Raw genomic sequence first — 72089 nt, 5'->3', positions numbered from 1 at the left:
GAAATGAGAGTTAAATTTGCCCGTCCAGACACCTCCAGCTAGTCTCTCATTGGTTCTCCCTATTCCTGTTCATCTTCCGCAGAAATTGCAAACTGGGCCAAACAGGAGGTTAAAGGCGCTGACTCTCCAAGTGGGGAGAGTGTTAGTAAAGCGTCTGGAATGTTGCACCCGAGTACCAGGGGAGGAAAACTGAGACATATTTGAACACGTCTCCCGTTCACACGGTTGATCATACTCTGGGTTCCACATGCATGTTTTAGCTGAAGGAAGAATACCTTAAACCTGGGTAGTTGAGATCCGTGGAATGGGTACCATGCAATATGACTTCAAAGGATCTTCATTTGCTCACCGAACCTCTCCAATCCTATCACTGCTGCGTTTATGCCCCTGTACACACGCTTGATTCTCTTTTGGAGACATAGCAATCCATAGGTTTTAAGATACTTACTAGTCAGGTACATTCTTAGGCGTTTAATATGGGGTGTTGAGTCCATTTCGTTGAGCAAGGAGTAGCTCTTGTCTATTCCATATTTGGCTTAAGGAACTTTATCTGTGCTCATTTCAATCTCTGGTTTTATGCAGCACCCCAACTCACCTTTCCCCTTAAGCAAGCATAAGTTGGTTTTCGAAATTTGAGACCCTGTTGTGTTTTGGAATTCAGTTCCTGTGTAGCCAAGTTTACATTCCATGTATTAGTGATATCTTATGATGTTTCTTTTTCTGTGTGACTTATTTCAGTTAGAATCATCGTACCTGAATCCACTCATTATGCTGCTATGGGCCTGATGACATAGATTTCATTGCTGAGTGATACTGCATTGTACATAAGTACCACAAGTTCTTTATCCATTTTTCACTTTCTGTGATACTGAACTTGTACGGTAAATGAGGTTCTTGTAAACAGAGGCGTCCCAAACTTTGGGGTGGCTGTGTCTTTTTGATTTTAATTTCCCTAAGCTATAGGACCATAAGTGGAAGTGCCCTAGGCTCTGTTGCTTTGTTTTTTAGATGTTTCAGGAAACACCATACACTGCTCCCGAGTGTCTGTTGGCAATTTACATCCCGCCCATCAGCATAACAAGGCTCCCAGTTCTCCATGGCCTGTCCTGCCTTTCTGCATTTTACACTTTTTTCAGATGGCCCTTTTGACCGGGGGGAAGTGAGACTTCATTGTAGTGCAGATTTCCTTTGCAAGCTTGCTTGGTTGGCCAAAAAGGGCGTATGCGTTTTTTCCTGAATATATTCAGGAAAAAACGCATACGCCCTTTTTGGCCAAGTGCATCATTGTGGACGTTCTGCCTCTTTTCCTATGCTTTCAATGCAATTCCAGTCTACCTCCTGAAATCGGTTTCCTGCAATTCTGCCCCGCTTTCAAGTCCTCTTGGCAGCCTTACTTCAGTATATTTTTGGACGATAGCTGTCATTTATAACTCTGCAGGTTTGTGCATTACAGTGCCCCTGAGCTCCTTTCTTCAACTCGCTTTCTTGTGAGCTGGCCGCAACACCGCAGGATGGCTTCAGGCCCTAATCTGGTTCCGGCACGGCACGCTGAGCCTTTGGTTATTTCGTCTTCCTGGTGGGAAATGAGAGTTAAATTTGCCCGTCCAGACACCTCCAGCTAGTCTCTCATTGGTTCTCGCTATTCCTGTTCATCTTCCGCAGAAATTGCAAACTGGGCCAAACAGGAGGTTAAAGGGACTGACTCTCCAAGTCGGGAGAGTGTTAGTAAAGCGTCTGGAATGTTGCACCCGAGTACCAGGGTACGAAAACTGAGACATATTTGAACATGTCTCCCGATCACACGGTTGATCATACTCTAGGTTCCACATGCATGTTTTAGCTGAAGGAAGAATACCTTAAACCTGGGTAGTTGAAACCCGTGGAATGGGTACCATGCAAAATGACTTCAAAGGGTCTTCATTTGCTCACCGAACCTCTCCAGTCCTATCACTGCTGCGTTTATGCCCCTGTGCACATGCTTGATTCTCTTTCGGAGACATAGCAATCCATAGGTTTTAAGATACTTACTAGTCAGGTACATTCTTAGGCGTTTAAAATGCGGTGTTGAGTCCATTTCGTTGAGCAAGGAGTAGCTCTTGTCTATTCCATATTTGGCTTAAGGAACTTTATCTGTGCTCATTTCAATCTCTGGTTTTATGCAGCACCGCAACTCACCTTTCCCCTTAAGCAAGCATAAGTTGGTTTTCTAAATTTGAGACCCTGTTCTGTTCTGTAATTCAGTTCCTGTGTAGCCAAGTTTACATTCCGTGTATTACTGATATCTTATGATGTTTCTTTTTCTGTGTGACTTATTTCAGTTAGAATCATCATACCTGAATCCACTCATTGTGCTGCTAAGGGCCTGATGACATAGATTTCATTGCTGAGTGATATTGCTTTGTAAGTAAATACCACAACTTCTTTATCCATTTTTCACTTTCTGCAATGTTGAACTTGTACTGTAAACGAGGTTCTTGTAAACAGAGCCGTTCCATACTTTGGGGTGGCTGTGTCTTTTTGATTTTAATTTCCCTAAGCTATAGGACCATAAGTGGAAGTGCCCTAGGCTCTGTTGCTTTGTTTTTTAGATGTTTCAGGAAACACCATACACTTCTCCCGAGTGTCTGTTGGCAATTTACATCCCGCCCATCAGCATAACAAGGCTCCCAGTTCTCCATGGCCTGTCCTGCCTTTCTGGATTTTACACTTTTTTCAGATGGCCCTTTTGACCGGGGGGAAGTGAGACTTCATTGTAGTGCAGATTTCCTTTGCAAGCTTGCTTGGTTGGCCAAAAAGGGCGTATGCGTTTTTTCCTGAATATATTCAGGAAAAAACGCATACGCCCTTTTTGGCCAAGTGCATCATTGTGGACGTTCTGCCTCTTTTTCTATGCTTTCAATGCAATTCCAGTCTACCTCCTGAAATCGGTTTCCTGCAATTCTGCCCCGCTTTCAAGTCCTCTTGGCAGCCTTACTTCAGTATATTTTTGGACGATAGCTGTCATTTATAACTCAGCAGGTTTGTGAATTACAGTGCCCCTGAGCTCCTTTCTTCAACTCGCTTTCTTGTGAGTTGGCCGCAACACCGCAGGATGGCTTCAAGCCCTAATCTGATTCCGGCACGGCACGCTGAGCCTTTGGTTATTTCCTCTTCCTGGTGGGAAATGAGAGTTAAATTTGCCCGTCCACACACCTCCAGCTAGTCTCTCATTGGTTCTCGCTATTCCTGTTCATCTTGCGCAGAAATTGCAAACTGGGCCAAACAGGAGGTTAAAGGCGCTGACTCTCCAAGTGGGGAGAGTGTTAGTAAAGCGTCTGGAATGTTGCACCTGAGTACCAGGGGAGGAAAACTGAGACATATTTGAACACGTCTCCCGTTCACACGGTTGATCATACTCTGGGTTCCACATGCATGTTTTTGCTGAAGGAAGAATACCTAAACCTGGAGAGTTGAGACCCGTGGAATGGGTACCATGCAATATGACTTCAAAGGGTCTTCATTTGCTCAGCGAACTGCTCCAATCCTATCACTGCTGCGTTTATGCCCCTGTACACATGCTTGATTCTCTTTTGGAGACATAGCAATCCATAGGTTTTAATATACTTACTAGTCAGGTACATTCTTATGTGTTTAATATGGGGTGTTGAGTCCATTTCGTTGAGCAAGGAGTAGCTCTTTTCTATTCCATATTTGGCTTAAGGAACTTTATCTGTGCTCATTTCAATCTCTGGTTTTATGCAGCACCCCAACTCACCTTTCCCCTTAAGCAAGCATAAGTTGGTTTTCTAAATTTGAGACCCTGTTCTGTTTTGGAATTCAGTTCCTGTGTAGCCAAGTTTACATTCCGTGTATTACTGATATCTTATGATGTTTCTTTTTCTGTGTGACTTATTTCATTTAGAATCATCGTACCTGAATCCACTCATTATGCTGCTACGGGCCTGATGACATAGATTTCATTGCTGAGTGATACTGCATTGTACATAAGTACCACAAGTTCTTTATCCATTTTTCACTTTCTGTGATACTGAACTTGTACGGTAAACGAGGTTCTTGTAAACAGAGGCGTCCCAAACTTTGGGGTGGCTGTGTCTTTTTGATTTTAATTTCCCTAAGCTATAGGACCATAAGTGGAAGTGCCCTAGGCTCTGTTGCTTTGTTTTTTAGATGTTTCAGGAAACACCATACACTTCTCCCAAGTGTCTGTTGGCAAATTACATCCCGCCCATCAGCATAACAAGGCTCCCAGTTCTCCATGGCCTGTCCTGCCTTTCTGGATTTTACACTTTTTTCAGATGGCCCTTTTGACCAGGGGGAAGTGAGACTTCATTGTAGTGCAGATTTCCTTTGCAAGCTTGCTTGGTTGGCCAAAAAGGGCGTATGCGTTTTTTCCTGATTATATTCAGGAAAAAACGCATACGCCCTTTTTGGCCAAGTGCATCATTGTGGACGTTCTGTCTCTTTTCCTATGCTTTCAATGCAATTCCAGTCTACCTCCTGAAATCGGTTTCCTGCAATTCTGCCCCGCTTTCAAGTCCTCTTGGCAGCCTTACTTCAGTATATTTTTGGACGATAGCTGTCATTTATAACTCTGCAGGTTTGTGAATTACAGTGCCCCTGAGCTCCTTTCTTCAACTCGCTTTCTTGTGAGCTGGCCGCAACACCGCAGGATGGCTTCAGGCCCTAATCTGATTCCGGCACGGCACGCTGAGCCTTTGGTTATTTCCTCTTCCTGGTGGGAAATGAGAGTTAAATTTGCCCGTCCAGACACCTCCAGCTAGTCTCTCATTGGTTCTCCCTATTCCTGTTCATCTTGCGCAGAAATTGCAAACTGGGCCAAACAGGAGGTTAAAGGCGCTGACTCTCCAAGTGGGGAGAGTGTTAGTAAAGCATCTCTAATGTTGCACCCGAGTACCAGGGGAGGAAAACTGAGACATATTTGAACACGTCTCCCGTTCACACGGTTGATCATACTCTGGGTTCCACATGCATGTTTTAGCTGAAGGAAGAATACCTAAAACCTGGAGAGTTGAGACCAGTGGAATGGGTACCATGCAATATGACTTCAAAGGGTCTTCATTTGCTCACCGAACCTCTCCAATCCTATCACTGCTGCGTTTATGCCCCTGTACACATGCTTGATTCTCTTTCGGAGACATAGCAATCCATAGGTTTTAAGATACTTACTAGTCAGGTACATTCTTAGGCGTTTAATATGCGTTGTTGAGTCCATTTCATTGAGCAAGGAGTAGCTCATGTCTATTCCATATTTGGCTTAAGGAACTTTATCTGTGCTCATTTCAATCTCTGGTTTTATGCAGCACCCCAACTCACCTTTCCCCTTAAGCAAGCATAAGTTGGTTTTCTAAATTTGAGACCCTGTTCTGTTCTGTAATTCAGTTCCTGTGTAGCCAAGTTTACATTCCGTTTATTACTGATATCTTATGATGTTTCTTTTTCTGTGTGACTTATTTCAGTTAGAATCATCATACCTGAATCCACTCATTGTGCTGCTAAGGGCCTGATGACATAGATTTCATTGCTGAGTGATATTGCTTTGTAAGTAAATACCACAACTTCTTTATCCATTTTTCACTTTCTGCGATGTTGAACTTGTACTGTAAACTAGGTTGTTGTAAACAGAGCCATTCCATACTTTGGGGTGGCTGTTTCTTTTTGATTTTAATTTCCCTAAGCTATAGGACCATAAGTGGAAGTGCCCTAGGCTCTGTTGCTTTGTATTTTAGATGTTTCAAGAAACACCATACACTTCTCCCGAGTGTCTGTTGGCAATTTACATCCCGCCCATCAGCATAACAAGGCTCCCAGTTCTCCATGGCCTGTCCTGCCTTTCTGGATTTTACACTTTTTTCAGATGGCCCTTTTGACCGGGGAGAAGTGAGACTTCATTGTAGTGCAGATTTCCTTTGCAAGCTTGCTTGGTTGGCCAAAAAGGGCGTATGCGTTTTTTCCTGAATATATTCAGGAAAAAACGCATTCGCCCTTTTTGGCCAAGTGCATCATTGTGGACGTTCTGCCTCTTTTCCTATGCTTTCAATGCAATTCCAGTCTACCTCCTGAAATCGGTTTCCTGCAATTCTGCCCCGCTTTCAAGTCCTCTTGGCAGCCTTACTTCAGTATATTTCTTTTGACGATAGCTGTCATTTATAACTCTGCAGGTTTGTGAATTACAGTGCCCCTGAGCTCCTTTCTTCAACTCGCTTTCTTGTGAGCTGGCCGCAACACCGCAGGATGGCTTCAGGCCCTAATGTGGTTCCGGCACGGCATGCTGAGCCTTTGGTTAATTCCTCTTCCTGGTGGGAAATGAGAGTTAAATTTGCCCGTCCAGACACCTCCAGCTAGTCTCTCATTGGTTCTCCCTATTCCTATTCATCTTCCACAGAAATTGCAAACTGGGCCAAACAGGAGGTTAAAGGCGCTGACTCTCCAAGTGGGGAGAGTGTTAGTAAAGCGTCTGGAATGTTGCACCCGAGTACCAGGGGAGGAAAACTGAGACATATTTGAACACGTCTCCCGTTCACACGGTTGATCATACTCTGGGTTCCACATGCATGTTTTAGCTGAAGGAAGAATACCTTAAACCTGGGTAGTTGAGATTCGTGGAATGGGTACCATGCAATATGACTTCAAAGGATCTTCATTTGCTCACCGAACCTCTCCAATCCTATCACTGCTGCGTTTATGCCCCTGTACACACGCTTGATTCTCTTTTGGAGACATAGCAATCCATAGGTTTTAAGATACTTACTAGTCAGGTACATTCTTAGGCGTTTAATATGGGGTGTTGAGTCCATTTCGTTGAGCAAGGAGTAGCTCTTGTCTATTCCATATTTGGCTTAAGGAACTTTATCTGTGCTCATTTCAATCTCTGGTTTTATGCAGCACCCCAACTCACCTTTCCCCTTAAGCAAGCATAAGTTGGTTTTCTAAATTTGAGACCCTGTTCTGTTTTGGAATTCAGTTCCTGTGTAGCCAAGTGTACATTCTGTGTATTACTGATATCTTATGATGTTTCTTTTTCTGTGTGACTTATTTCAGTTAGAATCATCGTACCTGAATCCACTCATTATGCTGCTACGGGCCTGATGACATAGATTTCATTGCTGAGTGATACTGCATTGTACATAAGTACCACAAGTTCTTTATCCATTTTTCACTTTCTGTGATACTGAACTTGTACGGTAAACGAGGTTCTTGTAAACAGAGGCGTCCCAAACTTTGGGGTGGCTGTGTCTTTTTGATTTTAATTTCCCTAAGCTATAGGACCATAAGTGGAAGTGCCCTAGGCTCTGTTGCTTTGTTTTTTAGATGTTTCAGGAAACACCATACACTTCTCCCGAGTGTCTGTTGGCAATTTACATCCCGCCCATCAGCATAACAAGGCTCCCAGTTCTCCATGGCCTGTCCTGCCTTTCTGGATTTTACACTTTTTTCAGATGGCCCTTTTGACCGGGGGGAAGTGAGACTTCATTGTAGTGCAGATTTCCTTTGCAAGTTTGCTTGGTTGGCCAAAAAGGGCGTATGCGTTTTTTCCTGAATATATTCAGGAAAAAACGCATACGCCCTTTTTGGCCAAGTGCATCATTGTGGACGTTCTGTCTCTTTTCCTATGCTTTCAATGCAATTCCAGTCTACCTCCTGAAATCGGTTTCCTGCAATTCTGCCCCGCATTCAAGTCCTCTTGGCAGCCTTACTTCAGTATATTTTTGGACGATAGCTGTCATTTATAACTCTGCAGGTTTGTGAATTACAGTGCCCCTGAGCTCCTTTCTTCAACTCGCTTTCTTGTGAGCTGGCCGCAACACCGCAGGATGGCTTCAGGCCCTAATGTGGTTCCGGCACGGCACGCTGAGCCTTTGGTTAATTCCTCTTCCTGGTGGGAAATGAGAGTTAAATTTGCCCGTCCAGACACCTCCAGCTAGTCTCTCATTGGTTCTCCCTATTCCTGTTCATCTTGCGCAGAAATTGCAAACTGGGCCAAACAGGAGGTTAAAGGCGCTGACTCTCCAAGTGGGGAGAGTGTTAGTAAAGCATCTGGAATGTTGCACCCGAGTACCAGGGGAGGAAAACTGAGACATATTTGAACACGTCTCCCGTTCACACGGTTGATCATACTCTGGGTTCCACATGCATGTTTTAGCTGAAGGAAGAATACCTAAAACCTGGAGAGTTGAGACCAGTGGAATGGGTACCATGCAATATGACTTCAAAGGGTCTTCATTTGCTCACCGAACCTCTCCAATCCTATCACTGCTGCGTTTATGCCCCTGTACACATGCTTGATTCTCTTTCGGAGACATAGCAATCCATAGGTTTTAAGATACTTACTAGTCAGGTACATTCTTAGGCGTTTAATATGCGTTGTTGAGTCCATTTCATTGAGCAAGGAGTAGCTCATGTCTATTCCATATTTGGCTTAAGGAACTTTATCTGTGCTCATTTCAATCTCTGGTTTTATGCAGCACCCCAACTCACCTTTCCCCTTAAGCAAGCATAAGTTGGTTTTCTAAATTTGAGACCCTGTTCTGTTCTGTAATTCAGTTCCTGTGTAGCCAAGTTTACATTCCGTTTATTACTGATATCTTATGATGTTTCTTTTTCTGTGTGACTTATTTCAGTTAGAATCATCATACCTGAATCCACTCATTGTGCTGCTAAGGGCCTGATGACATAGATTTCATTGCTGAGTGATATTGCTTTGTAAGTAAATACCACAACTTCTTTATCCATTTTTCACTTTCTGCGATGTTGAACTTGTACTGTAAACTAGGTTGTTGTAAACAGAGCCATTCCATACTTTGGGGTGGCTGTTTCTTTTTGATTTTAATTTCCCTAAGCTATAGGACCATAAGTGGAAGTGCCCTAGGCTCTGTTGCTTTGTATTTTAGATGTTTCAAGAAACACCATACACTTATCCCGAGTGTCTGTTGGCAATTTACATCCCGCCCATCAGCATAACAAGGCTCCCAGTTCTCCATGGCCTGTCCTGCCTTTCTGGATTTTACACTTTTTTCAGATGGCCCTTTTGACCGGGGGGAAGTGAGACTTCATTGTAGTGCAGATTTCCTTTGCAAGTTTGCTTGGTTTGCCAAAAAGGGCGTATGCGTTTTTTCCTGAATATATTCAGGAAAAAACGCATACGCCCTTTTTGGCCAAGTGCATCATTGTGGACGTTCTGTCTCTTTTCCTATGCTTTCAATGCAATTCCAGTCTACCTCCTGAAATCGGTTTCCTGCAATTCTGCCCCGCATTCAAGTCCTCTTGGCAGCCTTACTTCAGTATATTTTTGGACGATAGCTGTCATTTATAACTCTGCAGGTTTGTGAATTACAGTGCCCCTGAGCTCCTTTCTTCAACTCGCTTTCTTGTGAGCTGGCCGCAACACCGCAGGATGGCTTCAGGCCCTAATGTGGTTCCGGCACGGCATGCTGAGCCTTTGGTTAATTCCTCTTCCTGGTGGGAAATGAGAGTTAAATTTGCCCGTCCAGACACCTCCAGCTAGTCTCTCATTGGTTCTCCCTATTCCTGTTCATCTTCCGCAGAAATTGCAAACTGGGCCAAACAGGAGGTTAAAGGCGCTGACTCTCCAAGTGGGGAGAGTGTTAGTAAAGCGTCTGGAATGTTGCACCCGAGTACCAGGGGAGGAAAACTGAGACATATTTGAACACGTCTCCCGTTCACACGGTTGATCATACTCTGGGTTCCACATGCATGTTTTAGCTGAAGGAAGAATACCTTAAACCTGGGTAGTTGAGATCCGTGGAATGGGTACCATGCAATATGACTTCAAAGGATCTTCATTTGCTCACCGAACCTCTCCAATCCTATCACTGCTGCGTTTATGCCCCTGTACACACGCTTGATTCTCTTTTGGAGACATAGCAATCCATAGGTTTTAAGATACTTACTAGTCAGGTACATTCTTAGGCGTTTAATATGGGGTGTTGAGTCCATTTCGTTGAGCAAGGAGTAGCTCTTGTCTATTCCATATTTGGCTTAAGGAACTTTATCTGTGCTCATTTCAATCTCTGGTTTTATGCAGCACCCCAACTCACCTTTCCCCTTAAGCAAGCATAAGTTGGTTTTCTAAATTTGAGACCCTGTTCTGTTTTGGAATTCAGTTCCTGTGTAGCCAAGTTTACATTCTGTGTATTACTGATATCTTATGATGTTTCTTTTTCTGTGTGACTTATTTCAGTTAGAATCATCGTACCTGAATCCACTCATTATGCTGCTACGGGCCTGATGACATAGATTTCATTGCTGAGTGATACTGCATTGTACATAAGTACCACAAGTTCTTTATCCATTTTTCACTTTCTGTGATACTGAACTTGTACGGTAAACGAGGTTCTTGTAAACAGAGGCGTCCCAAACTTTGGGGTGGCTGTGTCTTTTTGATTTTAATTTCCCTAAGCTATAGGACCATAAGTGGAAGTGCCCTAGGCTCTGTTGCTTTGTTTTTTAGATGTTTCAGGAAACACCATACACTTCTCCAGAGTGTCTGTTGGCAATTTACATCCCGCCCATCAGCATAACAAGGCTCCCAGTTCTCCATGGCCTGTCCTGCCTTTCTGGATTTTACACTTTTTTCAGATGGCCCTTTTGACCGGGGGGAAGTGAGACTTCATTGTAGTGCAGATTTCCTTTGCAAGCTTGCTTGGTTGGCCAAAAAGGGCGTATGTGTTTTTTCCTGAATATATTCAGGAAAAAACGCATACGCCCTTTTAGGCCAAGTGCATCATTGTGGACGTTCTGCCTCTTTTCCTATGCTTTCAATGCAATTCCAGTCTACCTCCTGAAATCGGTTTCCTGCAATTCTGCCCCGCTTTCAAGTCCTCTTGGCAGCCTTACTTCAGTATATTTTTGGACGATAGCTGTCATTTATAACTCTGCAGGTTTGTGAATTACAGTGCCCCTGAGCTCCTTTCTTCAACTCGCTTTCTTTTGACCTGGCCGCAACACCGCAGGATGGCTTCAGGCCCTAATCTGGTTCCGGCACGGCACGCTGAGCCTTTGGTTATTTCCTCTTCCTGGTGGGAAATGAGAGTTAAATTTGCCCGTCCAGACACCTCCAGCTAGTCTCTGATTGGTTCTCCCTATTCCTGTTCATCTTCCGCAGAAATTGCAAACTGGGCCAAACAGGAGGTTAAAGGCGCTGACTCTCCAAGTGGGGAGAGTGTTAGTAAAGCGTCTGGAATGTTGCACCCGAGTATCAGGGGAGGAAAACTGAGACATATTTGAACACGTCTCCCGTTCACACGGTTGATCATACTCTGGGTTCCACATGCATGTTTTAGCTGAAGGAAGAATACCTTAAACCTGGAGAGTTGAGACCCGTGGAATGGGTATCATGCAATATGACTTCAAAGGGTCTTCATTTGCTCACCGAACCTCTCCAATCCTATCACTGCTGCGTTTATGCCCCTGTACACATGCTTGATTCTCTTCCGGAGACATAGCAATCCATAGGTTTTAAGATACTTACTAGTCAGGTACATTCTTAGGCGTTTAATATGCGGTGTTGAGTCCATTTCGTTGAGCAAGGAGTAGCTCTTGTCTATTCCATATTTGGCTTAAGGAACTTTATCTGTGCTCATTTCAATCTCTGGTTTTATGCAGCACCCCAACTCACCTTTCCCCTTAAGCAAGCATAAGTTGGTTTTCTAAATTTGAGACCCTGTTCTGTTTTGGAATTCAGTTCCTGTGTAGCCAAGTTTACATTCCGTGTATTACTGATATCTTATGATGTTTCTTTTTCTGTGTGACTTATTTCAGTTAGAATCATCATACCTGAATCCACTCATTATGCTGCTAAGGGCCTGATGACATAGATTTCATTGCTGAGTGATATTGCTTTGTAAGTAAATACCACAACTTCTTTATCCATTTTTCACTTTCTGCGATGTTGAACTTGTACTGTAAACGAGGTTCTTGTAAACAGAGGCGTCCCAAACTTTGGGGTGGCTGTGTCTTTTGGATTTTAATTTCCCTAAGCTATAGGACCATAAGTGGAAGTGCCCTAGGCTCTGTTGCTTTGTTTTTTAGATGTTTCAGGAAACACCATACACTTCTCCAGAGTGTCTGTTGGCAATTTACATCCCGCCCATCAGCATAACAAGGCTCCCAGTTCTCCATGGCCTGTCCTGCCTTTCTGGATTTTACACTTTTTTCAGATGGCCCTTTTGACCGGGAGGAAGTGAGACTTCATTGTAGTGCAGATTTCCTTTGCAAGCTTGCTTGGTTGGCCAAAAAGAGCGTATGCGTTTTTTCCTGAATATATTCAGGAAAAAATGCATACGCCCTTTTTGGCCAAGTGCATCATTGTGGACGTTCTGCCTCTTTTCCTATGCTTTCAATGCAATTCCAGTCTACCTCCTGAACTCGGTTTCCTGCAATTCTGCCCCGCTTTCAAGTCCTCTTGGCAGCCTTACTTCAGTATATTTTTGGACGATAGCTGTCATTTATAACTCTGCAGGTTTGTGAATTACAGTGCCCCTGAGCTCCTTTCTTCAACTCGCTTTCTTTTGAGCTGGCCGCAACACCGCAGGATGGCTTCAGGCCCTAATCTGGTTCCGGCACGGCACGCTGAGCCTTTGGTTATTTCCTCTTCCTGGTGGGAAATGAGAGTTAAATTTGCCCCTCCAGACACCTCCAGCTAGTCTCTCATTGGTTCTCCCTATTCCTGTTCATCTTCCGCAGAAATTGCAAACTGGGCCAAACAGGAGGTTAAAGGCACTGACTCTCCAAGTGGGGAGAGTGTTAGTAAAGCGTCTGGAATGTTGCACCCGAGTACCAGGGGAGGAAAACTGAGACATATTTGAACACGTCTCCCGTTCACACGGTTGATCATACTCTGGGTTCCACATGCATGTTTTAGCTGAAGGATGAATACCTTAAACCTGGAGAGTTGAGACCCATGTAATGGGTACCATGCAATATGACTTGAAAGGGTCTTCATTTGCTCACCGAACCTCTCCAATCCTATCACTGCTGCGTTTATGCCCCTGTACACATGCTTGATTCTCTTCCGGAGACATAGCAATCCATAGGTTTTAAGATACTTACTAGTCAGGTACATTCTTAGGCGTTTAATATGCGGTGTTGAGTCCATTTCGTTGAGCAAGGAGTAGCTCTTGTCTATTCCATATTTGGCTTAAGGAACTTTATCTGTGCTCATTTCAATCTCTGGTTTTATGCAGCACCCCAACTCACCTTTCCCCTTAAGCAAGCATAAGTTGGTTTTCTAAATTTGAGACCCTGTTCTGTTTTGGAATTCAGTTCCTGTGTAGCCAAGTTTACATTCCGTGTATTACTGATATCTTATGATGTTTCTTTTTCTGTGTGACTTATTTCAGTTAGAATCATCATACCTGAATCCACTCATTATGCTGCTAAGGGCCTGATGACATAGATTTCATTGCTGAGTGATATTGCTTTGTAAGTAAATACCACAACTTCTTTATCCATTTTTCACTTTCTGCGATGTTGAACTTGTACTGTAAACGAGGTTCTTGTAAACAGAGGCGTCCCAAACTTTGGGGTGGCTGTGTCTTTTTGATTTTAATTTCCCTAAGCTATAGGACCATAAGTGGAAGTGCCCTAGGCTCTGTTGCTTTGTTTTTTAGATGTTTCAGGAAACACCATACACTTCTCCAGAGTGTCTGTTGGCAATTTACATCCCGCCCATCAGCATAACAAGGCTCCCAGTTCTCCATGGCCTGTCCTGACTTTCTGGATTTTACACTTTTTTCAGATGGCCCTTTTGACCGGGAGGAAGTGAGACTTCATTGTAGTGCAGATTTCCTTTGCAAGCTTGCTTGGTTGGCCAAAAAGAGCGTATGCGTTTTTTCCTGAATATATTCAGGAAAAAATGCATACGCCCTTTTTGGCCAAGTGCATCATTGTGGACGTTCTGCCTCTTTTCCTATGCTTTCAATGCAATTCCAGTCTACCTCCTGAACTCGGTTTCCTGCAATTCTGCCCCGCTTTCAAGTCCTCTTGGCAGCCTTACTTCAGTATATTTTTGGACGATAGCTGTCATTTATAACTCTGCAGGTTTGTGAATTACAGTGCCCCTGAGCTCCTTTCTTCAACTCGCTTTCTTTTGAGCTGGCCGCAACACCGCAGGATGGCTTCAGGCCCTAATCTGGTTCCGGCACGGCACGCTGAGCCTTTGGTTATTTCCTCTTCCTGGTGGGAAATGAGAGTTAAATTTGCCCCTCCAGACACCTCCAGCTAGTCTCTCATTGGTTCTCCCTATTCCTGTTCATCTTCCGCAGAAATTGCAAACTGGGCCAAACAGGAGGTTAAAGGCACTGACTCTCCAAGTGGGGAGAGTGTTAGTAAAGCGTCTGGAATGTTGCACCCGAGTACCAGGGGAGGAAAACTGAGACATATTTGAACACGTCTCCCGTTCACACGGTTGATCATACTCTGGGTTCCACATGCATGTTTTAGCTGAAGGATGAATACCTTAAACCTGGAGAGTTGAGACCCATGTAATGGGTACCATGCAATATGACTTGAAAGGGTCTTCATTTGCTCACCGAACCTCTCCAATCCTATCACTGCTGCGTTTATGCCCCTGTACACATGCTTGATTCTCTTCCGGAGACATAGCAATCCATAGGTTTTAAGATACTTACTAGTCAGGTACATTCTTAGGCGTTTAATATGCGGTGTTGAGTCCATTTCGTTGAGCAAGGAGTAGCTCTTGTCTATTCCATATTTGGCTTAAGGAACTTTATCTGTGCTCATTTCAATCTCTGGTTTTATGCAGCACCCCAACTCACCTTTCCCCTTAAGCAAGCATAAGTTGGTTTTCTAAATTTGAGACCCTGTTCTGTTTTGGAATTCAGTTCCTGTGTAGCCAAGTTTACATTCCGTGTATTACTGATATCTTATGATGTTTCTTTTTCTGTGTGACTTATTTCAGTTAGAATCATCATACCTGAATCCACTCATTATGCTGCTAAGGGCCTGATGACATAGATTTCATTGCTGAGTGATATTGCTTTGTAAGTAAATACCACAACTTCTTTATCCATTTTTCACTTTCTGCGATGTTGAACTTGTACTGTAAACGAGGTTCTTGTAAACAGAGGCGTCCCAAACTTTGGGGTGGCTGTGTCTTTTTGATTTTAATTTCCCTAAGCTATAGGACCATAAGTGGAAGTGCCCTAGGCTCTGTTGCTTTGTTTTTTAGATGTTTCAGGAAACACCATACACTTCTCCAGAGTGTCTGTTGGCAATTTACATCCCGCCCATCAGCATAACAAGGCTCCCAGTTCTCCATGGCCTGTCCTGCCTTTCTGGATTTTACACTTTTTTCAGATGGCCCTTTTGACCGGGGGGAAGTGAGACTTCATTGTAGTGCAGATTTCCTTTGCAAGCTTGCTTGGTTGGCCAAAAAGGGCGTATGCGTTTTTTCCTGAATATATTCAGAAAAAAACGCATACGCCCTTTTAGGCCAAGTGCATCATTGTGGACGTTCTGCCTCTTTTCCTATGCTTTCAATGCAATTCCAGTCTACCTCCTGAAATCGGTTTCCTGCAATTCTGCCCCGCTTTCAAGTCCTCTTGGCAGCCTTACTTCAGTATATTTTTGGACGATAGCTGTCATTTATAACTCTGCAGGTTTGTGAATTACAGTGCCCCTGAGCTCCTTTCTTCAACTCGCTTTCTTTTGACCTGGCCGCAACACCGCAGGATGGCTTCAGGCCCTAATCTGGTTCCGGCACGGCACGCTGAGCCTTTGGTTATTTCCTCTTCCTGGTGGGAAATGAGAGTTAAATTTGCCCGTCCAGACACCTCCAGCTAGTCTCTGATTGGTTCTCCCTATTCCTGTTCATCTTCCGCAGAAATTGCAAACTGGGCCAAACAGGAGGTTAAAGGCGCTGACTCTCCAAGTGGGGAGAGTGTTAGTAAAGCGTCTGGAATGTTGCACCCGAGTACCAGGGGAGGAAAACTGAGACATATTTGAACACGTCTCCCGTTCACACGGTTGATCATACTCTGGGTTCCACATGCATGTTTTAGCTGAAGGAAGAATACCTTAAACCTGGAGAGTTGAGACCCGTGGAATGGGTATCATGCAATATGACTTCAAAGGGTCTTCATTTGCTCACCGAACCTCTCCAATCCTATCACTGCTGCGTTTATGCCCCTGTACACACGCTTGATTCTCTTTTGGAGACATAGCAATCCATCGGTTTTAAGATACTTACTAGTCAGGTACATTCTTAGGCATTTAATATGGTGTGTTGAGTCCATTTCATTGAGCAAGGAGTAGCTCTTGTCTATTCCATATTTGGCTTAAGGAACTTTATCTGTGCTCATTTCAATCTCTGGTTTTATGCAGCACCCCAACTCACCTTTCCCCTTAAGCAAGAATAAGTTGGTTTTCTAAATTTGAGACCCTGTTCTGTTCTGTAATTCAGTTCCTGTGTAGCCAAGTTTACATTCCGTGTATTACTGATATCTTATGATGTTTCTTTTTCTGTGTGACTTATTTCAGTTAGAGTCATCGTACCTGAATCCATTCATTATGCTGCTACGGGCCTGATGACATAGATTTCATTGCTGAGTGATACTGCATTGTATGTAAGTACCACAAGTTCTTTATCCATTTTTCACTTTCTGTGATACTGAACTTGTATGGTAAACGAGGTTCTTGTAAACAGAGGCGTCCCAAATTTTGGGGTGGCTGTGTCTTTTTGATTTTAATTTCCCTAAGCTATAGGACCATAAGTAGAAGTGCCCTAGGCTCTGTTGCTTTGTTTTTTAGATGTTTCAGGAAACACCATACACTTCTCCGGAGTGTCTGTTGGCAATTTACATCCCTCCCATCAGCATAACAATGCTCCCAGTTCTCCATGGCCTGTCCTGCCTTTCTGGATTTTACACTTTTTTCAGATGGTCCTTTTGACCGGGGGGAAGTGAGACTTCATTGTAGTGCAGATTTTGTTTGCAAGCTTGCTTGGTTGGCCAAAAAGGGCGTATGCGTTTTTTCCTGAATATATTCAGGAAAAAACGCATACGCCCTTTATGGCCAAGTGCATCATTGTGGACGTTCTTCCTCTTTTCCTATGCTTTCAATGCAATTCCAGTCTACCTCCTGAAATCGGTTTCCTGCAATTCTGCCCCGCTTTCAAGTCCTCTTGGCAGCCTTACTTCAGTATATTTTTGGACGATAGCTGTCATTTATAACTCTGCAGGTTTGTGAATTACAGTGCCCCTGAGCTCCTTTCTTCAACTCGCTTTCTTTTGAGCTGGCCGCAACACCGCAGGATGGCTTCAGGCCCTAATCTGGTTCCGGCACGGCACGCTGAGCCTTTGGTTATTTCCTCTTCCTGGTGGGAAATGAGAGTTAAATTTGCCCGTCCAGACACCTCCAGCTAGTCTCTCATTGGTTCTCGCTATTCCTGTTCATCTTCCGCAGAAATTGCAAACTGGGCCAAACAGGAGGTTAAAGGGACTGACTCTCCAAGTCGGGAGAGTGTTAGTAAAGCGTCTGGAATGTTGCACCCGAGTACCAGGGGAGGAAAACTGAGACATATTTGAACACGTCTCCTGTTCACACGGTTGATCATACTCTGGGTTCCACATGCATGTTTTAGCTGAAGGATGAATACCTTAAACCTGGAGAGTTGAGACCCATGTAATGGGTACCATGCAATATGAATTCAAAGGGTCTTCATTTGCTCACCGAACCTCTCCAATCCTATCACTGCTGCGTTTATGCCCCTGTACACATGCTTGATTCTCTTCCGCAGACATAGTAATCCATAGGTTTTAAGATACTTACTAGTCAGGTACATTCTTAGGCGTTTAATATGCGTAGTTGAGTCCATTTCGTTGAGCAAGGAGTAGCTCTTGTCTATTCCATATTTGGCTTAAGGAACTGTATCTGTGCTCATTTCAATCTCTGGTTTTATGCAGCACTCCAACTCACCTTTACCCTTAAGCAAGCATAAGTTGGTTTTCTAAATTTGAGACCCTGTTCTGTTCTGTAATTCAGTTCCTGTGTAGCCAAGTTTACATTCCGTGTATTAGTGATATCTTATGATGTTTCTTTTTCTGTGTGACTTATTTCCGTTAGAATCATCATACCTGAATCCACTCATTGTGCTGCTAAGGGCCTGATGACATAGATTTCATTGCTGAGTGATATTGCTTTGTAAGTAAATACCACAACTTCTTTATCCATTTTTCAAATTCTGCGATGTTGAACTTGTACTGTAAACGAGGTTCTTGTAAACAGAGCCATTCCAAACTTTGGGGTGGCTGTGTCTTTTTGATTTTAATTTCCCTAAGCTATAGGACCATAAGTGGAAGTGCCCTAGGCTCTGTTGCTTTGTTTTTTAGATGTTTCAGGAAACACCATACACTTCTCCAGAGTGTCTGTTGGCAATTTACATCCCGCCCATCAGCATAACAAGGCTCCCAGTTCTCCATGGCCTGTCCTGCCTTTCTGGATTTTACACTTTTTTCAGATGGCCCTTTTGACCGGGGGGAAGTGAGACTTCATTGTAGTGCAGATTTCCTTTGCAAGTTTGCTTGGTTGGCCAAAAAGGGCGTATGCGTTTTTTCCTGAATATATTCAGGAAAAAATGCATACGCCCTTTTTGGCCAAGTGCATCATTGTGGACGTTCTGCCTCTTTTCCTATGCTTTCAATGCAATTCCAGTCTACCTCCTGAACTCGGTTTCCTGCAATTCTGCCCCGCTTTCAAGTCCTCTTGGCAGCCTTACTTCAGTATATTTTTGGACGATAGCTGTCATTTATAACTCTGCAGGTTTGTGAATTACAGTGCCCCTGAGCTCCTTTCTTCAACTCGCTTTCTTTTGAGCTGGCCGCAACACCGCAGGATGGCTTCAGGCCTTAATCTGGTTCCGGCACGGCACGCTGAGCCTTTGGTTATTTCCTCTTCCTGGTGGGAAATGAGAGTTAAATTTGCCCGTCCAGACACCTCCAGCTAGTCTCTCATTGGTTCTCCCTATTCCTGTTCATCTTCCGCAGAAATTGCAAACTGGGCCAAACAGGAGGTTAAAGGCACTGACTCTCCAAGTGGGGAGAGTGTTAGTAAAGCGTCTGGAATGTTGCACCCGAGTACCAGGGGAGGAAAACTGAGACATATTTGAACACGTCTCCCGTTCACACGGTTGATCATACTCTGGGTTCCACATGCATGTTTTAGCTGAAGGATGAATACCTTAAACCTGGAGAGTTGAGACCCATGTAATGGGTACCATGCAATATGACTTGAAAGGGTCTTCATTTGCTCACCGAACCTCTCCAATCCTATCACTGCTGCGTTTATGCCCCTGTACACATGCTTGATTCTCTTCCGGAGACATAGCAATCCATAGGTTTTAAGATACTTACTAGTCAGGTACATTCTTAGGCGTTTAATATGCGGTGTTGAGTCCATTTCGTTGAGCAAGGAGTAGCTCTTGTCTATTCCATATTTGGCTTAAGGAACTTTATCTGTGCTCATTTCAATCTCTGGTTTTATGCAGCACCCCAACTCACCTTTCCCCTTAAGCAAGCATAAGTTGGTTTTCTAAATTTGAGACCCTGTTCTGTTTTGGAATTCAGTTCCTGTGTAGCCAAGTTTACATTCCGTGTATTACTGATATCTTATGATGTTTCTTTTTCTGTGTGACTTATTTCAGTTAGAATCATCATACCTGAATCCACTCATTATGCTGCTAAGGGCCTGATGACATAGATTTCATTGCTGAGTGATATTGCTTTGTAAGTAAATACCACAACTTCTTTATCCATTTTTCACTTTCTGCGTTGTTGAACTTGTACTGTAAACGAGGTTCTTGTAAACAGAGGCGTCCCAAACTTTGGGGTGGCTGTGTCTTTTTGATTTTAATTTCCCTAAGCTATAGGACCATAAGTGGAAGTGCCCTAGGCTCTGTTGCTTTGTTTTTTAGATGTTTCAGGAAACACCATACACTTCTCCCGAGTGTCTGTTGGCAATTTACATCCCGCCCATCAGCATAACAAGGCTCCCAGTTCTCCATGGCCTGTCCTGACTTTCTGGATTTTACACTTTTTTCAGATGGCCCTTTTGACCGGGAGGAAGTGAGACTTCATTGTAGTGCAGATTTCCTTTGCAAGCTTGCTTGGTTGGCCAAAAAGGGCGTATGCGTTTTTTCCTGAATATATTCAGGAAAAAATGCATACGCCCTTTTTGGCCAAGTGCATCATTGTGGACGTTCTGCCTCTTTTCCTATGCTTTCAATGAAATTCCAGTCTACCTCCTGAACTCGGTTTCCTGCAATTCTGCCCCGCTTTCAAGTCCTCTTGGCAGCCTTACTTCAGTATATTTTTGGACGATAGCTGTCATTTATAACTCTGCAGGTTTGTGAATTACAGTGCCCCTGAGCTCCTTTCTTCAACTCGCTTTCTTTTGAGCTGGCCGCAACACCGCAGGATGGCTTCAGGCCCTAATCTGGTTCCGGCACGGCACGCTGAGCCTTTGGTTATTTCCTCTTCCTGGTGGGAAATGAGAGTTAAATTTGCCCGTCCAGACACCTCCAGCTAGTCTCTGATTGGTTCTCCCTATTCCTGTTCATCTTCCGCAGAAATTGCAAACTGGGCCAAACAGGAGGTTAAAGGCGCTGACTCTCCAAGTGGGGAGAGTGTTAGTAAAGCGTCTGGAATGTTGCACCCGAGTACCAGGGGAGGAAAACTGAGACATATTTGAACACGTCTCCCGTTCACACGGTTGATCATACTCTGGGTTCCACATGCATGTTTTAGCTGAAGGAAGAATACCTTAAACCTGGAGAGTTGAGACCCGTGGAATGGGTATCATGCAATATGACTTCAAAGGGTCTTCATTTGCTCACCGAACCTCTCCAATCCTATCACTGCTGCGTTTATGCCCCTGTACACACGCTTGATTCTCTTTTGGAGACATAGCAATCCATCGGTTTTAAGATACTTACTAGTCAGGTACATTCTTAGGCATTTAATATGGTGTGTTGAGTCCATTTCATTGAGCAAGGAGTAGCTCTTGTCTATTCCATATTTGGCTTAAGGAACTTTATCTGTGCTCATTTCAATCTCTGGTTTTATGCAGCACCCCAACTCACCTTTCCCCTTAAGCAAGAATAAGTTGGTTTTCTAAATTTGAGACCCTGTTCTGTTCTGTAATTCAGTTCCTGTGTAGCCAAGTTTACATTCCGTGTATTACTGATATCTTATGATGTTTCTTTTTCTGTGTGACTTATTTCAGTTAGAGTCATCGTACCTGAATCCATTCATTATGCTGCTACGGGCCTGATGACATAGATTTCATTGCTGAGTGATACTGCATTGTATGTAAGTACCACAAGTTCTTTATCCATTTTTCACTTTCTGTGATACTGAACTTGTATGGTAAACGAGGTTCTTGTAAACAGAGGCGTCCCAAATTTTGGGGTGGCTGTGTCTTTTTGATTTTAATTTCCCTAAGCTATAGGACCATAAGTAGAAGTGCCCTAGGCTCTGTTGCTTTGTTTTTTAGATGTTTCAGGAAACACCATACACTTCTCCGGAGTGTCTGTTGGCAATTTACATCCCTCCCATCAGCATAACAATGCTCCCAGTTCTCCATGGCCTGTCCTGCCTTTCTGGATTTTACACTTTTTTCAGATGGTCCTTTTGACCGGGGGGAAGTGAGACTTCATTGTAGTGCAGATTTCGTTTGCAAGCTTGCTTGGTTGGCCAAAAAGGGCGTATGCGTTTTTTCCTGAATATATTCAGGAAAAAACGCATACGCCCTTTATGGCCAAGTGCATCATTGTGGACGTTCTTCCTCTTTTCCTATGCTTTCAATGCAATTCCAGTCTACCTCCTGAAATCGGTTTCCTGCAATTCTGCCCCGCTTTCAAGTCCTCTTGGCAGCCTTACTTCAGTATATTTTTGGACGATAGCTGTCATTTATAACTCTGCAGGTTTGTGAATTACAGTGCCCCTGAGCTCCTTTCTTCAACTCGCTTTCTTTTGAGCTGGCCGCAACACCGCAGGATGGCTTCAGGCCCTAATCTGGTTCCGGCACGGCACGCTGAGCCTTTGGTTATTTCCTCTTCCTGGTGGGAAATGAGAGTTAAATTTGCCCGTCCAGACACCTCCAGCTAGTCTCTCATTGGTTCTCACTATTCCTGTTCATCTTCCGCAGAAATTGCAAACTGGGCCAAACAGGAGGTTAAAGGGACTGACTCTCCAAGTCGGGAGAGTGTTAGTAAAGCGTCTGGAATGTTGCACCCGAGTACCAGGGTACAAAAACTGAGACATATTTGAACACGTCTCCCGATCACACGGTTGATCATACTCTGGGTTCCACATGCATGTTTTAGCTGAAGGAAGAATACCTTAAACCTGGAGAGTTGAGACCCGTGGAATGGGTACCATGCAAAATGACTTCAAAGGGTCTTCATTTGCTCACCGAACCTCTCCAATCCTATCACTGCTGCGTTTATGCCCCTGTACACATGCTTGATTCTCTTTTGGAGACATAGCATTCCATAGGTTTTAAGATACTTACTAGTCAGGTACATTCTTAGGCGTTTAATATGCGGTGTTGAGTCCATTTCGTTGAGCAAGGAGTAGCTCTTGTCTATTCCATATTTGGCTTAAGGAACTTTATCTGTGCTCATTTCAATCTCTGGTTTTATGCAGCACCCCAACTCACCTTTAACCTTAAGCAAGCATAAGTTGGTTTTCTAAATTTGAGACCCTGTTCTGTTCTGTAATTCAGTTCCTGTGTAGCCAAGTTTACATTCCGTGTATTACTGATATCTTATGATGTTTCTTTTTCTGTGTGACTTATTTCAGTTAGAATCATCATACCTGAATCCACTCATTGTGCTGCTAAGGGCCTGATGACATAGATTTCATTGCTGAGTGATATTGCTTTGTAAGTAAATACCACAACTTCTTTATCCATTTTTCACTTTCTGTGATACTGAACTTCTATGGTAAACGAGGTTCTTGTAAACAGAGGCATCCCAAATTTTGGGGTGGCTGTGTCTTTTTGATTTTAATTTCCCTAAGCTATAGGACCATAAGTGGAAGTGCCCTAGGCTCTGTTGCTTTGTTTTTTAGATGTTTCAGGAAACACCATACACTTCTCCCGAGTGTCTGTTGGCAATTTACATCCCGCCCATCAGCATAACAAGGCTCCCAGTTCTCCATGGCCTGTCCTGCCTTTCTGGATTTTACACTTTTTTCAGATGGCCCTTTTGACCGGGGGGAAGTGAGACTTCATTGTAGTGCAGATTTCCTTTGCAAGCTTGCTTGGTTGGCCAAAAAGTGCGTATGCGTTTTTTCCTGAATATATTCAGGAAAAAACGCATACGCCCTTTTAGGCCAAGTGCATCATTGTGGACGTTCTGCCTCTTTTCCTATGCTTTCAATGCAATTCCAGTCTACCTCCTGAAATCGGTTTCCTGCAATTCTGCCCCGCTTTCAAGTCCTCTTGGCAGCCTTACTTCAGTATATTTTTGGACGATAGCTGTCATTTATAACTCTGCAGGTTTGTGAATTACAGTGCCCCTGAGCTCCTTTCTTCAACTCGCTTTCTTTTGACCTGGCCGCAACACCGCAGGATGGCTTCAGGCCCTAATCTGGTTCCGGCACGGCACGCTGAGCCTTTGGTTATTTCCTCTTCCTGGTGGGAAATGAGAGTTAAATTTGCCCGTCCAGACACCTCCAGCTAGTCTCTCATTGGTTCTCACTATTCCTGTTCATCTTCCGCAGAAATTGCAAACTGGGCCAAACAGGAGGTTAAAGGGACTGACTCTCCAAGTCGGGAGAGTGTTAGTAAAGCGTCTGGAATGTTGCACCCGAGTACCAGGGTACAAAAACTGAGACATATTTGAACACGTCTCCCGATCACACTGTTGATCATACTCTGGGTTCCACATGCATGTTTTAGCTGAAGGAAGAATACCTTAAACCTGGAGAGTTGAGACCCGTGGAATGGGTACCATGCAATATGACTTCAAAGGGTCTTCTTTTGCTCACCGAACCTCTCCAATCCTATTACTGCTGCGTTTATGCCCCTGTACACATGCTTGATTCTCTTTTGGAGACATAGCATTCCATAGGTTTTAAGATACTTACTAGTCAGGTACATTCTTAGGCGTTTAATATGCGGTGTTGAGTCCATTTCGTTGAGCAAGGAGTAGCTCTTGTCTATTCCATATTTGGCTTAAGGAACTTTATCTGTGCTCATTTCAATCTCTGGTTTTATGCAGCACCCCAACTCACCTTTACCCTTAAGCAAGCATAAGTTGGTTTTCTAAATTTGAGACCCTGTTCTGTTCTGTAATTCAGTTCCTGTGTAGCCAAGTTTACATTCCGTGTATTACTGATATCTTATGATGTTTCTTTTTCTGTGTGAGTTATTTCAGTTAGAATCATCATACCTGAATCCACTCATTGTGCTGCTAAGGGCCTGATGACATAGATTTCATTGCTGAGTGATATTGCTTTGTAAGTAAATACCACAACTTCTTTATCCATTTTTCACTTTCTGTGATACTGAACTTCTATGGTAAACGAGGTTCTTGTAAACAGAGGCATCCCAAATTTTGGGGTGGCTGTGTCTTTTTGATTTTAATTTCCCTAAGCTATAGGACCATAAGTGGAAGTGCCCTAGGCTCTGTTGCTTTGTTTTTTAGATGTTTCAGGAAACACCATACACTTCTCCCGAGTGTCTGTTGGCAATTTACATCCCGCCCATCAGCATAACAAGGCTCCCAGTTCTCCATGGCCTGTCCTGCCTTTCTGGATTTTACACTTTTTTCAGATGGCCCTTTTGACCGGGGGGAAGTGAGACTTCATTGTAGTGCAGATTTCCTTTGCAAGCTTGCTTGGTTGGCCAAAAAGGGCGTATGCGTTTTTTCCTGAATATATTCAGGAAAAAACGCATACGCCCTTTTTGGCCAAGTGCATCATTGTGGACGTTCTGCCTCTTTTCCTATGCTTTCAATGCAATTCCAGTCTACCTCCTGAAATCGGTTTCCTGCAATTCTGCCCCGCTTTCAAGTCCTCTTGGCAGCCTTACTTCAGTATATTTTTGGACGATAGCTGTCATTTATAACTCTGCAGGTTTGTGAATTACAGTGCCCCTGAGCTCCTTTCTTCAACTCGCTTTCTTGTGAGCTGGCCGCAACACCGCAGGATGGCTTCAGGCCCTAATCTGGTTCCGGCACGGCACGCTGAGCCTTTGGTTAATTCCTCTTCCTGGTGGGAAATGAGAGTTAAATTTGCCCGTCCAGACACCTCCAGCTAGTCTCTCATTGGTTCTCTCTATTCCTGTTCATCTTCCGCAGAAATTGCAAACTGGGCCAAACAGGAGGTTAAAGGGACTGACTCTCCAAGTCGGGAGAGTGTTAGTAAAGCGTCTGGAATGTTGCACCCGAGTACCAGGGTACGAAAACTGAGACATATTTGAACACGTCTCCCGATCACACGGTTGATCATACTCTAGGTTCCACATGCATGTTTTAGCTGAAGGAAGAATACCATAAACCTGGGTAGTTGAAACCCGTGGAATGGGTACCATGCAATATGACTTCAAAGGGTCTTCATTTGCTCACCGAACCTCTCCAATCCTATCACTGCTGCGTTTATGCCCCTGTACACATGCTTGATACTCTTTCAGAGACATAGCAATCCATAGGTTTTGAGATACTTACTAGTCAGGTACATTCTTAGGCTTTTAATATGGGGTGTTGAGTCCATTTCTTTGATAAAGGAGTAGCTCTTGTCTATTCCATATTTGGCTTAAGGAACTTTATCTGTGCTCATTTCAATCTCTGGTTTTATGCAGCACCCCAACTCACCTTTCCCCTTAAGCAAGCATAAGTTGGTTTTCTAAATTTGAGACCCTGTTCTGTTTTGGAATTCAGTTCCTGTGTAGCCAAGTTTACATTCCGTGTATTACTGATATCTTATGATGTTTCTTTTTCTGTGTGACTTATTTCAGTTAGAATCATCGTACCTGAATCCACTCATTATGCTGCTACGAGCCTGATGACATAGATTTCATTGCTGAGTGATACTGCATTGTACGTAAGTACCACAAGTTCTTTATCCATTTTTCACTTTCTGTGATGTTGAACTTGTACGGTAAAGGAGGTTCTTGTAAACAGAGGCGTCCCAAACTTTGGGGTGGCTGTGTCTTTTTGATTTTAATTTCCGTAAGCTATAGGACCATAAGTGGAAGTGCCCTAGGCTCTGTTGCTTTGTTTTTTAGATGTTTCAGGAAACACCATACACTTCTCCCGAGTGTCTGTTGGCAATTTACATCCCGCCCATCAGCATAACAAGGCTCCCAGTTCTCCATGGCCTGTCCTGCCTTTCTGGATTTTACACTTTTTTCAGATGGCCCTTTTGACCGGGGGGAAGTGAGACTTCATTGTAGTGCAGATTTCCTTTGCAAGCTTGCTTGGTTGGCCAAAAAGGGCGTATGCGTTTTTTCCTGAATATATTCAGGAAAAAACGCATACGCCCTTTTTGGCCAAGTGCATCATTGTGGACGTTCTGCCTCTTTTCCTATGCTTTCAATGCAATTCCAGTCTACCTCCTGAAATCGGTTTCCTGCAATTCTGCCCCGCTTTCAAGTCCTCTTGGCAGCCTTACTTCAGTATATTTTTGGACGATAGCTGTCATTTATAACTCTGCAGGTTTGTGAATTACAGTGCCCCTGAGCTCCTTTCTTCAACTCGCTTTCTTGTGACCTGGCCGCAACACCGCAGGATGGCTTCCGGCCCTAATCTCGTTCCGGCACGGCACGCTGAGCCTTTGGTTAATTCCTCTTCCTGGTGGGAAATGAGAGTTAAATTTGCCCGTCCAGACACCTCCAGCTAGTCTCTCATTGGTTCTCGCTATTCCTGTTCATCTTCCGCAGAAATTGCAAACTGGGCCAAACAGGAGGTTAAAGGGACTGACTCTCCAAGTCGGGAGAGTGTTAGTAAAGCGTCTGGAATGTTGCACCCGAGTATCAGCGTACGAAAACTGAGACATATTTGAACATGTCTCCCGATCACACGGTTGATCATACTCTAGGTTCCACATGCATGTTTTAGCTGAAGGAAGAATACCTTAAACCTGGAGAGTTGAAACCCGTGGAATGGGTACCATGCAATATGACTTCAAAGGGTCTTCATTTGCTCACCGAACCTCTCCAATCCTATCACTGCTGCGTTTATGCCCCTGTACACATGCTTGATTCTCTTTTGGAGACATAGCAATCCATAGGTTTTAAGATACTTACTAGTCAGGTACATTCTTAGGCGTTTAATATGGGGTGTTGAGTCCATTTCGTTGAGCAAGGAGTAGCTCTTGTCTATTCCATATTTGGCTTAAGGAACTTTATCTGTGCTCATTTCAATCTCTGGTTTTATGCAGCACCCCAACTCACCTTTCCCCTTAAGCAAGCATAAGTTGGTTTTCTTAATTTGAGACCCTGTTTTGTTTTGCAATTCAGTTCCTGTGTAGCCAAGTTTACATTCCGTGTATTAGTGATATCTTATGATGTTTCTTTTTCTGTGTGACTTATTTCAGTTAGAATCATCGTACCTGAATCCACTCATTATGCTGCTACCAGCCTGATGACATAGATTTCATTGCTGAGTGATACTGCATTGTACGTAAGTACCACAAGTTCTTTATCCATTTTTCACTTTCTGTGATACTGAACTTGTACGGTAAACGAGGTTCTTGTAAACAGAGGCGTCCCAAACTTTGGGGTGGCTGTGTCTTTTTGTTTTTAATTTCCGTAAGCTATAGGACCATAAGTGGAAGTGCCCTAGGCTCTGTTGCTTTGTTTTTTAGATGTTTCAGGAAACACCATACACATCTCCCGAGTGTCTGTTGGCAATTTACATCCCGCCCATCAGCATAACAAGGCTCCCAGTTCTCCATGGCCTGTCCTGCCTTTCTGGATTTTACACTTTTTTCAGATGGCCCTTTTGACCGGGGGGAAGTGAGACTTCATTGTAGTGCAGATTTCCTTTGCAAGCTTGCTTGGTTGGCCAAAAAGGGCGTATGCGTTTTTTCCTGAATATATTCAGGAAAAAACGCATACGCCCTTTTTGGCCAAGTGCATCATTGTGGACGTTCTGCCTCTTTTCCTATGCTTTCAATGCAATTTTAGTCTACCTCCTGAAATCGGTTTCCTGCAATTCTGCCCCGCTTTCAAGTCCTCTTGGCAGCCTTACTTCAGTATATTTTTGGACGATAGCTGTCATTTATAACTCTGCAGGTTTGTGAATTACAGTGCCCCTGAGCTCCTTTCTTCAACTCGCATTCTTGTGACCTGGCCGCAACACCACAGCATGGCTTCAGGCCCTAATCTGGTTCCGGCACGGCACGCTGAGCCTTTGGTTATTTCCTCTTCCTGGTGGGAAATAAGAGTTAAATTTGCCCGTCCAGACACCTCCAGCTAGTCTATCATTGGTTCTCGCTATTCCTGTTCATCTTCCGCAGAAATTGCAAACTGGGCCAAACAGGAGGTTAAAGGCGCTGACTCTCCAAGTGGGGAGAGTGTTATTAAAGCGTCTAGAATGTTGCACCCGAGTACCAGGGGATTAAAACTGAGACATATTTGAACACGTCTCCCGTTCACACGGTTGATCATACTCTGGGTTCCACATGCATGTTTTTGCTGAAGGAAGAATACCTTAAACCTGGAGAGTTGAGACCCGTGGAATGGGTACCATGCAATATGACTTCAAAGGGTCTTCATTTGCTCACCGAACCGCTCCAATCCTATCACTGCTGCGTTTATGCCCCTGTACACACGCTTGATTCTCTTTTGGAGACATAGCAATCCATAGGTTTTAAGATACTTACTAGTCAGGTACATTCTTAGGCGTTTAATATGGGGTGTTGAGTCCATTTCGTTGAGCAAGGAGTAGCTCTTTTCTATTCCATATTTGGCTTAAGGAACTTTATCTGTGCTCATTTCAATCTCTGGTTTTATGCAGCACCCCAACTCACCTTTCCCCTTAAGCAAGCATAAGTTGGTTTTCTAAATTTGAGACCCTGTTCTGTTTTGGAATTCAGTTCCTGTGTAGCCAAGTTTACATTCCGTGTATTAGTGATATCTTATGATGTTTCTTTTTCTGTGTGACTTATTTCAGTTAGAATCATTGTACCTGAATCCACTCATTATGCTGCTACGGGCCTGATGACATAGATTTCATTGCTGAGTGATACTGCATTGTACATAAGTACCACAAGTTCTTTATCCATTTTTCACTTTCTGTGATACTGAACTTGTACGGTAAAGGAGGTTCTTGTAAACAGAGGCGTCCCAAACTTTGGGGTGGCTGTGTCTTTTTGATTTTAATTTCCCTAAGCTATAGGACCATAAGTGGAAGTGCCCTAGGCTCTGTTGCTTTGTTTTTTAGATGTTTCAGGAAACACCATACACTTCTCCCGAGTGTCTGTTGGCAATTTACATCCCGCCCATCAGCATAACAAGGCTCCCAGTTCTCCATGGCCTGTCCTGCCTTTCTGGATTTTACACTTTTTTCAGATGGCCCTTTTGACCGGGGGGAAGTGAGACTTCATTGTAGTGCAGATTTCCTTTGCAAGCTTGCTTGGTTGGCCAAAAAGGGCGTATGCGTTTTTTCCTGAATATATTCAGGAAAAAACGCATACGCCCTTTTTGGCCAAGTGCATCATTGTGGACGTTCTGCCTCTTTTCCTATGCTTTCAATGCAATTCCAGTCTACCTCCTGAAATCAGTTTCCTGCAATTCTGCCCCGCTTTCAAGTCCTCTTGGCAGCCTTACTTCAGTATATTTCTTTTGACGATAGCTGTCATTTATAACTCTGCAGGTTTGTGAATTACAGTGCCCCTGAGCTCCTTTCTTCAACTCGCTTTCTTTTGAGCTGGCCGCAACACCGCAGGATGGCTTCAGGCCCTAATCTGGTTCCGGCACGGCACGCTGAGCCTTTGGTTAATTCCTCTTCCTGGTGGGAAATGAGAGTTAAATTCGCCCGTCCAGACACCTCCAGCTAGTCTCTCATTGGTTCTCCCTATTCCTGTTCATCTTCCGCAGAAATTGCAAACTGGGCCAAACAGGAGGTTAAAGGCGCTGACTCTCCAAGTGGGGAGAGTGTTAGTAAAGCGTCTGGAATGTTGCACCCGAGTACCAGGGGAGGAAAACTGAGACATATTTGAACACGTCTCCCGTTCACACGGTTGATCATACTCTGGGTTCCACATGCATGTTTTAGCTGAAGGAAGAATACCTTAAACCTGGAGAGTTGAGACCCGTGGAATGGGTACCAAGCAATATGACTTCAAAGGATCTTCATTTGCTCACCGAACCTCTCCAATCCTATCACTGCTGCGTTTATGCCCCTGTACACATGCTTGATTCTCTTTTGGAGACATAGCAATCCATAGGTTTTAAGATACTTACTAGTCAGGTACATTCTTAGGCGTTTAATATGGGGTGTTGAGTCCATTTCGTTGAGCAAGGAGTAGCTCTTTTCTATTCCATATTTGGCTTAAGGAACTTTATCTGTGCTCATTTCAATCTCTGGTTTTATGCAGCACCCCAACTCACCTTTCCCCTTAAGCAAGCATAAGTTGGTTTTCTAAATTTGAGACCCTGTTCTGTTCTGTAATTCAGTTCCTGTGTAGCCAAGTTTACATTCCGTGTATTACTGATATCTTATGATGTTTCTTTTTCTGTGTGACTTATTTCAGTTAGAATCATCATATCTGAATTCACTCATTGTGCTACTAATGGCCTGATGACATAGATTTCATTGCTGAGTGATATTGCTTTGTAAGTAAATACCACAACTTCTTTATCCATTTTTCACTTTCTGCGATGTTGAACTTGTACTGTAAACGAGGTTCTTGTAAACAGAGGCGTCCCAAACTTTGGGGTGGCTGTGTCTTTTTGATTTTAATTTCCCTAAGCTATAGGACCATAAGTGGAAGTGCCCTAGGCTCTGTTGCTTTGTTTTTTAGATGTTTCAGGAAACACCATACACTTCTCCCGAGTGTCTGTTGGCAATTTACATCCCACCCATAAGCATAACAAGGCTCCCAGTTCTCCATGGCCTGTCCTGCCTTTCTGGATTTTACACTTTTTTCAGATGGCCCTTTTGACCGGGGGGAAGTGAGACTTCATTGTAGTGCAGATTTCCTTTGCAAGCTTGCTTGGTTGGCCAAAAAGGGCGTATGCGTTTTTTCCTGAATATATTCAGGAAAAAACGCATACGCCCTTTTTGGCCAAGTGCATCATTGTGGACGTTCTGCCTCTTTTCCTATGCTTTCAATGCAATTCCAGTCTACCTCCTGAACTCGGTTTCCTGCAATTCTGCCCCGCTTTCAAGTCCTCTTGGCAGCCTTACTTCAGTATATTTTTGGACGATAGCTGTCATTTATAACTCTGCAGGTTTGTGCATTACAGTGCCCCTGAGCTCCTTTCTTCAACTCGCTTTCTTGTGAGCTGGCCGCAACACCGCAGGATGGCTTCAGGCCCTAATCTGGTTCCGGCACGGCACGCTGAGCCTTTGGTTAATTCCTCTTCCTGGTGGGAAATGAGAGTTAAATTTGCCCGTCCAGACACCTCCAGCTAGTCTCTCATTGGTTCTCGCTATTCCTGTTCATCTTCCGCAGAAATTGCAAACTGGGCCAAACAGGAGGTTAAAGGGACTGACTCTCCAAGTCGGGAGAGTGTTAGTAAAGCGTCTGGAATGTTGCACCCGAGTACCAGGGGAGGAAAACTGAGACATATTTGAACACGTCTCCCGATCACACGGTTGATCATACTCTAGGTTCCACATGCATGTTTTAGCTGAAGGAAGAATACCTTAAACCTGGGTAGTTGAAACCCGTGGAATGGGTACCATGCAATATGACTTCAAAGGGTCTTCATTTGCTCACCGAACCTCTCCAATCCTATCACTGTTGCGTTTATGCCCCTGTACACATGCTTGATTCTCTTTCGGAGACATAGCAATCCATAGGTTTTAAGATACTTACTAGTCAGGTACATTCTTAGGCGTTTAATATGGGGTGTTGAGTCCATTTCGTTGAGCAAGGAGTAGCTCTTGTCTATTCCATATTTGGCTTAAGGAACTTTATCTGTGCTCATTTCAATCTCTGGATTCATGCAGCACCCCAAATCACCTTTCCCCTTAAGCAAGCATAAGTTGGTTTTCTAAATTTGAGACACTGTTCTGTTCTGTAATTCAGTTCCTGTGTAGCCAAGTTTACATTCCGTGTATTACTGATATCTTATGATGTTTCTTTTTCTGTGTGACTTATTTCAGTTAGAATCATCATACCTGAATCCACTCATTGTGCTGCTAAGGGCCTGATGACATAGATTTCATTGCTGAGTGATATTTCTTTGTAAGTAAATACCACAACTTCTTTATCCATGTTTCACTTTCTGCAATGTGGAACTTGTACTGTAAACGAGGTTCTTGTAAACAGAGCTGTTCCAAATTTTGGGGTGGCTGTGTCTTTTTGATTTTAATTTCCCTAAGCTATAGGACCATAAGTGGAAGTGCCCTAGGCTCTGTTGCTTTGTTTTTTAGATGTTTCAGGAAACACCATACACTTGTCCCGAGTGTCTGTTGGCAATTTATATCCCGCCCATCAGCATAACAAGGCTCCCAGTTCTCCATGGCCTGTCCTGCCTTTCTGGATTTTACACTTTTTTCAGATGGCCCTTTTGACTGGGGGGAAGTGAGACTTCATTGTAGTGCAGATTTCCTTTGCAAGCTTGCTTGGTTGGCCAAAAAGGGCGTATGCGTTTTTTCCTGAATATATTCAGGAAAAAACGCATACGCCCTTTTTGGCCAAGTGCATCATTGTGGACGTTCTGCCTCTTTTCCTATGCTTTCAATGCAATTCCACTCTACCTCCTGAAATCGGTTTCCTGCAATTCTGCCCCGCTTTCAAGTCCTCTTGGCAGCCTTACTTCAGTATATTTTTGGACGATAGCTGTCATTTATAACTCTGCAGGTTTGTGAATTACAGTGCCCCTGAGCTCCTTTCTTCAACTCGCTTTCTTGTGAGCTGGCCGCAACACCGCAGGATGGCTTCAGGCCCTAATCTGGTTCCGGCACGGCACGCTGAGCCTTTGGTTATTTCCTCTTCCTGGTGGGAAATGAGAGTTAAATTTGCCCGTCCAGACACATCCAGCTAGTCTCTCATTGGTTCTCCCTATTCCTGTTCATCTTCCGCAGAAATTGCAAACTGGGCCAAACAGGAGGTTAAAGGCGCTGACTCTCCAAGTGGGGAGAGTGTTAGTAAAGCGCCTGGAATGTTGCACCCGAGTACCAGGGGAGGAAAACTGAGACATATTTGAACACGTCTCCCGTTCACACGGTTGATCATACTCTGGGTTCCACATGCATGTTTTTGCTGAAGGAAGAATACCTTAAACCTGGAGAGTTGAGACCCGTGGAATGGGTACCATGCAATATGACTTCAAAGGGTCTTCATTTGCTCACCGAACCTCTCCAATCCTATCACTGCTGCGTTTATGCCCCTGTACACACGCTTGATTCTCTTTTGGAGACATAGCAATCCATAGGTTTTAAGATACTTACTAGTCAGGTACATTCTTAGGCGTTTAATATGGGGTGTTGAGTCCATTTCGTTGAGCAAGGAGTAGCTCTTTTCTATTCCATATTTGGCTTAAGGAACTTTATCTGTGCTCATTTCAATCTCTGGTTTTATGCAGCACCCCAACTCACCTTTCCCCTTAAGCAAGCATAAGTTGGTTTTCTAAATTTGAGACCCTGTTCTGTTCTGTAATTCAGTTCCTGTGTAGCCAAGTTTACATTCCGTGTATTACTGATATCTTATGATGTTTCTTTTTCTGTGTGACTTATTTCAGTTAGAATCATCATACCTGAATCCACTCATTGTGCTACTAAGGGCCTGATGACATAGATTTCCTTGCTGAGTGATATTGCTTTGTAAGTAAATACCACAACTTCTTTATCCATTTTTCACTTTCTGCGATGTTGAACTTGTACTGTAAACGAGGTTCTTGTAAACAGAGGCGTCCCAAACTTTGGGGTGGCTGTGTCTTTTTGATTTTAATTTCCCTAAGCTATAGGACCATAAGTGGAAGTGCCCTAGGCTCTGTTGCTTTGTTTTTTAGATGTTTCAGGAAACACCATACAGTTCTCCCGAGTGTCTGTTGGCAATTTACATCCCGCCCATCAGCATAACAAGGCTCCCAGTTCTCCATGGCCTGTCCTGCCTTTCTGGATTTTACACTTTTTTCAGATGGCCCTTTTGACTGGGGGGAAGTGAGACTTCATTGTAGTGCAGATTTCCTTTGCAAGCTTGCTTGGTTGGCCAAAAAGGGCGTATGCGTTTTTTCCTGAATATATTCAGGAAAAAACGCATACGCCCTTTTTGGCCAAGTGCATCATTGTGGACGTTCTGCCTCTTTTCCTATGCTTTCAATGCAATTCCAGTCTACCTCCTGAAATCGGTTTCCTGCAATTCTGCCCCGCTTTCAAGTCCTCTTGGCAGCCTTACTTCAGTATATTTCTTTTGACGATAGCTGTCATTTATAACTCTGCAGGTTTGTGAATTACAGTGCCCCTGAGCTCCTTTCTTCAACTCGCTTTCTTTTGAGCTGGCCGCAACACCGCAGGATGGCTTCAGGCCCTAATCTGGTTCCGGCATGGCTCGCTGAGCCCTTGGTTATTTCCTCTTCCTGGTGGGAAATGAGAGTTAAATTTGCCCGTCCAGACACCTCCAGCTAGTCTCTCATTGGTTCTCCCTATTCCTGTTCATCTTGCACAGAAATTGCAAACTGGGCCAAACAGGAGGTTAAAGGCGCTGACTCTCCAAGTGGGGAGAGTGTTAGTTAAGCGTCTGGAATGTTGCACCCGAGTACCAGGGGAGGAAAACTGAGACATATTTGAACACGTCTCCCGTTCACACGGTTGATCATACTCTGGGTTCCACATGCATGTTTTTGCTGAAGGAAGAATACCTTAAAACTTGAGAGTTGAGACCCGTCGAATGGGTACCATGCAATATGACTTCAAAGGGTCTTCATTTGCTCAGCGAACCGCTCCAATCGTATCACTGCTGCGTTTATGCCCCTGTACACACGCTTGATTCTCTTTTGGAGACATAGCAATCCATAGGTTTTAAGATACTTACTAGTCAGGTACATTCTTAGGCGTTTAATATGGGGTGTTGAGTCCATTTCGTTGAGCAAGGAGTAGCTCTTTTCTATTCCATATTTGGCTTAAGGAACTTTATCTGTGCTCATTTCAATCTCTGGTTTTATGCAGCACCCCAACTCACCTTTCCCCTTAAGCAAGCATAAGTTGGTTTTCTAAATTTGAGACCCTCTTCTGTTTTGGAATTCATTTCCTGTGTAGCCAAGTTTACATTCTGTGTATTACTGATATCTTATGATGTTTCTTTTTCTGTGTGACTTATTTCAGTTAGAATCATCGTACCTGAATCCACTCATTATGCTGCTACGGGCCTGATGACATAGATTTCATTGCTGAGTGATACTGCATTGTAAGTAAATACCACAACTTCTTTATCCATTTTTCACTTTCTGCGATGTTGAACTTGTACTGTAAACGAGGTTCTTGTAAACAGAGGCGTCCCAAACTTTGGGGTGGCTGTGTCTTTTTGATTTTAATTTCCCTAAGCTATAGGACCATAAGTGGAAGTGCCCTAGGCTCTGTTGCTTTGTTTTTTAGATGTTTCAGGAAACACCATACACTTCTCCCGAGTGTCTGTTGGCAATTTACATCCCGCCCATCAGCATAACAAGGCTCCCAGTTCTCCATGGCCTGTCCTGCCTTTCTGGATTTTACACTTTGTTCAGATGGCCCTTTTGACCGGGGGGAAGTGAGACTTCATTGTAGTGCAGATTTCCTTTGCAAGCTTGCTTGGTTGGCCAAAAAGGGCGTATGCGTTTTTTCCTGAATATATTCAGGAAAAAACGCATACGCCCTTTTTGGCCAAGTGCATCATTGTGGACGTTCTGCCTCTTTTCCTATGCTTTCAATGCAATTCCAGTCTACCTCCTGAACTCGGTTTCCTGCAATTCTGCCCCGCTTTCAAGTCCTCTTGGCAGCCTTACTTCAGTATATTTTTGGACGATAGCTGTCATTTATAACTCTGCAGGTTTGTGCATTACAGTGCCCCTGAGCTCCTTTCTTCAACTCGCTTTCTTGTGAGCTGGCCGCAACACCGCAGGATGGCTTCAGGCCCTAATCTGGTTCCGGCACGGCACGCTGAGCCTTTGGTTAATTCCTCTTCCTGGTGGGAAATGAGAGTTAAATTTGCCCGTCCAGACACCTCCAGCTAGTCTCTCATTGGTTCTCGCTATTCCTGTTCATCTTCCGCAGAAATTGCAAACTGGGCCAAACAGGAGGTTAAAGGGACTGACTCTCCAAGTCGGGAGAGTGTTAGTAAAGCGTCTGGAATGTTGCACCCGAGTACCAGGGGAGGAAAACTGAGACATATTTGAACACGTCTCCCGATCACACGGTTGATCATACTCTAGGTTCCACATGCATGTTTTAGCTGAAGGAAGAATACCTTAAACCTGGGTAGTTGAAACCCGTGGAATGGGTACCATGCAATATGACTTCAAAGGGTCTTCATTTGCTCACCGAACCTCTCCAATCCTATCACTGCTGCGTTTATGCCCCTGTACACATGCTTGATTCTCTTTCGGAGACATAGCAATCCATAGGTTTTAAGATACTTACTAGTCAGGTACATTCTTAGGCGTTTAATATGGGGTGTTGAGTCCATTTCGTTGAGCAAGGAGTAGCTCTTGTCTATTCCATATTTGGCTTAAGGAACTTTATCTGTGCTCATTTCAATCTCTGGATTCATGCAGCACCCCAAATCACCTTTCCCCTTAAGCAAGCATAAGTTGGTTTTCTAAATTTGAGACACTGTTCTGTTCTGTAATTCAGTTCCTGTGTAGCCAAGTTTACATTCCGTGTATTACTGATATCTTATGATGTTTCTTTTTCTGTGTGACTTATTTCAGTTAGAATCATCATACCTGAATCCACTCATTGTGCTGCTAAGGGCCTGATGACATAGATTTCATTGCTGAGTGATATTTCTTTGTAAGTAAATACCACAACTTCTTTATCCATTTTTCACTTTCTGCAATGTGGAACTTGTACTGTAAACGAGGTTCTTGTAAACAGAGCTGTTCCAAATTTTGGGGTGGCTGTGTCTTTTTGATTTTAATTTCCCTAAGCTATAGGACCATAAGTGGAAGTGCCCTAGGCTCTGTTGCTTTGTTTTTTAGATGTTTCAGGAAACACCATACACTTGTCCCGAGTGTCTGTTGGCAATTTACATCCCGCCCATCAGCATAACAAGGCTCCCAGTTCTCCATGGCCTGTCCTGCCTTTCTGGATTTTACACTTTTTTCAGATGGCCCTTTTGACTGGGGGGAAGTGAGACTTCATTGTAGTGCAGATTTCCTTTGCAAGCTTGCTTGGTTGGCCAAAAAGGGCGTATGCGTTTTTTCCTGAATATATTCAGGAAAAAACGCATACGCCCTTTTTGGCCAAGTGCATCATTGTGGACGTTCTGCCTCTTTTCCTATGCTTTCAATGCAATTCCACTCTACCTCCTGAAATCGGTTTCCTGCAATTCTGCCCCGCTTTCAAGTCCTCTTGGCAGCCTTACTTCAGTATATTTTTGGACGATAGCTGTCATTTATAACTCTGCAGGTTTGTGAATTACAGTGCCCCTGAGCTCCTTTCTTCAACTCGCTTTCTTGTGAGCTGGCCGCAACACCGCAGGATGGCTTCAGGCCCTAATCTGGTTCCGGCACGGCACGCTGAGCCTTTGGTTATTTCCTCTTCCTGGTGGGAAATGAGAGTTAAATTTGCCCGTCCAGACACATCCAGCTAGTCTCTCATTGGTTCTCCCTATTCCTGTTCATCTTCCGCAGAAATTGCAAACTGGGCCAAACAGGAGGTTAAAGGCGCTGACTCTCCAAGTGGGGAGAGTGTTAGTAAAGCGCCTGGAATGTTGCACCCGAGTACCAGGGGAGGAAAACTGAGACATATTTGAACACGTCTCCCGTTCACACGGTTGATCATACTCTGGGTTCCACATGCATGTTTTTGCTGAAGGAAGAATACCTTAAACCTGGAGAGTTGAGACCCGTTGAATGGGTACCATGCAATATGACTTCAAAGGGTCTTCATTTGCTCAGCGAACCGCTCCAATCGTATCACTGCTGCGTTTATGCCCCTGTACACACGCTTGATTCTCTTTTGGAGACATAGCAATCCATAGGTTTTAAGATACTTACTAGTCAGGTACATTCTTAGGCGTTTAATATGGGGTGTTGAGTCCATTTCGTTGAGCAAGGAGTAGCTCTTTTCTATTCCATATTTGGCTTAAGGAACTTTATCTGTGCTCATTTCAATCTCTGGTTTTATGCAGCACCCCAACTCACCTTTCCCCTTAAGCAAGCATAAGTTGGTTTTCTAAATTTGAGACCCTCTTCTGTTTTGGAATTCATTTCCTGTGTAGCCAAGTTTACATTCTGTGTATTACTTATATCTTATGATGTTTCTTTTTCTGTGTGACTTATTTCAGTTAGAATCATCGTACCTGAATCCACTCATTATGCTGCTACGGGCCTGATGACATAGATTTCATTGCTGAGTGATACTGCATTGTACATAAGTACCACAAGTTCTTTATCCATTTTTCACTTTCTGTGATACTGAACTTGTATGGTAAATGAGGTTCTTGTAAACAGAGGCGTCCCAAACTTTGGGGTGGCTGTGTCTTTTTGATTTTAATTTCCCTAAGCTATAGGACCATAAGTGGAAGTGCCCTAGGCTCTGTTGCTTTGTTTTTTAGATGTTTCAGGAAACACCATACACTTCTCCCGAGTGTCTGTTGGCAATTTACATCCCGCCCATCAGCATAACAAGGCTCCCAGTTCTCCATGGCCTGTCCTGCCTTTCTGGATTTTACACTTTTTTCAGATGGCCCTTTTGACCGGGGGGAAGTGAGACTTCATTGTAGTGCAGATTTCCTTTGCAAGCTTGCTTGGTTGGCCAAAAAGGGCGTATGCGTTTTTTCCTGAATATATTCAGGAAAAAACGCATACGCCCTTTTTGGCCAAGTGCATCATTGTGGACGTTCTGCCTCTTTTCCTATGCTTTCAATGCAATTCCAGTCTACCTCCTGAAATCAGTTTCCTGCAATTCTGCCCCGCTTTCAAGTCCTCTTGGCAGCCTTACTTCAGTATATTTCTTTTGACGATAGCTGTCATTTATAACTCTGCAGGTTTGTGAATTACAGTGCCCCTGAGCTCCTTTCTTCAACTCGCTTTCTTTTGAGCTGGCCGCAACACCGCAGGATGGCTTCAGGCCCTAATCTGGTTCCGGCACGGCACGCTGAGCCTTTGGTTAATTCCTCTTCCTGGTGGGAAATGAGAGTTAAATTTGCCCGTCCAGACACCTCCAGCTAGTCTCTCATTGGTTCTCCCTATTCCTGTTCATCTTCCGCAGAAATTGCAAACTGGGCCAAACAGGAGGTTAAAGGCGCTGACTCTCCAAGTGGGGAGAGTGTTAGTAAAGCGTCTGGAATGTTGCACCCGAGTACCAGGGGAGGAAAACTGAGACATATTTGAACACGTCTCCCGTTCACACGGTTGATCATACTCTGGGTTCCACATGCATGTTTTAGCTGAAGGAAGAATACCTTAAACCTGGAGAGTTGAGACCCGTGGAATGGGTACCAAGCAATATGACTTCAAAGGATCTTCATTTGCTCACCGAACCTCTCCAATCCTATCACTGCTGCGTTTATGCCCCTGTACACATGCTTGATTCTCTTTTGGAGACATAGCAATCCATAGGTTTTAAGATACTTACTAGTCAGGTACATTCTTAGGCGTTTAATATGGGGTGTTGAGTCCATTTCGTTGAGCAAGGAGTAGCTCTTTTCTATTCCATATTTGGCTTAAGGAACTTTATCTGTGCTCATTTCAATCTCTGGTTTTATGCAGCACCCCAACTCACCTTTCCCCTTAAGCAAGCATAAGTTGGTTTTCTAAATTTGAGACCCTGTTCTGTTCTGTAATTCAGTTCCTGTGTAGCCAAGTTTACATTCCGTGTATTACTGATATCTTATGATGTTTCTTTTTCTGTGTGACTTATTTCAGTTAGAATCATCATACCTGAATTCACTCATTGTGCTACTAATGGCCTGATGACATAGATTTCATTGCTGAGTGATATTGCTTTGTAAGTAAATACCACAACTTCTTTATCCATTTTTCACTTTCTGCGATGTTGAACTTGTACTGTAAACGAGGTTCTTGTAAACAGAGGCGTCCCAAACTTTGGGGAGGCTGTGTCTTTTTGATTTTAATTTCCCTAAGCTATAGGACCATAAGTGGAAGTGCCCTAGGCTCTGTTGCTTTGTTTTTTAGATGTTTCAGGAAACACCATACACTTCTCCCGAGTGTCTGTTGGCAATTTACATCCCGCCCATCAGCATAACAAGGCTCCCAGTTCTCCATGGCCTGTCCTGCCTTTCTGGATTTTACACTTTGTTCAGATGGCCCTTTTGACCGGGGGGAAGTGAGACTTCATTGTAGTGCAGATTTCCTTTGCAAGCTTGCTTGGTTGGCCAAAAAGGGCGTATGCGTTTTTTCCTGAATATATTCAGGAAAAAACGCATACGCCCTTTTTGGCCAAGTGCATCATTGTGGACGTTCTGCCTCTTTTCCTATGCTTTCAATGCAATTCCAGTCTACCTCCTGAACTCGGTTTCCTGCAATTCTGCCCCGCTTTCAAGTCCTCTTGGCAGCCTTACTTCAGTATATTTTTGGACGATAGCTGTCATTTATAACTCTGCAGGTTTGTGCATTACAGTGCCCCTGAGCTCCTTTCTTCAACTCGCTTTCTTGTGAGCTGGCCGCAACACCGCAGGATGGCTTCAGGCCCTAATCTGGTTCCGGCACGGCACGCTGAGCCTTTGGTTAATTCCTCTTCCTGGTGGGAAATGAGAGTTAAATTTGCCCGTCCAGACACCTCCAGCTAGTCTCTCATTGGTTCTCGCTATTCCTGTTCATCTTCCGCAGAAATTGCAAACTGGGCCAAACAGGAGGTTAAAGGGACTGACTCTCCAAGTCGGGAGAGTGTTAGTAAAGCGTCTGGAATGTTGCACCCGAGTACCAGGGGAGGAAAACTGAGACATATTTGAACACGTCTCCCGATCACACGGTTGATCATACTCTAGGTTCCACATGCATGTTTTAGCTGAAGGAAGAATACCTTAAACCTGGGTAGTTGAAACCCGTGGAATGGGTACCATGCAATATGACTTCAAAGGGTCTTCATTTGCTCACCGAACCTCTCCAATCCTATCACTGCTGCGTTTATGCCCCTGTACACATGCTTGATTCTCTTTCGGAGACATAGCAATCCATAGGTTTTAAGATACTTACTAGTCAGGTACATTCTTAGGCGTTTAATATGGGGTGTTGAGTCCATTTCGTTGAGCAAGGAGTAGCTCTTGTCTATTCCATATTTGGCTTAAGGAACTTTATCTGTGCTCATTTCAATCTCTGGATTCATGCAGCACCCCAAATCACCTTTCCCCTTAAGCAAGCATAAGTTGGTTTTCTAAATTTGAGACACTGTTCTGTTCTGTAATTCAGTTCCTGTGTAGCCAAGTTTACATTCCGTGTATTAGTGATATCTTATGATGTTTCTTTTTCTGTGTGACTTATTTCAGTTAGAATCATCATACCTGAATCCACTCATTGTGCTGCTAAGGGCCTGATGACATAGATTTCATTGCTGAGTGATATTTCTTTGTAAGTAAATACCACAACTTCTTTATCCATTTTTCACTTTCTGCAATGTGGAACTTGTACTGTAAACGAGGTTCTTGTAAACAGAGCTGTTCCAAATTTTGGGGTGGCTGTGTCTTTTTGATTTTAATTTCCCTAAGCTATAGGACCATAAGTGGAAGTGCCCTAGGCTCTGTTGCTTTGTTTTTTAGATGTTTCAGGAAACACCATACACTTGTCCCGAGTGTCTGTTGGCAATTTATATCCCGCCCATCAGCATAACAAGGCTCCCAGTTCTCCATGGCCTGTCCTGCCTTTCTGGATTTTACACTTTTTTCAGATGGCCCTTTTGACTGGGGGGAAGTGAGACTTCATTGTAGTGCAGATTTCCTTTGCAAGCTTGCTTGGTTGGCCAAAAAGGGCGTATGCGTTTTTTCCTGAATATATTCAGGAAAAAACGCATACGCCCTTTTTGGCCAAGTGCATCATTGTGGACGTTCTGCCTCTTTTCCTATGCTTTCAATGCAATTCCACTCTACCTCCTGAAATCGGTTTCCTGCAATTCTGCCCCGCTTTCAAGTCCTCTTGGCAGCCTTACTTCAGTATATTTTTGGATGATAGCTGTCATTTATAACTCTGCAGGTTTGTGAATTACAGTGCCCCTGAGCTCCTTTCTTCAACTCGCTTTCTTGTGAGCTGGCCGCAACACCGCAGGATGGCTTCAGGCCCTAATCTGGTTCCGGCACGGCACGCTGAGCCTTTGGTTATTTCCTCTTCCTGGTGGGAAATGAGAGTTAAATTTGCCCGTCCAGACACATCCAGCTAGTCTCTCATTGGTTCTCCCTATTCCTGTTCATCTTCCGCAGAAATTGCAAACTGGGCCAAACAGGAGGTTAAAGGCGCTGACTCTCCAAGTGGGGAGAGTGTTAGTAAAGCGCCTGGAATGTTGCACCCGAGTACCAGGGGAGGAAAACTGAGACATATTTGAACACGTCTCCCGTTCACACGGTTGATCATACTCTGAGTTCCACATGCATGTTTTTGCTGAAGGAAGAATACCTTAAACCTGGAGAGTTGAGACCCGTGGAATGGGTACCATGCAATATGACTTCAAAGGGTCTTCATTTGCTCACCAAACCTCTCCAATCCTATCACTGCTGCGTTTATGCCCCTGTACACACGCTTGATTCTCTTTTGGAGACATAGCAATCCATAGGTTTTAAGATACTTACTAGTCAGGTACATTCTTAGGCGTTTAATATGGGGTGTTGAGTCCATTTCGTTGAGCAAGGAGTAGCTCTTTTCTATTCCATATTTGGCTTAAGGAACTTTATCTGTGCTCATTTCAATCTCTGGTTTTATGCAGCACCCCAACTCACCTTTCCCCTTAAGCAAGCATAAGTTGGTTTTCTAAATTTGAGACCCTGTTCTGTTCTGTAATTCAGTTCCTGTGTAGCCAAGTTTACATTCCGTGTATTACTGATATCTTATGATGTTTCTTTTTCTGTGTGACTTATTTCAGTTAGAATCATCATACCTGAATCCACTCATTGTGCTACTAAGGGCCTGATGACATAGATTTCCTTGCTGAGTGATATTGCTTTGTAAGTAAATACCACAACTTCTTTATCCATTTTTCACTTTCTGCGATGTTGAACTTGTACTGTAAACGAGGTTCTTGTAAACAGAGGCGTCCCAAACTTTGGGGTGGCTGTGTCTTTTTGATTTTAATTTCCCTAAGCTATAGGACCATAAGTGGAAGTGCCCTAGGCTCTGTTGCTTTGTTTTTTAGATGTTTCAGGAAACACCATACAGTTCTCCCGAGTGTCTGTTGGCAATTTACATCCCGCCCATCAGCATAACAAGGCTCCCAGTTCTCCATGGCCTGTCCTGCCTTTCTGGATTTTACACTTTTTTCAGATGGCCCTTTTGACTGGGGGGAAGTGAGACTTCATTGTAGTGCAGATTTCCTTTGCAAGCTTGCTTGGTTGGCCAAAAAGGGCGTATGCGTTTTTTCCTGAATATATTCAGGAAAAAACGCATACGCCCTTTTTGGCCAAGTGCATCATTGTGGACGTTCTGCCTCTTTTCCTATGCTTTCAATGCAATTCCAGTCTACCTCCTGAAATCGGTTTCCTGCAATTCTGCCCCGCTTTCAAGTCCTCTTGGCAGCCTTACTTCAGTATATTTCTTTTGACGATAGCTGTCATTTATAACTCTGCAGGTTTGTGAATTACAGTGCCCCTGAGCTCCTTTCTTCAACTCGCTTTCTTTTGAGCTGGCCGCAACACCGCAGGATGGCTTCAGGCCCTAATCTGGTTCCGGCATGGCTCGCTGAGCCCTTGGTTATTTCCTCTTCCTGGTGGGAAATGAGAGTTAAATTTGCCCGTCCAGACACCTCCAGCTAGTCTCTCATTGGTTCTCCCTATTCCTGTTCATCTTGCACAGAAATTGCAAACTGGGCCAAACAGGAGGTTAAAGGCGCTGACTCTCCAAGTGGGGAGAGTGTTAGTTAAGCGTCTGGAATGTTGCACCCGAGTACCAGGGGAGGAAAACTGAGACATATTTGAACACGTCTCCCGTTCACACGGTTGATCATACTCTGGGTTCCACATGCATGTTTTTGCTGAAGGAAGAATACCTTAAAACTTGAGAGTTGAGACCCGTGGAATGGGTACCATGCAATATGACTTCAAAGGGTCTTCATTTGCTCAGCGAACCGCTCCAATCGTATCACTGCTGCGTTTATGCCCCTGTACACACGCTTGATTCTCTTTTGGAGACATAGCAATCCATAGGTTTTAAGATACTTACTAGTCAGGTACATTCTTAGGCGTTTAATATGGGGTGTTGAGTCCATTTCGTTGAGCAAGGAGTAGCTCTTTTCTATTCCATATTTGGCTTAAGGAACTTTATCTGTGCTCATTTCAATCTCTGGTTTTATGCAGCACCCCAACTCACCTTTCCCCTTAAGCAAGCATAAGTTGGTTTTCTAAATTTGAGACCCTCTTCTGTTTTGGAATTCATTTCCTGTGTAGCCAAGTTTACATTCTGTGTATTACTGATATCTTATGATGTTTCTTTTTCTGTGTGACTTATTTCAGTTAGAATCATCGTACCTGAATCCACTCATTATGCTGCTACGGGCCTGATGACATAGATTTCATTGCTGAGTGATACTGCATTGTAAGTAAATACCACAACTTCTTTATCCATTTTTCACTTTCTGCGATGTTGAACTTGTACTGTAAACGAGGTTCTTGTAAACAGAGGCGTCCCAAACTTTGGGGTGGCTGTGTCTTTTTGATTTTAATTTCCCTAAGCTATAGGACCATAAGTGGAAGTGCCCTAGGCTCTGTTGCTTTGTTTTTTAGATGTTTCAGGAAACACCATACACTTCTCCCGAGTGTCTGTTGGCAATTTACATCCCGCCCATCAGCATAACAAGGCTCCCAGTTCTCCATGGCCTGTCCTGCCTTTCTGGATTTTACACTTTGTTCAGATGGCCCTTTTGACCGGGGGGAAGTGAGACTTCATTGTAGTGCAGATTTCCTTCGCAAGCTTGCTTGGTTGGCCAAAAAGGGCGTATGCGTTTTTTCCTGAATATATTCAGGAAAAAACGCATACGCCCTTTTTGGCCAAGTGCATCATTGTGGACGTTCTGCCTCTTTTCCTATGCTTTCAATGCAATTCCAGTCTACCTCCTGAACTCGGTTTCCTGCAATTCTGCCCCGCTTTCAAGTCCTCTTGGCAGCCTTACTTCAGTATATTTTTGGACGATAGCTGTCATTTATAACTCTGCAGGTTTGTGCATTACAGTGCCCCTGAGCTCCTTTCTTCAACTCGCTTTCTTGTGAGCTGGCCGCAACACCGCAGGATGGCTTCAGGCCCTAATCTGGTTCCGGCACGGCACGCTGAGCCTTTGGTTAATTCCTCTTCCTGGTGGGAAATGAGAGTTAAATTTGCCCGTCCAGACACCTCCAGCTAGTCTCTCATTGGTTCTCGCTATTCCTGTTCATCTTCCGCAGAAATTGCAAACTGGGCCAAACAGGAGGTTAAAGGGACTGACTCTCCAAGTCGGGAGAGTGTTAGTAAAGCGTCTGGAATGTTGCACCCGAGTACCAGGGGAGGAAAACTGAGACATATTTGAACACGTCTCCCGATCACACGGTTGATCATACTCTAGGTTCCACATGCATGTTTTAGCTGAAGGAAGAATACCTTAAACCTGGGTAGTTGAAACCCGTGGAATGGGTACCATGCAATATGACTTCAAAGGGTCTTCATTTGCTCACCGAACCTCTCCAATCCTATCACTGCTGCGTTTATGCCCCTGTACACATGCTTGATTCTCTTTCGGAGACATAGCAATCCATAGGTTTTAAGATACTTACTAGTCAGGTACATTCTTAGGCGTTTAATATGGGGTGTTGAGTCCATTTCGTTGAGCAAGGAGTAGCTCTTGTCTATTCCATATTTGGCTTAAGGAACTTTATCTGTGCTCATTTCAATCTCTGGATTCATGCAGCACCCCAAATCACCTTTCCCCTTAAGCAAGCATAAGTTGGTTTTCTAAATTTGAGACACTGTTCTGTTCTGTAATTCAGTTCCTGTGTAGCCAAGTTTACATTCCGTGTATTACTGATATCTTATGATGTTTCTTTTTCTGTGTGACTTATTTCAGTTAGAATCATCATACCTGAATCCACTCATTGTGCTGCTAAGGGCCTGATGACATAGATTTCATTGCTGAGTGATATTTCTTTGTAAGTAAATACCACAACTTCTTTATCCATTTTTCACTTTCTGCAATGTGGAACTTGTACTGTAAACGAGGTTCTTGTAAACAGAGCTGTTCCAAATTTTGGGGTGGCTGTGTCTTTTTGATTTTAATTTCCCTAAGCTATAGGACCATAAGTGGAAGTGCCCTAGGCTCTGTTGCTTTGTTTTTTAGATGTTTCAGGAAACACCATACACTTGTCCCGAGTGTCTGTTGGCAATTTATATCCCGCCCATCAGCATAACAAGGCTCCCAGTTCTCCATGGCCTGTCCTGCCTTTCTGGATTTTACACTTTTTTCAGATGGCCCTTTTGACTGGGGGGAAGTGAGACTTCATTGTAGTGCAGATTTCCTTTGCAAGCTTGCTTGGTTGGCCAAAAAGGGCGTATGCGTTTTTTCCTGAATATATTCAGGAAAAAACGCATACGCCCTTTTTGGCCAAGTGCATCATTGTGGACGTTCTGCCTCTTTTCCTATGCTTTCAATGCAATTCCACTCTACCTCCTGAAATCGGTTTCCTGCAATTCTGCCCCGCTTTCAAGTCCTCTTGGCAGCCTTACTTCAGTATATTTTTGGACGATAGCTGTCATTTATAACTCTGCAGGTTTGTGAATTACAGTGCCCCTGAGCTCCTTTCTTCAACTCGCTTTCTTGTGAGCTGGCCGCAACACCGCAGGATGGCTTCAGGCCCTAATCTGGTTCCGGCACGGCACGCTGAGCCTTTGGTTATTTCCTCTTCCTGGTGGGAAATGAGAGTTAAATTTGCCCGTCCAGACACATCCAGCTAGTCTCTCATTGGTTCTCCCTATTCCTGTTCATCTTCCGCAGAAATTGCAAACTGGGCCAAACAGGAGGTTAAAGGCGCTGACTCTCCAAGTGGGGAGAGTGTTAGTAAAGCGCCTGGAATGTTGCACCCGAGTACCAGGGGAGGAAAACTGAGACATATTTGAACACGTCTCCCGTTCACACGGTTGATCATACTCTGGGTTCCACATGCATGTTTTTGCTGAAGGAAGAATACCTTAAACCTGGAGAGTTGAGACCCGTGGAATGGGTACCATGCAATATGACTTCAAAGGGTCTTCATTTGCTCAGCGAACCGCTCCAATCGTATCACTGCTGCGTTTATGCCCCTGTACACACGCTTGATTCTCTTTTGGAGACATAGCAATCCATAGGTTTTAAGATACTTACTAGTCAGGTACATTCTTAGGCGTTTAATATGGGGTGTTGAGTCCATTTCGTTGAGCAAGGAGTAGCTCTTTTCTATTCCATATTTGGCTTAAGGAACTTTATCTGTGCTCATTTCAATCTCTGGTTTTATGCAGCACCCCAACTCACCTTTCCCCTTAAGCAAGCATAAGTTGGTTTTCTAAATTTGAGACCCTCTTCTGTTTTGGAATTCATTTCCTGTGTAGCCAAGTTTACATTCTGTGTATTACTGATATCTTATGATGTTTCTTTTTCTGTGTGACTTATTTCAGTTAGAATCATCGTACCTGAATCCACTCATTATGCTGCTACGGGCCTGATGACATAGATTTCATTGCTGAGTGATACTGCATTGTACATAAGTACCACAAGTTCTTTATCCATTTTTCACTTTCTGTGATACTGAACTTGTACGGTAAATGAGGTTCTTGTAAACAGAGGCGTCCCAAACTTTGGGGTGGCTGTGTCTTTTTGATTTTAATTTCCCTAAGCTATAGGACCATAAGTGGAAGTGCCCTAGGCTCTGTTGCTTTGTTTTTTAGATGTTTCAGGAAACACCATACACTTCTCCCGAGTGTCTGTTGGCAATTTACATCCCGCCCATCAGCATAACAAGGCTCCCAGTTCTCCATGGCCTGTCCTGCCTTTCTGGATTTTACACTTTTATCAGATGGCCCTTTTGACCGGGGGGAAGTGAGACTTCATTGTAGTGCAGATTTCCTTTGCAAGCTTGCTTGGTTGGCCAAAAAGGGCGTATGCGTTTTTTCCTGAATATATTCAGGAAAAAACGCATACGCCCTTTTTGGCCAAGTGCATCATTGTGGACGTTCTGCCTCTTTTCCTATGCTTTCAATGCAATTCCAGTCTACCTCCTGAAATCAGTTTCCTGCAATTCTGCCCCGCTTTCAAGTCCTCTTGGCAGCCTTACTTCAGTATATTTCTTTTGACGATAGCTGTCATTTATAACTCTGCAGGTTTGTGAATTACAGTGCCCCTGAGCTCCTTTCTTCAACTCGCTTTCTTTTGAGCTGGCCGCAACACCGCAGGATGGCTTCAGGCCCTAATCTGGTTCCGGCACGGCACGCTGAGCCTTTGGTTAATTCCTCTTCCTGGTGGGAAATGAGAGTTAAATTTGCCCGTCCAGACACCTCCAGCTAGTCTCTCATTGGTTCTCCCTATTCCTGTTCATCTTCCGCAGAAATTGCAAACTGGGCCAAACAGGAGGTTAAAGGCGCTGACTCTCCAAGTGGGGAGAGTGTTAGTAAAGCGTCTGGAATGTTGCACCCGAGTACCAGGGGAGGAAAACTGAGACATATTTGAACACGTCTCCCGTTCACACGGTTGATCATACTCTGGGTTCCACATGCATGTTTTAGCTGAAGGAAGAATACCTTAAACCTGGAGAGTTGAGACCCGTGGAATGGGTACCAAGCAATATGACTTCAAAGGATCTTCATTTGCTCACCGAACCTCTCCAATCCTATCACTGCTGCGTTTATGCCCCTGTACACATGCTTGATTCTCTTTTGGAGACATAGCAATCCATAGGTTTTAAGATACTTACTAGTCAGGTACATTCTTAGGCGTTTAATATGGGGTGTTGAGTCCATTTCGTTGAGCAAGGAGTAGCTCTTTTCTATTCCATATTTGGCTTAAGGAACTTTATCTGTGCTCATTTCAATCTCTGGTTTTATGCAGCACCCCAACTCACCTTTCCCCTTAAGCAAGCATAAGTTGGTTTTCTAAATTTGAGACCCTGTTCTGTTCTGTAATTCAGTTCCTGTGTAGCCAAGTTTACATTCCGTGTATTACTGATATCTTATGATGTTTCTTTTTCTGTGTGACTTATTTCAGTTAGAATCATCATACCTGAATCCACTCATTGTGCTACTAAGGGCCTGATGACATAGATTTCCTTGCTGAGTGATATTGCTTTGTAAGTAAATACCACAACTTCTTTATCCATTTTTCACTTTCTGCGATGTTGAACTTGTACTGTAAACGAGGTTCTTGTAAACAGAGGCGTCCCAAACTTTGGGGTGGCTGTGTCTTTTTGATTTTAATTTCCCTAAGCTATAGGACCATAAGTGGAAGTGCCCTAGGCTCTGTTGCTTTGTTTTTTAGATGTTTCAGGAAACACCATACAGTTCTCCCGAGTGTCTGTTGGCAATTTACATCCCGCCCATCAGCATAACAAGGCTCCCAGTTCTCCATGGCCTGTCCTGCCTTTCTGGATTTTACACTTTTTTCAGATGGCCCTTTTGACTGGGGGGAAGTGAGACTTCATTGTAGTGCAGATTTCCTTTGCAAGCTTGCTTGGTTGGCCAAAAAGGGCGTATGCGTTTTTTCCTGAATATATTCAGGAAAAAACGCATACGCCCTTTTTGGCCAAGTGCATCATTGTGGACGTTCTGCCTCTTTTCCTATGCTTTCAATGCAATTCCAGTCTACCTCCTGAAATCGGTTTCCTGCAATTCTGCCCCGCTTTCAAGTCCTCTTGGCAGCCTTACTTCAGTATATTTCTTTTGACGATAGCTGTCATTTATAACTCTGCAGGTTTGTGAATTACAGTGCCCCTGAGCTCCTTTCTTCAACTCGCTTTCTTTTGAGCTGGCCGCAACACCGCAGGATGGCTTCAGGCCCTAATCTGGTTCCGGCATGGCTCGCTGAGCCCTTGGTTATTTCCTCTTCCTGGTGGGAAATGAGAGTTAAATTTGCCCGTCCAGACACCTCCAGCTAGTCTCTCATTGGTTCTCCCTATTCCTGTTCATCTTGCACAGAAATTGCAAACTGGGCCAAACAGGAGGTTAAAGGCGCTGACTCTCCAAGTGGGGAGAGTGTTAGTTAAGCGTCTGGAATGTTGCACCCGAGTACCAGGGGAGGAAAACTGAGACATATTTGAACACGTCTCCCGTTCACACGGTTGATCATACTCTGGGTTCCACATGCATGTTTTTGCTGAAGGAAGAATACCTTAAAACTTGAGAGTTGAGACCCGTCGAATGGGTACCATGCAATATGACTTCAAAGGGTCTTCATTTGCTCAGCGAACCGCTCCAATCGTATCACTGCTGCGTTTATGCCCCTGTACACACGCTTGATTCTCTTTTGGAGACATAGCAATCCATAGGTTTTAAGATACTTACTAGTCAGGTACATTCTTAGGCGTTTAATATGGGGTGTTGAGTCCATTTCGTTGAGCAAGGAGTAGCTCTTTTCTATTCCATATTTGGCTTAAGGAACTTTATCTGTGCTCATTTCAATCTCTGGTTTTATGCAGCACCCCAACTCACCTTTCCCCTTAAGCAAGCATAAGTTGGTTTTCTAAATTTGAGACCCTCTTCTGTTTTGGAATTCATTTCCTGTGTAGCCAAGTTTACATTCTGTGTATTACTGATATCTTATGATGTTTCTTTTTCTGTGTGACTTATTTCAGTTAGAATCATCGTACCTGAATCCACTCATTATGCTGCTACGGGCCTGATGACATAGATTTCATTGCTGAGTGATACTGCATTGTAAGTAAATACCACAACTTCTTTATCCATTTTTCACTTTCTGCGATGTTGAACTTGTACTGTAAACGAGGTTCTTGTAAACAGAGGCGTCCCAAACTTTGGGGTGGCTGTGTCTTTTTGATTTTAATTTCCCTAAGCTATAGGACCATAAGTGGAAGTGCCCTAGGCTCTGTTGCTTTGTTTTTTAGATATTTCAGGAAACACCATACACTTCTCCCGAGTGTCTGTTGGCAATTTACATCCCGCCCATCAGCATAACAAGGCTCCCAGTTCTCCATGGCCTGTCCTGCCTTTCTGGATTTTACACTTTGTTCAGATGGCCCTTTTGACCGGGGGGAAGTGAGACTTCATTGTAGTGCAGATTTCCTTTGCAAGCTTGCTTGGTTGGCCAAAAAGGGCGTATGCGTTTTTTCCTGAATATATTCAGGAAAAAACGCATACGCCCTTTTTGGCCAAGTGCATCATTGTGGACGTTCTGCCTCTTTTCCTATGCTTTCAATGCAATTCCAGTCTACCTCCTGAACTCGGTTTCCTGCAATTCTGCCCCGCTTTCAAGTCCTCTTGGCAGCCTTACTTCAGTATATTTTTGGACGATAGCTGTCATTTATAACTCTGCAGGTTTGTGCATTACAGTGCCCCTGAGCTCCTTTCTTCAACTCGCTTTCTTGTGAGCTGGCCGCAACACCGCAGGATGGCTTCAGGCCCTAATCTGGTTCCGGCACGGCACGCTGAGCCTTTGGTTAATTCCTCTTCCTGGTGGGAAATGAGAGTTAAATTTGCCCGTCCAGACACCTCCAGCTAGTCTCTCATTGGTTCTCGCTATTCCTGTTCATCTTCCGCAGAAATTGCAAACTGGGCCAAACAGGAGGTTAAAGGGACTGACTCTCCAAGTCGGGAGAGTGTTAGTAAAGCGTCTGGAATGTTGCACCCGAGTACCAGGGGAGGAAAACTGAGACATATTTGAACACGTCTCCCGTTCACACGGTTGATCATACTCTGGGTTCCACATGCATGTTTTTGCTGAAGGAAGAATACCTTAAACCTGGAGAGTTGAGACCCGTGGAATGGGTACCATGCAATATGACTTCAAAGGGTCTTCATTTGCTCACCGAACCTCTCCAATCCTATCACTGCTGCGTTTATGCCCCTGTACACACGCTTGATTCTCTTTTGGAGACATAGCAATCCATAGGTTTTAAGATACTTACTAGTCAGGTACATTCTTAGGCGTTTAATATGGGGTGTTGAGTCCATTTCGTTGAGCAAGGAGTAGCTCTTTTCTATTCCATATTTGGCTTAAGGAACTTTATCTGTGCTCATTTCAATCTCTGGTTTTATGCAGCACCCCAACTCACCTTTCCCCTTAAGCAAGCATAAGTTGGTTTTCTAAATTTGAGACCCTGTTCTGTTCTGTAATTCAGTTCCTGTGTAGCCAAGTTTACATTCCGTGTATTACTGATATCTTATGATGTTTCTTTTTCTGTGTGACTTATTTCAGTTAGAATCATCATACCTGAATCCACTCATTGTGCTACTAAGGGCCTGATGACATAGATTTCCTTGCTGAGTGATATTGCTTTGTAAGTAAATACCACAACTTCTTTATCCATTTTTCACTTTCTGCGATGTTGAACTTGTACTGTAAACGAGGTTCTTGTAAACAGAGGCGTCCCAAACTTTGGGGTGGCTGTGTCTTTTTGATTTTAATTTCCCTAAGCTATAGGACCATAAGTGGAAGTGCCCTAGGCTCTGTTGCTTTGTTTTTTAGATGTTTCAGGAAACACCATACAGTTCTCCCGAGTGTCTGTTGGCAATTTACATCCCGCCCATCAGCATAACAAGGCTCCCAGTTCTCCATGGCCTGTCCTGCCTTTCTGGATTTTACACTTTTTTCAGATGGCCCTTTTGACCGGGGGGAAGTGAGACTTCATTGTAGTGCAGATTTCCTTTGCAAGCTTGCTTGGTTGGCCAAAAAGGGCGTATGCGTTTTTTCCTGAATGTATTCAGGAAAAAACGCATACGCCCTTTTTGGCCAAGTGCATCATTGTGGACGTTCTGCCTCTTTTCCTATGCTTTCAATGCAATTCCACTCTACCTCCTGAAATCGGTTTCCTGCAATTCTGCCCCGCTTTCAAGTCCTCTTGGCAGCCTTACTTCAGTATATTTTTGGACGATAGCTGTCATTTATAACTCTGCAGGTTTGTGCATTACAGTGCCCCTGAGCTCCTTTCTTCAACTCGCTTTCTTGTGAGCTGGCCGCAACACCGCAGGATGGCTTCAGGCCCTAATCTGGTTCCGGCACGGCACGCTGAGCCTTTGGTTAATTCCTCTTCCTGGTGGGAAATGAGAGTTAAATTTGCCCGTCCAGACACCTCCAGCTAGTCTCTCATTGGTTCTCGCTATTCCTGTTCATCTTCCGCAGAAATTGCAAACTGGGCCAAACAGGAGGTTAAAGGGACTGACTCTCCAAGTCGGGAGAGTGTTAGTAAAGCGTCTGGAATGTTGCACCCGAGTACCAGGGGAGGAAAACTGAGACATATTTGAACACGTCTCCCGATCACACGGTTGATCATACTCTAGGTTCCACATGCATGTTTTAGCTGAAGGAAGAATACCTTAAACCTGGGTAGTTGAAACCCGTGGAATGGGTACCATGCAATATGACTTCAAAGGGTCTTCATTTGCTCACCGAACCTCTCCAATCCTATCACTGCTGCGTTTATGCCCCTGTACACATGCTTGATTCTCTTTCGGAGACATAGCAATCCATAGGTTTTAAGATACTTACTAGTCAGGTACATTCTTAAGCGTTTAATATGGGGTGTTGAGTCCATTTCGTTGAGCAAGGAGTAGCTCTTGTCTATTCCATATTTGGCTTAAGGAACTTTATCTGTGCTCATTTCAATCTCTGGATTCATGCAGCACCCCAAATCACCTTTCCCCTTAAGCAAGCATAAGTTGGTTTTCTAAATTTGAGACACTGTTCTGTTCTGTAATTCAGTTCCTGTGTAGCCAAGTTTACATTCCGTGTATTACTGATATCTTATGATGTTTCTTTTTCTGTGTGACTTATTTCAGTTAGAATCATCATACCTGAATCCACTCATTGTGCTGCTAAGGGCCTGATGACATAGATTTCATTGCTGAGTGATATTTCTTTGTAAGTAAATACCACAACTTCTTTATCCATTTTTCACTTTCTGCAATGTGGAACTTGTACTGTAAACGAGGTTCTTGTAAACAGAGCCGTTCCAAATTTTGGGGTGGCTGTGTCTTTTTGATTTTAATTTCCCTAAGCTATAGGACCATAAGTGGAAGTGCCCTAGGCTCTGTTGCTTTGTTTTTTAGATGTTTCAGGAAACACCATACACTTGTCCCGAGTGTCTGTTGGCAATTTATATCCCGCCCATCAGCATAACAAGGCTCCCAGTTCTCCATGGCCTGTCCTGCCTTTCTGGATTTTACACTTTTTTCAGATGGCCCTTTTGACCGGGGGGAAGTGAGACTTCATTGTAGTGCAGATTTCCTTTGCAAGCTTGCTTGGTTGGCCAAAAAGGGCGTATGCGTTTTTTCCTGAATATATTCAGGAAAAAACGCATACGCCCTTTTTGGCCAAGTGCATCATTGTGGACGTTCTGCCTCTTTTCCTATGCTTTCAATGCAATTCCACTCTACCTCCTGAAATCGGTTTCCTGCAATTCTGCCCCGCTTTCAAGTCCTCTTGGCAGCCTTACTTCAGTATATTTTTGGACGATAGCTGTCATTTATAACTCTGCAGGTTTGTGAATTACAGTGCCCCTGAGCTCCTTTCTTCAACTCGCTTTCTTGTGAGCTGGCCGCAACACCGCAGGATGGCTTCAGGCCCTAATCTGGTTCCGGCACGGCACGCTGAGCCTTTGGTTATTTCCTCTTCCTGGTGGGAAATGAGAGTTAAATTTGCCCGTCCAGACACATCCAGCTAGTCTCTCATTGGTTCTCCCTATTCCTGTTCATCATCCGCAGAAATTGCAAACTGGGCCAAACAGGAGGTTAAAGGCGCTGACTCTCCAAGTGGGGAGAGTGTTAGTAAAGCGCCTGGAATGTTGCACCCGAGTACCAGGGGAGGAAAACTGAGACATATTTGAACACGTCTCCCGTTCACACGGTTGATCATACTCTGGGTTCCACATGCATGTTTTTGCTGAAGGAAGAATACCTTAAACCTGGAGAGTTGAGACCCGTGGAATGGGTACCATGCAATATGACTTCAAAGGGTCTTCATTTGCTCACCGAACCTCTCCAATCCTATCACTGCTGCGTTTATGCCCCTGTACACACGCTTGATTCTCTTTTGGAGACATAGCAATCCATAGGTTTTAAGATACTTACTAGTCAGGTACATTCTTAGGCGTTTAATATGGGGTGTTGAGTCCATTTCGTTGAGCAAGGAGTAGCTCTTTTCTATTCCATATTTGGCTTAAGGAACTTTATCTGTGCTCATTTCAATCTCTGGTTTTATGCAGCACCCCAACTCACCTTTCCCCTTAAGCAAGCATAAGTTGGTTTTCTAAATTTGAGACCCTGTTCTGTTCTGTAATTCAGTTCCTGTGTAGCCAAGTTTACATTCCGTGTATTACTGATATCTTATGATGTTTCTTTTTCTGTGTGACTTATTTCAGTTAGAATCATCATACCTGAATCCACTCAATTGTGCTACTAAGGGCCTGATGACATAGATTTCCTTGCTGAGTGATATTGCTTTGTAAGTAAATACCACAACTTCTTTATCCATTTTTCACTTTCTGCGATGTTGAACTTGTACTGTAAACGAGGTACTTGTAAACAGAGGCGTCCCAAACTTTGGGGTGGCTGTGTCTTTTTGATTTTAATTTCCCTAAGCTATAGGACCATAAGTGGAAGTGCCCTAGGCTCTGTTGCTTTGTTTTTTAGATGTTTCAGGAAACACCAAACAGTTCTCCCGAGTGTCTGTTGGCAATTTACATCCCGCCCATCAGCATAACAAGGCTCCCAGTTCTCCATGGCCTGTCCTGCCTTTCTGGATTTTACACTTTTTTCAGATGGCCCTTTTGACCGGGGGGAAGTGAGACTTCATTGTAGTGCAGATTTCCTTTGCAAGCTTGCTTGGTTGGCCAAAAAGGGCGTATGCGTTTTTTCCTGAATATATTCAGGAAAAAACGCATACGCCCTTTTTGGCCAAGTGCATCATTGTGGACGTTCTGCCTCTTTTCCTATGCTTTCAATGCAATTCCACTCTACCTCCTGAAATCGGTTTCCTGCAATTCTGCCCCGCTTTCAAGTCCTCTTGGCAGCCTTACTTCAGTATATTTTTGGACGATAGCTGTCATTTATAACTCTGCAGGTTTGTGCATTACAGTGCCCCTGAGCTCCTTTCTTCAACTCGCTTTCTTGTGAGCTGGCCGCAACACCGCAGGATGGCTTCAGGCCCTAATCTGGTTCCGGCACGGCACGCTGAGCCTTTGGTTATTTCGTCTTCCTGGTGGGAAATGAGAGTTAAATTTGCCCGTCCAGACACCTCCAGCTAGTCTCTCATTGGTTCTCGCTATTCCTGTTCATCTTCCGCAGAAATTGCAAACTGGGCCAAACAGGAGGTTAAAGGGACTGACTCTCCATGTCTGGAGAGTGTTAGTAAAGCGTCTGGAATGTTGCACCCGAGTACCAGGGTACGAAAACTGAGACATATTTGAACACGTCTCCCGATCACACGGTTGATCATACTCTAGGTTCCACATGCATGTTTTAGCTGAAGGAAGAATACCTTAAACCTGGGTAGTTGAAACCTGTGGAATGGGTACCATGCAATATGACTTCAAAGGGTCTTCATTTGCTCACCGAACCTCTCCAATCCTATCACTGCTGCGTTTATGCCCCTGTACACATGCTTGATTCTCTTTCGGAGACATAGCAATCCATAGGTTTTAAGATACTTACTAGTCAGGTACATTCTTAGGCGTTTAATATGGGGTGTTGAGTCCATTTCGTTGAGCAAGGAGTAGCTCTTGTCTATTCCATATTTGGCTTAAGGAACTTTATCTGTGCTCATTTCAATCTCTGGATTCATGCAGCACCCCAAATCACCTTTCCCCTTAAACAAGCATAAGTTGGTTTTCTAAATTTGAGACCCTGTTCTGTTCTGTAATTCAGTTCCTGTGTAGCCAAGTTTACATTCCGTGTATTACTGATATCTTATGATGTTTCTTTTTCTGTGTGACTTATTTCAGTTAGAATCATCATACCTGAATCCACTCATTGTGCTGCTAAGGGCCTGATGACATAGATTTCATTGCTGAGTGATATTGCTTTGTAAGTAAATACCACAACTTCTTTATCCATTTTTCACTTTCTGCAATGTGGAACTTGTACTGTAAACGAGGTTCTTGTAAACAGAGCCGTTCCAAATTTTGGGGTGGCTGTGTCTTTTTGATTTTAATTTCCCTAAGCTATAGGACCATAAGTGGAAGTGCCCTAGGCTCTGTTGCTTTGTTTTTTAGATGTTTCAGGAAACACCATACACTTGTCCCGAGTGTCTGTTGGCAATTTATATCCCGCCCATCAGCATAACAAGGCTCCCAGTTCTCCATGGCCTGTCCTGCCTTTCTGGATTTTACACTTTTTTCAGATGGCCCTTTTGACCGGGGGGAAGTGAGACTTCATTGTAGTGCAGATTTCCTTTGCAAGCTTGCTTGGTTGGCCAAAAAGGGCGTATGCGTTTTTTCCTGAATATATTCAGGAAAAAACGCATACGCCCTTTTTGGCCAAGTGCATCATTGTGGACGTTCTGCCTCTTTTCCTATGCTTTCAATGCAATTCCACTCTACCTCCTGAAATCAGTTTCCTGCAATTCTGCCCCGCTTTCAAGTCCTCTTGGCAGCCTTACTTCAGTATATTTTTGGACGATAGCTGTCATTTATAACTCTGCAGGTTTGTGAATTACAGTGCCCCTGAGCTCCTTTCTTCAACTCGCTTTCTTGTGAGCTGGCCGCAACACCGCAGGATGGCTTCAGGCCCTAATCTGGTTCCGGCACGGCACGCTGAGCCTTTGGTTATTTCCTCTTCCTGGTGGGAAATGAGAGTTAAATTTGCCCGTCCAGACACCTCCAGCTAGTCTCTCATTGGTTCTCCCTATTCCTGTTCATCTTCCGCAGAAATTGCAAACTGGGCCAAACAGGAGGTTAAAGGCGCTGACTCTCCAAGTGGGGAGAGTGTTAGTAAAGCGCCTGGAATGTTGCACCCGAGTACCAGGGGAGGAAAACTGAGACATATTTGAACACGTCTCCCGTTCACACGGTTGATCATACTCTGGGTTCCACATGCATGTTTTTGCTGAAGGAAGAATACCTTAAAACTGGAGAGTTGAGACCCGTGGAATGGGTACCATGCAATATGACTTCAAAGGGTCTTCATTTGCTCACCGAACCTCTCCAATCCTATCACTGCTGCGTTTATGCCCCTGTACACACGCTTGATTCTCTTTTGGAGACATAGCAATCCATAGGTTTTAAGATACTTACTAGTCAGGTACATTCTTAGGCGTTTAATATGGGGTGTTGAGTCCATTTCGTTGAGCAAGGAGTAGCTCTTGTCTATTCCATATTTGGCTTAAGGAACTTTATCTGTGCTCATTTCAATCTCTGGTTTTATGCAGCACCCCAACTCACCTTTCCCCTTAAGCAAGCATAAGTTGGTTTTCTAAATTTGAGACCCTGTTCTGTTTTGGAATTCAGTTCCTGTGTAGCCAAGTTTACATTCCATGTATTAGTGATATCTTATGATGTTTCTTTTTCTGTGTGACTTATTTCAGTTAGAATCATCGTACCTGAATCCACTCATTATGCTGCTACGGGCCTGATGACATAGATTTCATTGCTGAGTGATACTGCATTGTACATAAGTACCACAAGTTCTTTATCCATTTTTCACTTTCTGTGATACTGAACTTGTACGGTAAACGAGGTTCTTGTAAACAGAGGCGTCCCAAACTTTGGGGTGGCTGTGTCTTTTTGATTTTAATTTCCCTAAGCTATAGGACCATAAGTGGAAGTGCCCTAGGCTCTGTTGCTTTGTTTTTTAGATGTTTCAGGAAACACCATACACTTCTCCCGAGTGTCTGTTGGCAATTTACATCCCGCCCATCAGCATAACAAGGCTCCCAGTTCTCCATGGCCTGTCCTGCCTTTCTGGATTTTACACTTTTTTCAGATGGCCCTTTTGACTGAGGGGACGTGAGACTTCATTGTAGTGCAGATTTCCTTTGCAAGCTTGCTTGGTTGGCCAAAAAGGGCGTATGCGTTTTTTCCTGAATATATTCAGGAAAAAACGCATACGCCCTTTTTGGCCAAGTGCATCATTGTGGACGTTCTGTCTCTTTTCCTATGCTTTCAATGCAATTCCAGTCTACCTCCTGAAATCGGTTTCCTGCAATTCTGCCCCGCTTTCAAGTCCTCTTGGCAGCCTTACTTCAGTATATTTTTGGACGATAGCTGTCATTTATAACTCTGCAAGTTTGTGAATTACAGTGCCCCTGAGCTCCTTTCTTCAACTCGCTTTCTTGTGAGCTGGCCGCAACACCGCAGGATGGCTTCAGGCCCTAATCTGGTTCCGGCACGGCTCGCTGAACCTTTGGTTATTTCGTCTTCCTGGTGGGAAATGAGAGTTAAATTTGCCCGTCCAGACACCTCCAGCTAGTCTCTCATTGGTTCTCGCTATTCCTGTTCATCTTCCGCAGAAATTGCAAACTGGGCCAAACAGGAGGTTAAAGGGACTGACTCTCCATGTCGGGAGAGTGTTAGTAAAGCGTCTGGAATGTTGCACCCGAGTACCAGGGTACGAAAACTGAGACATATTTGAACACGTCTCCCGATCACACGGTTGATCATACTCTAGGTTCCACATGCATGTTTTAGCTGAAGGAAGAATACCTTAAACCTGGGTAGTTGAAACCCGTGGAATGGGTACCATGCAATATGACTTCAAAGGGTCTTCATTTGCTCACCGAACCTCTCCAATCCTATCACTGCTGCGTTTATGCCCCTGTACACATGCTTGATTCTCTTTCGGAGACATAGCAATCCATAGGTTTTAAGATACTTACTAGTCAGGTACATTCTTAGGCGTTTAATATGGGGTGTTGAGTCCATTTCGTTGAGCAAGGAGTAGCTCTTGTCTATTCCATATTTGGCTTAAGGAACTTTATCTGTGCTCATTTCAATCTCTGGATTCATGCAGCACCCCAAATCACCTTTCCCCTTAAACAAGCATAAGTTGGTTTTCTAAATTTGAGACCCTGTTCTGTTCTGTAATTCAGTTCCTGTGTAACCAAGTTTACATTCCGTGTATTATTGATATCTTATGATGTTTCTTTTTCTGTGTGACTTATTTCAGTTAGAATCATCGTACCTGAATCCACTCATTATGCTGCTATGGGCCTGATGACATAGATTTCATTGCTGAGTGATACTGCATTGTACATAAGTACCACAAGTTCTTTATCCATTTTTCACTTTCTGTGATACTGAACTTGTACGGTAAACGAGGTTCTTGTAAACAGAGGCGTCCCAAACTTTGGGGTGGCTGTGTCTTTTTGATTTTAATTTCCCTAAGCTATAGGACCATAAGTGGAAGTGCCCTAGGCTCTGTTGCTTTGTTTTTTAGATGTTTCAGGAAACACCATACACTTCTCCCGAGTGTCTGTTGGCAATTTACATCCCGCCCATCAGCATAACAAGGCTCCCAGTTCTCCATGGCCTGTCCTGCCTTTCTGGATTTTACACTTTTTTCAGATGGCCCTTTTGACCGGGGGGAAGTGAGACTTCATTGTAGTGCAGATTTCCTTTGCAAGCTTGCTTGGTTGGCCAAAAAGGGCGTATGCGTTTTTTCCTGAATATATTCAGGAAAAAACGCATACGCACTTTTTGGCCAAGTGCATCATTGTGGACGTTCTGCCTCTTTTCCTATGCTTTCAATGCAATTCCAGTCTACCTCCTGAAATCGGTTTCCTGCAATTCTGCCCCGCTTTCAAGTCCTCTTGGCAGCCTTAATTCAGTATATTTTTGGACGATAGCTGTCATTTATAACTCTGCAGGTTTGTGAATTACAGTGCCCCTGAGCTCCTTTCTTCAACTCGCTTTCTTGTGAGCTGGCCGCAATACCGCAGGATGGCTTCAGGCCCTAATCTGATTCCGGCACGGCACGCTGAGCCTTTGGTTAATTCCTCTTCCTGGTGGGAAATGAGAGTTAAATTTGCCCGTCCAGACACCTGCAGCTAGTCTCTCATTGGTTCTCGCTATTCCTGTTCATCTTCCGCAGAAATTGCAAACTGGGCCAAACAGGAGGTTAAAGGGACTGACTCTCCAAGTGGGGAGAGTGTTAGTAAAGCGTCTGGAATGTTGCACGCGAGTACCAGGTACGAAAACTGAGACATATTTGAACACGTCTCCCGATCACATGGTTGATCATACTCTAGGTTCCACATGCATGTTTTATCTGCAGGAAGAATACCTTAAACCTGGGTAGTTGAAACCCGTGGAATGCGTACCATGCAATATGACTTCAAAGGGTCTTCATTTGCTCACCGAACCTCTCCAATCCTATCACTGCTGCGTTTATGCCCCTGTACATATGCTTGATTCTCTTTCGGAGACATAGCAATCCATAGGTTTTAAGATACTTACTAGTCAGGTACATTCTTAGGCGTTTAATATGGGGTGTTGAGTCCATTTCGTTGAGCAAGGTGTAGCTCTTGTCTATTCCATATTTGGCTTAAGGAACTTTATCTGTGCTCATTTCAATCTCTGGTTTTATGCAGCACCCCAACTCACCTTTCCCCTTAAGCAAGCATAAGTTGGTTTTCTAAATTTGAGACCCTGTTCTGTTCTGTAATTCGGTTCCTGTGTAACCAAGTTTACATTCCGTGTATTACTGATATCTTATGATGTTTCTTTTTCTGTGTGACTTTTTTCCGTTAGAATCATCATACCTGAATCCACTCATTGTGCTGCTAAGGGCCTGATGACATAGATTTCATTGCTGAGTGATATTGCTTTGTAAGTAAATACCACAACTTCTTTATCCATTTTTCACTTTCTGCGATGTTGAACTTGTACTGTAAACGAGGTTCTTGTAAACAGAGCCATTCCAAACATTGGGGTGGCTGTGTCTTTTTGATTTTAATTTCCCTAAGCTATAGGACCATAAGTGGAAGTGCCCTAGGCTCTGTTGCTTTGTTTTTTAGATGTTTCAGGAAACACCATACACTTCTCCCGAGTGTCTGTTGGCAATTTACATCCCGCCCATCAGCATAACAATGCTCCCAGTTCTCCATGGCCTGTCCTGCCTTTCTGGATTTTACACTTTTTTCAGATGGCCCTTTTGACCGGGGGGAAGTGAGACTTCATTGTAGTGCAGATTTCCTTTGCAAGCTTGCTTGGTTGGCCAAAAAGGGCGTATGCGTTTTTTCCTGAATATATTCAGGAAAAAACGCATACGCCCTTTTTGGCCAAGTGCATCATTGTGGACGTTCTGCCTCTTTTCCTATGCTTTCAATGCAATTCCAGTCTACCTCCTGAAATCGGTTTCCTGCAATTCTGCCCCGCTTTCAAGTCCTCTTGGCAGCCTTACTTCAGTATATTTTTGGACGATAGCTGTCATTTATAACTCTGCAGGTTTGTGAATTACAGTACCCCTGAGCTCCTTTCTTCAACTTGCTTTCTTGTGAGCTGGACGCAACACCGCAGGATGGCTTCAGGCCCTAATCTGGTTCCGGCACGGCACGCTGAGCCTTTGGTTAATTCCTCTTCCTGGTGGGAAATGAGAGTTAAATTTGCCCGTCCAGACACCTCCAGCTAGTCTCTCATTGGTTCTCGCTGTTCCTGTTCATCTTCCACAGAAATTGCAAACTGGGCCAAACAGGAGGTTAAAGGGACTGACTCTCCAAGTCGGGAGAGTGTTAGTAAAGCGTCTGGAATGTTGCACCCGAGTACCAGGGTACGAAAACTGAGACATATTTGAACACATCTCCCGATCACATGGTTGATCATACTCTAGGTTCCACATGCATGTTTTAGCTGCAGGAAGAATACCTTAAACCTGGGTAGTTGAAACCCGTGGAATGGGTACCATGCAATATGACTTCAAAGGGTCTTCATTAGCTCACCGAACCTCTCCAATCCTATCACTGCTGCGTTTATGCCCCTGTACACATGCTTGATTCTCTTTCGGAGACATAGCAATCCATAGGTTTTAAGATACTTACTAGTCAGGTACATTCTTAGGCGTTTAATATGGGGTGTTGAGTCCATTTCATTGAGCAAGGAGTAGCTCTTGTCTATTCCATATTTGGCTTAAGGAACTTTATCTGTGCTCATTTCAATCTCTGGTTTTATGCAGCACCCCAACTCACCTTTACCCTTAAGCAAGCATAAGTTGGTTTTCTAAATTTGAGACCCTGTTCTGTTCTGTAATTCAGTTCCTGTGTAGCCAAGTTTACATTCCGTGTATTAGTGATATCTTATGATGTTTCTTTTTCTGTGTGACTTATTTCCGTTAGAATCATCATACCTGAATCCACTCATTGGGCTGCTAAGGGCCTGATGACATAGATTTCATTGCTGAGTGATATTGCTTTGTAAGTAAATACCACAACTTCTTTATCCATTTTTCAATTTCTGCGATGTTGAACTTGTACTGTAAATGAGGTTCTTGTAAACAGAGCCATTCCAAACTTGGGGGTGGCAGTGTCTTTTTGATTTTAATTTCCCTAAGCTATAGGACCATAAGTGGAAGTGCCCTAGGCTCTGTTGCTTTGTTTTTTAGATGTTTCAGGAAACACCATACACTTCTCCTGAGTGTCTGTTGGCAATTTACATCCCGCCCGTCAGCATAACAAGCCTCCCAGTTCTCCATGGCCAGTCCTGCCTTTCTGGATTTTACACTTTTTTCAGATGGCCCTTTTGACCGGGGGGAAGTGAGACTTCATTGTAGTGCAGATTTCCTTTGCAAGCTTGCTTGGTTGGCCAAAAAGGGCGTATGCGTTTTTTCCTGAATATATTCAGGAAAAAACGCATACGCACTTTTTGGCCAAGTGCATCATTGTGGACGTTCTGCCTCTTTTCCTATGCTTTCAATGCAATTCCAGTCTACCTCCTGAAATCGGTTTCCTGCAATTCTGCCCCGCTTTCAAGTCCTCTTGGCAGCCTTACTTCAGTATATTTTTGGACGATAACTGTCATTTATAACTCTGCAGGTTTGTGAATTACAGTACCCCTGAGCTCCTTTCTTCAACTCGCTTTCTTTTGAGCTGGCCGCAACACCGCAGTATGGCTTCAGGCCCTAATCTGGTTCCGGCTCGGCACAGTGAGCCTTTGGTTATTTCTTCTTCCTGGTGGGAAATGAGAGTTAAATTTGCCTGTCCAGACACCTCCAGCTAGTCTCTCATTGGTTCTCCCTATTCCTGTTCATCTTCCGCAGAAATTGCAAACTGGGCCAAACAGGAGGTTAAAGGCGCTGACTCTCCAAGTGGGGAGAGTGTTAGTAAAGCGTCTGGAATGTTGCACCCGAGTACCAGGGGAGGAAAACTGAGACATATTTGAACACGTCTCCCGTTCACATGGTTGATCATACTCTGGGTTCCACATGCATGTTTTAGCTGAAGGAAGAATACCTTAAACCTGGGTAGTTGAAACCCGTGGAATGGGTACCATGCAATATGACTTCAAAGGGTCTTCATTTGCTCACTGAACCCCTCCAATCCTATCACTGCTGCGTTTATGCCCCTGTACACACGCTTGATTCTCTTTTGGAGACATAGCAATCCATAGGTTTTAAGATACTTACTAGTCAGGTACATTCTTAGGCGTTTAATATGCGGTGTTGAGTCCATTTCGTTGAGCAAGGAGTAGCTCTTGTCTATTCCATATTTGGCTTAAGGAACTTTATCTGTGCTCATTTCAATCTCTGGTTTTATGCAGCACCCCAACTCACCTTTCCCCTTAAGCAAGCATAAGTTGGTTTTCTAAATTTGAGACCCTGTTTTGTTTTGCAATTCAGTTCCTGTGTAGCCAAGTTTACATTCCGTGTATTAGTGATATCTTATGATGTTTCTTTTTCTGTGTGACTTATTTCAGTTAGAATCATCGTACCTGAATCCACTCATTATGCTGCTACGAGCCTGATGACATAGATTTCATTGCTGAGTGATACTGCATTGTACGTAAGTACCACAAGTTCTTTATCCATTTTTCACTTTCTGTGATATTGAACATGTACGGTAAACGAGGTTCTTGTAAACAGAGGCGTCCCAAACTTTGGGGTGGCTGTGTCTTTTTGTTTTTAATTTCCGTAAGCTATAGGACCATAAGTGGAAGTGCCCTAGGCTCTGTTGCTTTGTTTTTTAGATGTTTCAGGAAACACCATACACATCTCCCGAGTGTCTGTTGGCAATTTACATCCCGCCCATCAGCATAACAAGGCTCCCAGTTCTCCATGGCCTGTCCTGCCTTTCTGGATTTTACACTTTTTTCAGATGGCCCTTTTGACTGAGGGGACGTGAGACTTCATTGTAGTGCAGATTTCCTTTGCAAGCTTGCTTGGTTGGCCAAAAAGGGCGTATGCGTTTTTTCCTGAATATATTCAGGAAAAAACGCATACGCCCTTTTTGGCCAAGTGCATCATTGTGGACGTTCTGTCTCTTTTCCTATGCTTTCAATGCAATTCCAGTCTACCTCCTGAAATCGGTTTCCTGCAATTCTGCCCCGCTTTCAAGTCCTCTTGGCAGCCTTACTTCAGTATATTTTTGGACGATAGCTGTCATTTATAACTCTGCAAGTTTGTGAATTACAGTGCCCCTGAGCTCCTTTCTTCAACTCGCTTTCTTGTGAGCTGGCCGCAACACCGCAGGATGGCTTCAGGCCCTAATCTGGTTCCGGCACGGCTCGCTGAACCTTTGGTTATTTCGTCTTCCTGGTGGGAAATGAGAGTTAAATTTGCCCGTCCAGACACCTCCAGCTAGTCTCTCATTGGTTCTCGCTATTCCTGTTCATCTTCCGCAGAAATTGCAAACTGGGCCAAACAGGAGGTTAAAGGGACTGACTCTCCATGTCGGGAGAGTGTTAGTAAAGCGTCTGGAATGTTGCACCCGAGTACCAGGGTACGAAAACTGAGACATATTTGAACACGTCTCCCGATCACACGGTTGATCATACTCTAGGTTCCACATGCATGTTTTAGCTGAAGGAAGAATACCTTAAACCTGGGTAGTTGAAACCCGTGGAATGGGTACCATGCAATATGACTTCAAAGGGTCTTCATTTGCTCACCGAACCTCTCCAATCCTATCACTGCTGCGTTTATGCCCCTGTACACATGCTTGATTCTCTTTCGGAGACATAGCAATCCATAGGTTTTAAGATACTTACTAGTCAGGTACATTCTTAGGCGTTTAATATGGGGTGTTGAGTCCATTTCGTTGAGCAAGGAGTAGCTCTTGTCTATTCCATATTTGGCTTAAGGAACTTTATCTGTGCTCATTTCAATCTCTGGATTCATGCAGCACCCCAAATCACCTTTCCCCTTAAACAAGCATAAGTTGGTTTTCTAAATTTGAGACCCTGTTCTGTTCTGTAATTCAGTTCCTGTGTAACCAAGTTTACATTCCGTGTATTATTGATATCTTATGATGTTTCTTTTTCTGTGTGACTTATTTCAGTTAGAATCATCGTACCTGAATCCACTCATTATGCTGCTATGGGCCTGATGACATAGATTTCATTGCTGAGTGATACTGCATTGTACATAAGTACCACAAGTTCTTTATCCATTTTTCACTTTCTGTGATACTGAACTTGTACGGTAAACGAGGTTCTTGTAAACAGAGGCGTCCCAAACTTTGGGGTGGCTGTGTCTTTTTGATTTTAATTTCCCTAAGCTATAGGACCATAAGTGGAAGTGCCCTAGGCTCTGTTGCTTTGTTTTTTAGATGTTTCAGGAAACACCATACACTTCTCCCGAGTGTCTGTTGGCAATTTACATCCCGCCCATCAGCATAACAAGGCTCCCAGTTCTCCATGGCCTGTCCTGCCTTTCTGGATTTTACACTTTTTTCAGATGGCCCTTTTGACCGGGGGGAAGTGAGACTTCATTGTAGTGCAGATTTCCTTTGCAAGCTTGCTTGGTTGGCCAAAAAGGGCGTATGCGTTTTTTCCTGAATATATTCAGGAAAAAACGCATACGCACTTTTTGGCCAAGTGCATCATTGTGGACGTTCTGCCTCTTTTCCTATGCTTTCAATGCAATTCCAGTCTACCTCCTGAAATCGGTTTCCTGCAATTCTGCCCCGCTTTCAAGTCCTCTTGGCAGCCTTAATTCAGTATATTTTTGGACGATAGCTGTCATTTATAACTCTGCAGGTTTGTGAATTACAGTGCCCCTGAGCTCCTTTCTTCAACTCGCTTTCTTGTGAGCTGGCCGCAATACCGCAGGATGGCTTCAGGCCCTAATCTGATTCCGGCACGGCACGCTGAGCCTTTGGTTAATTCCTCTTCCTGGTGGGAAATGAGAGTTAAATTTGCCCGTCCAGACACCTGCAGCTAGTCTCTCATTGGTTCTCGCTATTCCTGTTCATCTTCCGCAGAAATTGCAAACTGGGCCAAACAGGAGGTTAAAGGGACTGACTCTCCAAGTGGGGAGAGTGTTAGTAAAGCGTCTGGAATGTTGCACGCGAGTACCAGGTACGAAAACTGAGACATATTTGAACACGTCTCCCGATCACATGGTTGATCATACTCTAGGTTCCACATGCATGTTTTATCTGCAGGAAGAATACCTTAAACCTGGGTAGTTGAAACCCGTGGAATGCGTACCATGCAATATGACTTCAAAGGGTCTTCATTTGCTCACCGAACCTCTCCAATCCTATCACTGCTGCGTTTATGCCCCTGTACATATGCTTGATTCTCTTTCGGAGACATAGCAATCCATAGGTTTTAAGATACTTACTAGTCAGGTACATTCTTAGGCGTTTAATATGGGGTGTTGAGTCCATTTCGTTGAGCAAGGTGTAGCTCTTGTCTATTCCATATTTGGCTTAAGGAACTTTATCTGTGCTCATTTCAATCTCTGGTTTTATGCAGCACCCCAACTCACCTTTCCCCTTAAGCAAGCATAAGTTGGTTTTCTAAATTTGAGACCCTGTTCTGTTCTGTAATTCGGTTCCTGTGTAACCAAGTTTACATTCCGTGTATTACTGATATCTTATGATGTTTCTTTTTCTGTGTGACTTTTTTCCGTTAGAATCATCATACCTGAATCCACTCATTGTGCTGCTAAGGGCCTGATGACATAGATTTCATTGCTGAGTGATATTGCTTTGTAAGTAAATACCACAACTTCTTTATCCATTTTTCACTTTCTGCGATGTTGAACTTGTACTGTAAACGAGGTTCTTGTAAACAGAGCCATTCCAAACATTGGGGTGGCTGTGTCTTTTTGATTTTAATTTCCCTAAGCTATAGGACCATAAGTGGAAGTGCCCTAGGCTCTGTTGCTTTGTTTTTTAGATGTTTCAGGAAACACCATACACTTCTCCCGAGTGTCTGTTGGCAATTTACATCCCGCCCATCAGCATAACAATGCTCCCAGTTCTCCATGGCCTGTCCTGCCTTTCTGGATTTTACACTTTTTTCAGATGGCCCTTTTGACCGGGGGGAAGTGAGACTTCATTGTAGTGCAGATTTCCTTTGCAAGCTTGCTTGGTTGGCCAAAAAGGGCGTATGCGTTTTTTCCTGAATATATTCAGGAAAAAACGCATACGCCCTTTTTGGCCAAGTGCATCATTGTGGACGTTCTGCCTCTTTTCCTATGCTTTCAATGCAATTCCAGTCTACCTCCTGAAATCGGTTTCCTGCAATTCTGCCCCGCTTTCAAGTCCTCTTGGCAGCCTTACTTCAGTATATTTTTGGACGATAGCTGTCATTTATAACTCTGCAGGTTTGTGAATTACAGTACCCCTGAGCTCCTTTCTTCAACTTGCTTTCTTGTGAGCTGGACGCAACACCGCAGGATGGCTTCAGGCCCTAATCTGGTTCCGGCACGGCACGCTGAGCCTTTGGTTAATTCCTCTTCCTGGTGGGAAATGAGAGTTAAATTTGCCCGTCCAGACACCTCCAGCTAGTCTCTCATTGGTTCTCGCTGTTCCTGTTCATCTTCCACAGAAATTGCAAACTGGGCCAAACAGGAGGTTAAAGGGACTGACTCTCCAAGTCGGGAGAGTGTTAGTAAAGCGTCTGGAATGTTGCACCCGAGTACCAGGGTACGAAAACTGAGACATATTTGAACACATCTCCCGATCACATGGTTGATCATACTCTAGGTTCCACATGCATGTTTTAGCTGCAGGAAGAATACCTTAAACCTGGGTAGTTGAAACCCGTGGAATGGGTACCATGCAATATGACTTCAAAGGGTCTTCATTAGCTCACCGAACCTCTCCAATCCTATCACTGCTGCGTTTATGCCCCTGTACACATGCTTGATTCTCTTTCGGAGACATAGCAATCCATAGGTTTTAAGATACTTACTAGTCAGGTACATTCTTAGGCGTTTAATATGGGGTGTTGAGTCCATTTCATTGAGCAAGGAGTAGCTCTTGTCTATTCCATATTTGGCTTAAGGAACTTTATCTGTGCTCATTTCAATCTCTGGTTTTATGCAGCACCCCAACTCACCTTTACCCTTAAGCAAGCATAAGTTGGTTTTCTAAATTTGAGACCCTGTTCTGTTCTGTAATTCAGTTCCTGTGTAGCCAAGTTTACATTCCGTGTATTAGTGATATCTTATGATGTTTCTTTTTCTGTGTGACTTATTTCCGTTAGAATCATCATACCTGAATCCACTCATTGGGCTGCTAAGGGCCTGATGACATAGATTTCATTGCTGAGTGATATTGCTTTGTAAGTAAATACCACAACTTCTTTATCCATTTTTCAATTTCTGCGATGTTGAACTTGTACTGTAAATGAGGTTCTTGTAAACAGAGCCATTCCAAACTTGGGGGTGGCAGTGTCTTTTTGATTTTAATTTCCCTAAGCTATAGGACCATAAGTGGAAGTGCCCTAGGCTCTGTTGCTTTGTTTTTTAGATGTTTCAGGAAACACCATACACTTCTCCTGAGTGTCTGTTGGCAATTTACATCCCGCCCGTCAGCATAACAAGCCTCCCAGTTCTCCATGGCCAGTCCTGCCTTTCTGGATTTTACACTTTTTTCAGATGGCCCTTTTGACCGGGGGGAAGTGAGACTTCATTGTAGTGCAGATTTCCTTTGCAAGCTTGCTTGGTTGGCCAAAAAGGGCGTATGCGTTTTTTCCTGAATATATTCAGGAAAAAACGCATACGCACTTTTTGGCCAAGTGCATCATTGTGGACGTTCTGCCTCTTTTCCTATGCTTTCAATGCAATTCCAGTCTACCTCCTGAAATCGGTTTCCTGCAATTCTGCCCCGCTTTCAAGTCCTCTTGGCAGCCTTACTTCAGTATATTTTTGGACGATAACTGTCATTTATAACTCTGCAGGTTTGTGAATTACAGTACCCCTGAGCTCCTTTCTTCAACTCGCTTTCTTTTGAGCTGGCCGCAACACCGCAGTATGGCTTCAGGCCCTAATCTGGTTCCGGCTCGGCACAGTGAGCCTTTGGTTATTTCTTCTTCCTGGTGGGAAATGAGAGTTAAATTTGCCTGTCCAGACACCTCCAGCTAGTCTCTCATTGGTTCTCCCTATTCCTGTTCATCTTCCGCAGAAATTGCAAACTGGGCCAAACAGGAGGTTAAAGGCGCTGACTCTCCAAGTGGGGAGAGTGTTAGTAAAGCGTCTGGAATGTTGCACCCGAGTACCAGGGGAGGAAAACTGAGACATATTTGAACACGTCTCCCGTTCACATGGTTGATCATACTCTGGGTTCCACATGCATGTTTTAGCTGAAGGAAGAATACCTTAAACCTGGGTAGTTGAAACCCGTGGAATGGGTACCATGCAATATGACTTCAAAGGGTCTTCATTTGCTCACTGAACCCCTCCAATCCTATCACTGCTGCGTTTATGCCCCTGTACACACGCTTGATTCTCTTTTGGAGACATAGCAATCCATAGGTTTTAAGATACTTACTAGTCAGGTACATTCTTAGGCGTTTAATATGCGGTGTTGAGTCCATTTCGTTGAGCAAGGAGTAGCTCTTGTCTATTCCATATTTGGCTTAAGGAACTTTATCTGTGCTCATTTCAATCTCTGGTTTTATGCAGCACCCCAACTCACCTTTCCCCTTAAGCAAGCATAAGTTGGTTTTCTAAATTTGAGACCCTGTTTTGTTTTGCAATTCAGTTCCTGTGTAGCCAAGTTTACATTCCGTGTATTAGTGATATCTTATGATGTTTCTTTTTCTGTGTGACTTATTTCAGTTAGAATCATCGTACCTGAATCCACTCATTATGCTGCTACGAGCCTGATGACATAGATTTCATTGCTGAGTGATACTGCATTGTACGTAAGTACCACAAGTTCTTTATCCATTTTTCACTTTCTGTGATATTGAACATGTACGGTAAACGAGGTTCTTGTAAACAGAGGCGTCCCAAACTTTGGGGTGGCTGTGTCTTTTTGTTTTTAATTTCCGTAAGCTATAGGACCATAAGTGGAA

Source organism: Pseudorca crassidens, unplaced genomic scaffold (genome assembly GCF_039906515.1).
Source record: "Pseudorca crassidens isolate mPseCra1 unplaced genomic scaffold, mPseCra1.hap1 Scaffold_63, whole genome shotgun sequence".
In the NCBI taxonomy this organism is placed as follows: Eukaryota; Metazoa; Chordata; class Mammalia; order Artiodactyla; family Delphinidae; genus Pseudorca; species Pseudorca crassidens.
This window is presented reverse-complemented; position numbering follows the sequence as displayed.